Source organism: Lonchura striata, chromosome 5 (genome assembly GCF_050655825.1).
Source record: "Lonchura striata isolate lonStrDom1 chromosome 5, ASM5065582v1, whole genome shotgun sequence".
NCBI lineage: Eukaryota > Metazoa > Chordata > Aves > Passeriformes > Estrildidae > Lonchura > Lonchura striata.
In genome coordinates this window covers 70,152,320-70,223,455 of record NC_140707.1, presented here as the reverse complement: position 1 = coordinate 70,223,455, position 71,136 = coordinate 70,152,320, and the positions used below count along the sequence as shown (strand labels likewise).

General features: G+C 44.9%; 1 protein-coding gene across 2 annotated transcripts; it reads left to right on the top strand.

Annotated features, from left to right (window-relative positions):
- The first annotated feature begins 13,555 nt into the window (after window positions 1–13,555).
- On the top strand, window positions 13,556–47,511 carry TMEM260 (transmembrane protein 260). 2 transcript variants are annotated; one of them, XM_077783905.2, is made up of 16 exons: window positions 13,557–13,740; window positions 18,833–18,864; window positions 19,736–19,884; window positions 31,947–32,124; window positions 34,038–34,151; window positions 35,969–36,148; window positions 38,460–38,500; window positions 38,858–38,926; window positions 39,307–39,424; window positions 39,660–39,835; window positions 41,036–41,207; window positions 42,269–42,417; window positions 43,275–43,451; window positions 44,165–44,218; window positions 44,606–44,696; window positions 45,823–47,511. In XM_077783905.2, exons 1-16 carry the CDS (start codon window positions 13,593–13,595, stop codon window positions 46,093–46,095), a joined length of 2,121 nt encoding a protein of 706 aa, XP_077640031.2. In that variant the 5' UTR covers window positions 13,557–13,592; the 3' UTR covers window positions 46,096–47,511. The 2 variants fall into 2 exon arrangements, with proteins under 2 accessions (XP_085437108.1, XP_077640031.2); XM_085580982.1 differs by lacking the exon at window positions 43,275–43,451 and having other exon boundaries at window positions 13,556–13,740.
- Window positions 47,512–71,136: the final 23,625 nt, after the last annotated feature.

Genomic DNA, 71,136 nt, shown 5'->3' with positions numbered 1-71,136 from the left:
AGAGACTGCTGAGCCTTTCTTTGGAAACTCAGGTTGGAAGAGAGACTTTTCCACCACATGAGACCCCAGATGAAGCCCGGGGTTCTTACATGAAGTCTCTGAATTTGAGCAAACACGGTGAATTCTCCAGTGCAGAGGAGCGCTGAGTGGTGTGAGCAGGGACACTGCCCAGCTGGCAGTGCCATAGCAGCTGCCTCCTCGTTAGCTCTGATTTCTGCCTCCTCTTTAATTGGTGCTCAGAGCCAGCGCTGCCATGGATCTGCAACTCTGCTCTGCCCAAGGCCAGCTCTCGATCAAATTTTCCACATCTCATCCTGACCTTGGTCACATTCCCTCACTCCTCCCTCACCCCCACTCGGCTCCATGTCTTGGACAGAGGCACAGCTCCAGGAGATGATTCCTGCTGAGTGATATCTCTTCTGATTTGAATTGCTGTCAGTGGCAAAACACCATCTTCTGGAAGGGAAAGAAAGGACCTGCTGAATTAGAGGTATTTCTCCATCCATTTGCAAGATTTCATGGAGTTAATTCGAATGAGTGGCTCCTGTGGCTGCCATGACAAAATCAGAGCCTTGGAGATGGCCAAGGAATTCCCATTTGTAGGGATTTTTGATCCCCTGAGGCATGCTCAGCTTCTGCTAACGACTCAAGCCATGTAAAGTGTTTAGATAGCAGCTCCCTCCTCCTCCAACACCATCAACAAAATAATTTTCATTTATTTCAGAGAATTCTCCTACTGTTTTCCCAAAATAATATAATAGCACAATGTCTGGGGCTCACTACCCAGCATCTTAGATTTTCTTTTTATTTTTTTTCTCTTTCTTCTTTGGTGACTTTGCCCATGGACTGGTGCACGATGTTTGCCTTTGGGATTTTCATTTTACTTTGCCTTTCCCCACAGAGCACCACCTTCATTTTGGGACTGGAGAAGAGGCCACACTGTGATAATTTATTTTCGGGGATTTTTGAAAAAGATAGAGATGGGATTTTTTAGTTGTTTTTGATGCTGTGGTTTATTTTTTTTTATTTTTTACATAGGAATGGTGAGTTTGATTTACATTGTTACAGTATGGTTTAGAAAGTTACAAGACTTTTAATTATAAAATTTTTAAGGGATTTATTAACTAATAAAATACTATTAACAAAGATATTTATGTTTTTAACCTAATCTTTAAATATTTTGTCTCATAGACTCATACTACAGTATAAGTTTTTTTAGCTAATCATGTTGTGACACATAAACCTACAGTACAACATTCTTATTTACCTCTGTAACTACTTTTATTTTTTCTATATACTAATCTCTAAAATTCTAAATTTTCCTTAACGTGTCTCTACTTAAAACTATAAATCCACATTCTCACTTCTAACACTTAAGTTTAGAAGCTTTTCCCAAGGTCTCAAATCAAATCTTGCATTTAATTCTAAGCTTTAACTTACAAACCCAAAATTCTTTACATTTCAAATTCCAACACTCCACAACCACTCCCCACAGACAGGGCCCTGTGCACTCACCTTTGGGCTCCTGAACGACCCAGCACAGCAAACCAAAAGCAACACCCAGTGTTTGCCTCTGGAAGGACAGGGAAGGAGGGGAATTGCTTGTTTTTACTCTAGGGAGGGTCTGGAGCCACTTGGACCCAAATTCCTTCCAGCTGCCCATCCCTATGGCTTTTCTACACCTCCTGCCTGGGTCTTGGATGGTGCCAACCCTCTCCAATGCCACTGAGATAAGGGTGACCAGGAGTGGCTTGCAGTGATGGTGGGAAGGTTTGCACAGCTCCCACTCCCTGTCCCCTCAGCAATCCATCCCTCCTGCAGGACCCTGGCTATCAGGAACGGCATGGAAATTCTGCTAATCCCGTGCAGCCGTAGGGAGCTTTTCTCCCATTTGCTGGATGTACGAAATCCATATGTCATCAATCTCTTTCTGGTGGCTGGAGCCTGCTCATGGAGCTTAAATCTCTGGCATGTGGCTGGGAGCACCAGGGCCAAGTCTTGGCGCCTGCCAGCACAAGCTCCCACCTCCCACTTCTCCTGCTGCCCTCTTGTCTCACTCCCCTGGCAGCCAGCACTCCCTGCAGCGACTCTTGGATCCATTTTAGGGGAACCAAATGGTTCCTGAACAAATTTGGTGGTGGAGCAACCCAGATGTGCTGTTGGAGCAAGGAGGAGGCAGAGCTGGGCAGCTGGCTGCGTGCTTTCCCCAGGAGTGCATCCCCAGTGTTCCAAAACCTTCCCAAACCACCTGCCAGCCCTCAAGCTGCCAAAAAAGCAAGAAATGAAGTGCAGCAGGGTCAGCTGCCTGGCCTCCACCAGCATTGAGGAGCTCAGGCTGCTTAAAAATTATGGCACTGCCAAATTTGGGGGCAAAAATCAGCCTTTTGTCGATATTGTCTTTGCTTCAGTGCCTGGCTTGGGCTTTCCAAATTCTTCTCCAGAGGCTGGGCAAAGGAAATGGGCAAAGGGGGCTGGTCTGGGAAACAACCCAGCCTTCCACAGTGGGAATGTGTGGCTGAGGAGGTCCTGCAGTTGGCAGGTGTGGATATTCTCAGTTCAGAGAGAAAAAGAGAAAGATTTTTGCCAGGCTAAGCCTGGAGAAAAGTCCGGGAGGACTGTAAACAATCTATTATCTTACTTTCCATTCATATTTTTTATATGATACTGTTGAGGCAGGACGGGAATGAACAGACTCTGTTCAGAAGGTGAGAGACTAGAACTCTGATTTATTTCAAATACATCACTCTTTTATAGAGAGCTTCATCTAGACCAATTCTATTGGACCTAGAGTGAAAACATCCCAAACCATTGGTGTGCAGTGAATGACGTACAGCAGCAAAACCTAACTATAAACAATGTGAACAACAAGAGAGGTAAAGAACTTATTTACATTCTTTCCAGCACTTTCTCAGGCTTCTGCCTGCATTGAAATTTTCCGTTTTCTCTTTGACTGAACCTGAGGCCTACATTTATAGATGTGTTCTGCCACACTGACCTAAGTCCAGTGTACCAATCAGGTGAAATGTTTTTACTTTAAGACCAATGGAATTAATGCTCACGATGTTCTCTATAAAGGAGAGAAGTGCTTTTGAATAGATGGTGTGAGTCGTTTTGCCCATCCCTGGCTCAGCAGTGTCAGGCAGAGAGGAGCTGGCACAGGCTGGGCACCGTGGGGAGGTGCCAGACCTGCTGGTGGGGACCAGGGTGCCAGGAACGCTGCCCCACCACTGCCAAGCTGCCCCTGAGCCCCAGCACTGCCCAGGCACGGGGCAGATGTGGGAGGATGGGGAATGCTGCCACAGAGAGGTGCCCAAGAACAGGGAATGAGGCCAGGAACAGCCCAGGGTTGGGATGGGGGGAGAATTCACACGGGGTCAGAGCCCTTCTCCCTTTATCTTTGGGAGATTTGGGTAGCTTACTTTATTTTAGTGCCTTGCAATACATTTATATAAAGCTGCTTTGGGCTGAGTGCTTCTTAGTGCTGGTCTCTGCTCTATATAAACATAAATGTTTTAAAGTGCACAGATAGGTTTTTAACAGGGGAAAAATTGCATGTGAATTACATTTATTTCTTGTTTACCCATACGACTCCAGCCGACACTTATCGACAGATTAACTTTCACTAAACTTTCTATGTAATATGTTTTAAAAACCCACTTCAAGTACAGATTCTATTAGTTCCTGACCTTATGTTTTAAGAGGAAAAAAGTGGCTTTACACCACATGAAATGTGTTAATGCATGGATAGAAGTCCTCTTATCCTCCTGCTTACATTAGGTCCAATCAGGAGAATGGATTATGTTTTTAATAATCTGACATTAGTATTAAAAGTAATATTTAAGGCATTAGGATCCATAACTGCTGTGGTGTGTTCAGAGCTTTCTCTTTGTGTGTGTGCACACAGGGCTGGGCTAAAACATATGTTTATGAAACAATGCATTAGCCCAAAACCTCCCCAAATATATGGGGATAAATTGGGGCAGCAGATTACTGTTGACATCACTTTTTCAATTAGAGGCAGAGGGAAGATTTGATGGCCATTTTAAAACTGATTATGGAGGGCAGGGATTAGGGGCTGTTAGGAACAGGAGGTCTTGCTCTCCTCTCAGCCTTGGCCTCCTGGAGCTCTGTGGACTTCAGGAGTGGGTGCTGCTTTATGGGGTGGAATAAGGCCAGAGGCACTGGTGGCACTGGTTTTATGGACAGATTGTCTGTGCATGGGGCTGGACCTCTCTGCCTGTCTTAGTCCCTTGGAAACACTGCATGGGACAGGGGAAGAAATTTGGAGTCTTTATCCCTAAATTGAATGTTTTAGGGGAAAGCAAATCTTCCCAGCTGGTCTGGTGGGTAAACGCTGAACCCTGCTATGCTGGATCTCTTCTCTCTGCCTTCACTCATGGTTGGAGGGACATTTAAGTCATCTCAAGCCCTGATATCCCCTTCATCCCCTGGGAAAGACAAAAAGGAGCTGGAAAAGCAACAGAGAACACCAAGAGGAGGAAACGGTGTGTGTGGCCATCACCATGCAGAGGAGTGGACTAGGATCTGCTGTCCCAGCCAGATTTCTGCAGTGTTTCACTCCCTCCACTCAGAACCTTACTTCTAGGTGTAGTTTGTCTAATTGCAGCTTTTAGCACTTCAGGCTCACTTCAGCTTTGTCTGCTTAATTAATCATCCTCCCGGAGTCAGAAATCTTCTCCTCATGGGGCACTCGCAGCCCACGGCCACGTTACTGCCCACCCTCCTCTCTGCTAAGCTGTAGATTGCTCAGTGGAATTACAGAGGGGTTTTTTTGCACCCCTGCTGGTGCCCACAGCAAATTTTAGACCTGTCCTATGTTTTAAGAATCCTTCTTGAAATCCTAACCTGAGCCTAATGCTCCCAGCAGGATGCAGATGTAACTCCACAACTGCTACTTCCTGTTGGCAAGAACTTGAGATCAAAATGCTTCAGCTTTCACTTCTTAGCCGCTGGGAGAGCATCCTCAGTTATTTTCATGCATCTTTCTCTCCCACATCTCCTGGAGAGCAGGAATTGCAGGGAGCCTCTGCCTTTTCCCCCTCCGACAGCAAACGAGGCTTGATCTTCCCAACATATGTGCAGTAACTGTTGCTTGGTGGCAGAAGGGAAATCCACAAGCTATCCAGCCACTGCACCTGCCTGCTTGGACCAAATTCCCCTACTCGTGTTTGTTGACTGGAGTTAAGCAGGTCCTGGGCTGCGAAACCAGCTGGGAAATCCAGTGATTACAAACGAGCGAGGGGCGGGGATGGGCAGCCACTCCTGTTTGACCACCACCCAGGGAATTTGGCAACACACCATCCTGACTATTTTAATCCCAGTCAGGGGAAATTCGAGCCAGCCAAAGGAGGTGGGAGACAGGATATCCCCCACCCTCCAGTCTGGACTGGTGACACATTTTGTCTGGGGGATCGCAGCGGTTCGAGGCGGCCACCCTGGGGTCTGCAGGCTGTCCTGCCTTCCTCCTGCTCTGCCATGGCCTTTTCTCACTCTGAGGGGGTGTCTGAGCAGAGCCTCTTTGTCTCCAGCTTCCAGACACAAGAGCTGTTTCAGGGGGCCCTCCTGGCAGCCTCTCCCAGCTGTGGTTTTGGCCAGCACAGGGGTAAAAAGTGCCAGGTGAAAGGATGGGTTGTGCAGAGCTTGTGGTGTTTAGCTGGAAACTTCCTTCCCCAAAAGAGCTGCGTCATTTCTGGGGAGACAAGAGATGAGACCCCACAGGTATCTCCATGCTTGGTGTCCTTCAGGAAATAACAGGAGCGACTCCTTCAACTCATCACCCAATGGATTTCATCCATGTGTAGAGAAATAAAATTAATTTTAAAGGCTTTTCTTGTTTTCCCGGTGTTCTTTCCAGTTGGTCAAAAACCCAGCCCAGATAAACTGATATTCATGAATAACAGTGGATATTATTCTGCAAAAGCTTTGTTTGGGAAGGTAGACTTATACGGCATTATCTCATATTTATGAGTGAAAAAAATCCACAAGGTTCCTAGAAAACAGGAAAAAAGGCTGCAATTCCTGCTGTATTGCAGAAGAATTATCTGTGCTGATTAAGCTGTTGCTCATTAGCTCACCAGGTTTATCAAGGCCCCAGCCCACAAGGCCTTTGACCCTCACAGGAATGATAGCACAGAACATTTGGACCACCTTGGGTCACCGTGCACCCACTTTGCCTTTCTTTCCTGCTAATATCATGTGTCAATATATGCACAGCTGACCCTGCTGGAGAGTCCCCTGTCCCCTGCAAGAGCTCCCCTGTGCTTCCTTTCACAGCGTAAATTCAGGCAGATTTGTGGAAAGCAGGAGATTTTGTTTGCGCCTAAATCTTTTCGTAGGATTTTCCTTAAAGGCCTTAATGCCATGGAAAAACATCAAGAGGCAAATTCTGCCTTGGGTTACACCAAAAGGGGAGTAAGTCAGCTGAAGGCAGTGAGGGAAGCTGGATTTATCCCAGTGGAGGCAGCAGCAGAGCTCAGCCCCTTGCACTTTGCTATTTTCTGCACCAGCAGTTCTGGCCTTTGAAAAATGAGATGCATTTTTCTCACTGTGGCTTGAGAGGAGCCTGCAAATACCAGATGACAGAAAGCAGAGGAGGAGAAGTCTGAGGCTCCTAAATTAGAAGCTGTGGCAACTTCAGGCACTGCCCTATAGAACTGCCCTTGGCTTTATGTGAAATGTTGTTTTCTTGTGATTGTCAGCATTTGGTTAAAAAGATGCTCAGGGAACTCTCATTTTACCTCAAATCCATGACTGGGCAGTACAAGATTGGAAGATTTGTCTCTTTATGGGATGGGATTTGGAGCAACATGGCTTAGTGGGAGGTGTCCCTGCTCATGGCAGGGTGTGGAATAAGATGGGCTTTAAAGTCTCTTCCAAACCAAACCATTCCATGAAGATTTTGGGGTCCTTGCCACAACATCTTCCACAAGGCAGCTGTTTTGGGCATGGACTTCTCACATGCAGTGCTCTGGCCACATGGGTGCTGAGCAACTGGTGATGTGAATGGGCAAGCCAGGTCTGGGAATACACCCAGATTTAATCTGGATTTAATGTAATCCCTTTAATCTCTTTCCTAGCCTGGCCTTCCACAGGAAATGGAGATGGAGCCAAAGTATCCTGATTCTGTTTTTGTGCTTCCTGACCTCTAAGGAGAACAACTGCAGGAGCTGTACAGACCTTGAAACAAGGGAATGGAGAACATTCAGGAGATTTGCCTGGATGTGTGGAGGGTAAAATTCCACCTGAGCTCTGGGACATGCTCCTGTCAGCTGCCAGCACGCTGAAAGAAACATGCCTAAGGTTTGGATTGGTTTTTGAAGCTGTGGAGAATCCCACTGTCCCAGACTGAATTTTTGTGAGGTTTATGCTTAAATGGTTCACCTATTACTCTGAGTGTAGTAGAAGAATATTGTGTTCTGCCCCTGTGTAACAAAAACAACAGCTCTGGGACTGTCACCCCTGGGACTAAGGCTGAGCCAGAGATCAGCCTGGGAAAAGCAAACCAGCCCACTCAGCCAAACTCAAAATCCTATCCAGGGGTTAACCTCCCAGCTGTCTTCCCTCCAAAACTTGGATTTCTTACATTGGAGTTGTCCAGGTAACATGAACTATTCACAAAATGGCAGGTCCTGCATGCTGGCACACCTCTATCAGAGGTTAGAGGGCCACCAGCAGGGCTGCTTGGATACAGGAAATGGGAATCATGGAATCCCAGAATGGTTTGGGTTGGAAGGAACCCTAAAGCTCATCTGATTCCACCCCCTGCCATGGGCAGGGACACCTTCCACTATCCCAGGTTGCTCCAAGCCCTGTCCAAGCTGGCCTTGGACACTGCCAGGGATGGGGCAAGCCTACCACCTCTCCTCCATCCCAACACTACCTGCTGCTCAGCATCTCCACAAGTTCATTTTGGCCACGTATCAACACACCACAGTCCTTGCCTGTGACCTCATCTGTGCAGAACAGGGGGAGGAGAAAAGGTTCCCATCACAATCTTACCAGAATGAGATTAATACAAAATCCCTGTGGGAGAACACAGATGTTGGAGCTGACCCTGGAGCTGCATCAGTTTCCAACTGGAATGAAAGACAACCACGAGTAGCAGCACCAAGGATTTGTTCGGTGGAGGAACACAACAAAGGTGTGGTGGAGCCAGGCAGGAAAATGCAGGTTAAACCAGGTGCAGAGAGCAATTTTGGAGGGTACAATTCCTGTCCTCCTTGACATCCTTTGTGCAGATTCCCTAAGCGTGATCCTCAGCTGACACAATTCTGACAGAAGCTGAAAGAAATGGGAACAGAACAGAAAGGACTGATGGAATGTGAAAAATTCTTACCTAAATAAGTTCCTTGATGAGTTTTACTGGACCTGTGAGCACAGGTGAAGAAATGAGAGTTTTAAACCCTGAACTGCTGGTACAGATTTTCAGCCATGTGCTGTGTGTGGGTGTTTCTTGGGCCAGACTGTGAGTTTGGCCACCAGGGTATGGGCTAGAAATTGATGTCGTACACCTATAATTAAAATAAGGATGAAAATATATAAATTAGTAAAAAAAAGTTTCCTTTTTCCAAACACTTACCAGAGAGTAATGGAGCAGCCCAGGGATGAAGGGAACAAAGCCCTCAAGTGGTGCAGCAGCCAGAGAAGATGGTCTGGGAGGTGGTGGTGGAGTCACTGTGCAGATCAAACACTAAACTTGAGTCTGCTAATAAGGCATGGGGATAAATAAATAATATTTGTTCAAGGAAATCAGATGTGAAAACATAGATATGACTGTCAGAGCTCTGGGAAAACCAGCTGAGACAAGTGGGCTCTGTGACTGCTCAATGTGGCAGAAAATCACCTGGGAGACCATTGAGATTGGTGCAGGAAGAGACTGGAGTCTTCTACAAGTCAGTAAAGCCTTTCTGACAAAGGTGCAAAACTGTGGGAAACAAGAAACGGGGAAATTAAAATGAAAAATGGAACCAGGAAACATGGGGAAATTAGTTCAGTCCATTTTCCTGTTTGGGGAATAAAATGAAGTTGAGCTTTGAACCAAAGAACAAGCTGTCCTAGCAGAAGTGGAACCAAGTCTGTTTTCCTATGGAACTGAGCCCCTGTCTTTTCCCAGACCTCTGACCCCTTCCCACCTGGGAGAGTTTTGCCTTTCCTTTGAATTTTGAGGGGTTCACAAGGCACTGGGGGTTTCTTGGTGGATGTGCAGTGTGTGAATCTGGATCCCTTGGATTGCCAGGGAGGACACAAGGAACCAGCAGAGAGCCTCCCCACGTGCTTTGGGTGACCAGCCACATCCAAGCATGTCCTTGATGGCTGGATGTACCTTGAAAATGTGCTTTTGCAGGATGGGCCAGAGAGAACCCCATGTCTGACATGTTTTGGCTTCTTTTTTCTACCTCTGTCAAGGTCAGGATTGAAGCTCTTATTTCATGTTCAGGCTCAGGTGTTTATTATTTCTTATCTATAGTACAAGTCATGAGTTCTACAGCATTCTACTAACAAGCTACAAAATGGTTAACTGTCCTTTTATACAAGGTCTTTTAAGGCTAAACTGTCCAATTTAGAAATGACACCTAAATTATTTTCACTTTTAACCCAATAACTAATTGCTCGAATTCTGCAGTGTGGACTTTTCTGTCCAATTACAAAATAACACCAAAACCCGTGGAGAAGGAAGAAGAAAGTGAAGAAGATCAACCAGCCATTGCCCTAAAACATCCATCTTGTCCCATATATATTGCTATATTCTAAAACCTTTAAACATTTTTCCACTCTGTGCTATTACGCACTTCTAATCAAAGTACACACCTGTAATCTTAGTGCTATCAATCAATTTTGGAAGCCTTCTTCATAGCCTCAGGTCAGATATAGTATTTTCTTGTGCTCTTCAGCACAGAAAGTTTAAAATCCTCAGCATCCAGGATTCCAACGCATCTCCAGGGACAACAGGATGCTCCCAGGACCGGGTGTGCTTTTACCCCACTTTATTCCCCTCTGCCCCATGTCCAGTGCAGCCACGTTGCTGTAACTGGGATATGGGAGCTTGGTCTTGCCCCCCTCAACAAGCAAGTCATAAAAAGCAGCTTATTCAAGCAACTAAAGAACAAATGAAAGCAGCATAACCTCCTTTCTCGTGCTTCGCGGGCGGCCATACATCACCAGTGGAAATTCTGCCAAACTTCTTGTTTAAATATAGGAGCTGGGCTTCTTTGTGTTGTTGGTGGTCCCCACGAGGACCTGCTCTCCTTGCATGGGGATATTGTTTAGAATGAAGCCTGGGCTGGCTACTTTGCCATTAAAATTCCGTGCCAGCCCAGCAGTGCTGACAATATTGAGGCTTTGCTAAATGTGTGTACGTGTAAGTTCATTAAATGGGTGCTGACTGTTGTTACACGAGTACAGCAGTTGAGTGCTTTCTGTATTAACCTTATCACCTGATGGGCAAAAGAAAAGGTTTAGCTAAAGCTTAGGACTAATTGAACGGTATTTCAGTATTTTCTTATGTAAAACTGGTTCTGGTCTATTGTTTTTATTTATTTGCAATAACTGTGCTCATTCAAGTTTGTAATGACACTGCCATGGGTGAATAGAATTTGCTTTAAGTATTATTCTCCCTTTTCCTATCTCCTGCCTCCTCTAAACTGTGTCTCTCAGGAGAAAATCTGCAACAGAGCCTGGTAAAAAGACAACTCTCTAAGTACACAGTCATTTTGGGGAGATACGTTCCCAAGCTGTGTTTTTAAAATTACTTTTAGCAGTTCCTGTTTATTTTCTCAGCCTGCCTTGGGTATTTCCTGTCGGGCTGAGCACCGAGCGTGGAGCTGGAGGAGATAGGAGAGAAAAAGCCTCTTGAAGAAAGGTGGGAGGTGTCTTATCATCAAGACACTGCACAAACCAGAGTACTTTCTTTGCTCGGTTGCCACTAGAGTATGCTCTAGTGCTACAAGTTCCAAGGATTTTTTAGAAATAAATCACTCTGTGTAGCACGAGGCCCGTCTTTCAAATGCTTTCCACTTGCCCCAGTGGTTTGGGTTTTTTCTAAGTAATACTTTTGTTTTTTGTTTTTAATTGCTGTTGAGCACATACTCAAAGCTTTGAGAAAGCCTAGGTCCCTCTGTGGAGATGTGAGTCCAACTTGGGTTTGGACAACTCCCAGCTTCTAGAGTGTGGGTGAAAATGGCCAAAAAATATCTTACCTGTTTTTAAAAAAAAACAACAAAAAAGGTGGTTTGCATGTCCTTCCTGTCTTGATCAAACCCCTGGGTCATGGCTGATGAAGAAAGGGGAGGCAAATCTCACGAATTAATAGATTTCTGCTTACAGAAGAAACATGTAAATTCCCCTTTTCAACATAAAGTGTGCCTGTAATCCCAGCCTTTGAAATGGTGGTAGTTATTCAGTAAGAGAAAGGCTGCTGTGAGCCTGCCCTACCACATTACAGCAAAGTACTTTGTCACTGGCACCCTAAAAGTTCCAGCTTCTGCATGACAAAGATACAAAACAACTTGCAGGACAATTAAAGAACAGTTTGTCCTCACCCTGTTATTACCAGCCATTCTTCCATGTTTCGATATTTGCCCGTAAATTGCTACCTCCCCCATCAATATAATTGTAATCAGCCACGGTTCACATTTGTGTTTGGATGCCTTTTCCAAGGGAAACACAAAGAAGGAAAAATACGGCAAAGAAAAAAGCCACGCTCCAGATAAAGAGCCTCGCCACCAGCCTGCTTTCACACACAGGCTGCGCACTTTGCTGCTAAAATTACATTTTAGGAGCCCCAACGGGCGCGGGAACAATGACCCCGCTCATTTCCATAGTGACAATGGCTGGCGGAGGATTGGAACGTGTCTTTTTGCTCTCCACGAAGGTGCTCAGCCAGCACGGGCAGAAACCTGCCAAGGGCTTGGGTCCGTGGAAGCTCTCGGTCACCACAGAGCCACGAGGTTCCCTTTGGGGTGGGAGGCAGCTGCTGGGCCCAGGTGGGCTTCACAGCCTCACACACCAGCTCCTCCAAGCAGCCCAGTGGCTTCTGAGTGGGTCAAAACTTCAGCTTTTCTCTCCAGCCCGGCTGAGTGCACAGAGCATCCCTGAATTCATCAGATCGCACATGGCTTGGGTTGGAAGGGACCTCAAACCCATCTCAGTCCACCCCCTGCCATAGCAGGGACACTTTCCACTACTATCCCAGGTTGCTCCGGGTCCCATCCAACGTGGCCTGGGACACTTCCAGGGATCCAGGGGCAGCCACAGCTTCTCTGGGCACCCTGTGCCAGGGCTTCACCACCCTCACGGGGAAGGATGTCTTCCCCATATCCCATCTAAACCCATTCTCTTCTAGTTTGAAGCCATTCCCTCTTGTCCTATCACTCTGTGCTGCTGTAAGAAATCCCTCTCAGCTCCCCTGGAGCCCCTTCAGGTGCTGGAATGCCACGGTGAGGTCACCCCAAAGCTTTTCCTCTCCAGGCTGAGCACCCCCAGCTCTCCCAGCCTTTCCTCCCAGCGGAGGGGCTCCATCCCTCAGACCATCTCGGTGGCCTCCTCTGGACCCGCTCCAACAGGTCCATGTCCCTCCTGGGCTGGGACCCCGGAATTCCCTCCATGCTTTCCTTGGTTTCATCTTCCGGGGGTTTTGTGCCGCTGTTTTGGCCGGGCCCTTTGCAGGAGCTTCTCCAGCCCCCAGAGCACCACACATCTTCCCTCGGTTGTGTCAGCCCTTAATCCTGCTCTTTTCTCCTTAATAAATGCAAACCTCATTTTCTAACGTCCCCACTTAGATCTAATCCATAAGGCTGTTTATTATCCTCGTTACCCTCTTCTATACCTTTTTCATTTGTATTCAAAAGCCTCTCTTTAATCTGTCTCAATTCTGCAGGTATGGCCCCGCCGCTCTTTCGTACAATCCCATAATGATTTCCACGGATGTGTTTTAGTCCTCTATCGATAGGTCTCGGGATGCTATTTGCCTTCCTTAACTGCTTCCCTCAGCGGGGATCGCCGCTTTTAATAATCCGTGCGCTGACACCTTCCATCTTTTCCTTCACCAGCATCTTGTGCCGCCCCATCCAGGGGTTAAATCTTTATTATCTGTCTATGGGCACACTGGGGCCGTGCTGGAGGGGCTGCAGCCTGCACCCAGCACTGTCCGAGGATGGTTTTGATGTGTCTGAGAAGGAGCCGATCCTTAAAAATCCCATCCCGAAGGGAGATCCCAGGAGCAAGGGAAAGGCAGGATGGTCCCTCCTCCCCCCCGCATCTCCGCGGTGGTTTCGCCTCATGCTCCCCCCCGCGCGCGCGTTGGTCCCGCCTGGCCGCCCCGCCGCACTCCCCCTCCGGCTGTACCAATTTGTCTCCGCGGGGGAGGATGGAAGAGAGCGGGAGGCCGCGCTGGATGGCCTCACCGTGTTGGCGGCTCTCTGTGTTCTCTATCTGAGAGTTTTATTGAGAGAAACCCCGGGAGGCGCTTTGGGGAGAGCGAGAAGGCGAGCGCGACAGGGGTGCTCCCCCCGCGGGGCGGTGGGTGGCACAGCCCGCCCGCCCCGCGCGGCCGAACCCGGAAGGTGGCGGCGCACATGGGAGCGGGGCCCGGGCCCGGGGCCGGCACCGGGATCGGGATCGGGATCGGGAACGGGGCGGGAGGAGCCGCCGGGGCGCTGGGCGCTGCCGTGGCTGCCCTCTACACGGCCACGCTGCCGCCCGCCCTGCCCGGCGGGGATGCGGGTAACGTACCGGGTCACGGCTGGTGCATGGCGGGGGCGTGAGGGGGACGAGCCCTGAGGGACCGGTGCGTCCCCGTCACCCCACGGGAGCTCGTGCATCAGTGACACCCACGTAGGGTTGGTCCCTGCAGAGGAGCCGGTGCGTTGATGTCACCCCTGGAGGATCGGTGTCACCCCGCTGGGTTGTCATCACAGCGAGCTGCTCATTCCAAGGGGCTGGTGCATTGTTGTCACCCCATGGGCTTGCTGTCACCCCATGGGGATGCTCATCCTATAGGGGCTGGTACTTCACTGTCACCCCATGGGGATGCTCATCCTATAGGGGCTGATATTTCACTGTCACCCCATAAGGATGCTCATCCTATAGAGGCTGGTACTTCACTGTCACCCTATAAGAGTGCTCATCCTATAGGGGCTGGTACTTCACTGTCACCCCATAAGGGTGCTCATCCTATAGGGGCTGATATTTCATTGTCACCCCATAAGGATGCTCATCCTATAGGAATGGGTGCATTGCTGTCACCCCACAGGGTGACTGGTGCATGGCTCTCACCCCATAGGGCTGTTCTCTCCAGAGGGGCTGGTTCACTGCTGTCACCCCTTTAGGCTGGCTGTCATCCCGTAGAAATGCTCATCCTATAGGGGCTGGTATTCCCTTGTCACATCATATAGTTACTGTTATCCTATAGGGACTGGAGCATTAGTGTCACTCATGGGGGTTGCTGTCATCCCATAAGGATGCTCATCCTATAGGAGCTGGTACTTCACTGTCACCCCATGGGGATGCTCATCCTGTAGGTGCTGGTATTTCATTGTCACCCCATATGGTTGCTGTTATCCTGTAGGGACTGGAGCATTAGTGTCACCCCTGGGGGTTGCTGTCACCCCATAAGGATGCTCATCCTATAGGGATGGGTGCATTGCTGTCACCCCATGGGGTTGCTGGTCCCATTAGGTCCCTGTGGCCACTGGTGAGGTACAGCCCCATTTGGGGTGCTCACCCCATTGGGGTTGGTGCATTTAAAGCTCCCCACAGCGGGGTGCAGCAGGGACACCCTGCATTGGGGTGTGCACCCCTCGGAGCCAAAGCAATGGCCCAGTGGGGTCAGCACAGCAAGGTCCCCTCTGGGGTGGTGCCCTCGGGCCACCCCATAATGGTTTGCCTGTGTTTGAGCCTTTCAGAGAAGGATTTAGCCAGGGGACAGCTGGTGGCTTTAGGGGACAGATGTGGCATGATGCCAGCTGTGCTGTCACTGCTTGGACTGTCACTGTCCCGGGCTTGTGCAGTAGGGAAATCTTTGGATCTGCCTGTCTGCAAGTGCAGCTTCCTAGCAGTGTCAAACTGAATTTTTGTGTGGATTTTACTGATTTAACATGTTCTTGCTTTAAAAATACTTCGGTTTTCTGTGTGTGGTTTGGAGATAGGAGGGCTTGTTTTTTCTTGGGAATGTGATAATTTTTATTCCATGGAACAAGTGTCCAGGATACTTCCTTTCTGTGTCATCCCAGAACAGTTCAGTGCTTCTGCTTAATGCTGTGCCTCCTGGTCACCAGCAGTTTCAAATCCAAGCTGTGCATGAAATTCCTTCTAAATAAATGGCATTTTACTGTATTAATGTGTTTTACAGGCTCAGGATGTGTGGGGAGAGAGAGGGGCACTGGCCAGGCTGGCCATGAGCATCCTGATGGCTTTTGTTCTGCTCCCAAGTTACTAAAAGTGCTGGGTTTGCTCTTTCTGGGTGTGTTAATTAATATGTGATGATTGATATATTTACAGTTGTTACCATTTTGGTTTTTATGATAATTTTTGCCTTTTTTTTTTTTATTGTCTGTGGAAAGCACCCTGTGCTCTGAGCTGTTCATGTTGCACGAAGCCTCAGGAATTTGGTTCTTAATTGTGCTTGAGCCTGGATTCTCCTTCTGGGATGCAAATAAGCCTTAGCAGCCTTTGCAGAGAGGGATGCAGGTTCTCCTTAGGGTGTCATGGATGGATGCTGGGATTTGGTTTTCTGTTTGATGTGAATTATCCCAGTAGACAGAGCAAGCAGCCAAACAGCACATGGGTTCACCCCACTTTCCACAGGTTATTGTGGTGTTAGGGGAAATCCCTCAGGACAGTGTCCCCTGACCAGCCCTGTGACCTCGCTCCTTGTCACTCCTTATTTATTTATTTTTTGAATTTTCTTCTAAATTTGCTGCCTGACTTCCTTGTGGTCACTAGGACTGAGCAGAGGTGCTGTCCCCTTGTGCCTGTCCCAGCCAGCATCATGTCCCATCACAGTGTCAGGAGTTTTTTGGGCATTATTCCCCTGGTTTCTCATGGCTTGAGCATGGAATGCCTCAGCTGGAGTCCCTGGAATATCTGTGTATGGCCCTGCTCAAGGTGTTTGATTTGCCTGTGCCTGAAACTTGTGCCACCAAAAGCACTGAGGCTACTTGTGTGAGTAAAGAGCTGCTTAAGGATTTGCTGTATCTGCTTCCAAGCTGGGAGCCTAGTATTTTATTTATTTTATTTTATTTTATTTTATTTTATTTTATTTTATTTTATTTTATTTTATTTTATTTTATTTTATTTTATTATTTTATTTTATTTTATTTTATTTTAGTTATTTTTTAAATTTATTCTTATTTTATTGTATTTTTAAGCTATCTGTATTTTTAATTGTTCCCAAAGTTTGCACTAATCTAAAAATGTCAAAGGCAGTTGGAATTTCCATTTCCTCGTGTTACTTAGTGTTAGAATAAAGAAATTAATGGGAGAATAATAGGGGCAGAAGGAATTATAATTCAGAAACATCCACAGATGTAAAACAGCTTAAAAAGGGATCAAATAAAGTTAAAAAAAAAAAACAAAACAAACAAAAAAAAAAACAACCAGATGTTCACTGTGATGTTTTGAACATCATCTCCCAAACTTGCTGGGTATAAATCAGAGTTCAGGCAGCACTGGGGCTGTTGTCTGACCACCTTTATGGGGAAGTCAGAAAGTAATTTACATCCAGAATCACGGAATATTCTGAATTAAAAGGGGCCCACAAGGATCACTGCTCCAGGTCCTGGCCCTGTGGAGTTGGAGGGAATAAACATTTCAGTTTGAGCCAGTGCCTGGAGATGCCACAGGTCATTCTGTCTCACAAGACATTGAAACCAAGTTTGTGGGTGCTGTAATTCTTCCTCTGTGTGTTTTGTTATTTTATATCAGTGCTCCTCACTCCTCCAGCCCATGGGGGCTGTGAGGCATGCTCCAGTGTGTGGGTGGGAGCTGTAGAATTAACCTTATCCAAAGTAGTGGCTCTTATGTCCTTATTTTCATTTTCCCACTGGAATTCAACAGGCCTGCAGCCTGTGAGCTTATCTTTTTATGCTTTTTTTTTTTTTCCCTTAATTCTTACAAGGCAAAGTTTTGCTGTTGTCTTTCAAAGCTTGGTGGTGGCTTCCACCAGTGTTTTATTTATATAATTTCTGCAGCTTCCTGTTTGATTTGTGGCTATGTTTCTTTGGGGCTATTTCTGCCTTTGATATAAATGTCACAGCAATGTGAATGAAGTTAAATTTTTGCATTTTTAGATGCACATATTGCTGCATCCCAGGAAGGACTTTAGTGGAGGTGAATTCATGCCTGGCTTGGAAGCATGTGGTGGGTGATGGGCATCACCAGCTGCTGCACACTGGGCAACCCCCACAGTACCAAATTTAGGGTTTCCTTTGTTATCACCATCCTTTGCTGTGTGCAGGAGGATTGATCCCTTCCCAGCCCTGGAAATTTTGGAGCTGCTGACCTCTGAAGGGCTCAGAACTGGGATGGGTGGTTTTCCCACTGCATCCACTTTTTGGGGGCTGTTTTGCAGTAGGGTGACATTTTCCTAAAATAAGAATAACCAGTGTTTGCAAGTGCAGGAGACTCCATGTCTGAGAGATTTTGGTGCAGGAAGTGGCAGGTTTGGCCCCAGTCACTGCCAGCCCACAGCTCTAATTCTGCAGAAGTTGCCACCAGCAGTAATGGGTTGACTTGAATCTTCATTTTAAAATGCAGCATTTACTGCATTTTACTTTAAATCCCGGTGTCAGGACTTAAAGGTGCCATTTGTACAATCCCCCCTGCCCCCCTTTGCATGGCATGATGAAGACGTGATTGTACAGAAATTTCAAATATTGTTAATTTAGCATTTAAAGCCACCAGCGCCCTTCATTTGTGTATTTCCCATCTAACAATGCTGCCATGACCTTGGTGCTTGCAAAATTAGCAGGACCAGTAAAACTGGATTATGAAATTTGAGGGAAAGAAGGAAAACCAGCCGCAATTTTTAATTTTGTTTCTCCCTGAATGCATTATGCTCATTGAATATATTCAATGTATGTTGTTCAGGAGAGTTTGCTGCAAAATGTTCCAGTGTCGAGTGCTCTAAAAATGCCAGCTATTCTGCTAATGTGGCAGTTTATTTTTGTGGCAGTTATTTGTCCTGGCATAAAATACAAACAAAATGCAAAATCTCAATGTTGTTTCTATTGGGAGCTGAGTGCAGCATCCACTGACAGGTAAAAGTGAAGCAGAATTAGCTTTAGCATCAAGGGAGAGCAACCTTCCCAAATAAATGGATGCAGATTTCCACAATCAGTGATTATATTTTTCCTCTTTAAAAACTGCAAAACTCTGGTTTTGTTTTGATTTCTGTTTTTTTGTTGTTGTTGTTGTTTTTGAGAAACAACTGGGCTGTTGAACAGACAATTCAGCTTACACGTTTCAAACTGTAGTGCTTGAAAGTTATTGAGTCAGATGGTTTTAAATTAAAAATGCACACACACACAAACGTCTGCATTTTGAGTGTCTCGGGCCATTCTTTGCCCGAGCCTACCTATATTTTCACTTATCTGTTCATAAAAGTCTCGCGAAAACATACAAAAGATATTTTGTGCAATGACATCAGAGGGAGAAAATATTCTTAGAAAATTTCATGCTGTTAAATCTCCACAGATTTACAGTTTTATCCAGTCAAATTAATGCAAAACCCCAATGCAAGCATTTGGATTTTGAAAACTTTGGAGGAGTGTCATTTCCTAATAGTAATTATTGGTTTTACATTATTTTTTCACAGGGGAGCTGATCACAGCCGCATATGAGCTTGGAGTAAGTATTAGTTTTATTGTTTAATCAATGCTCTCATTAACAGTTTTAGGAATTAAGGAAGTTTAATTAAGCATGGAGTAAAGTAGATTAATTTATTTTCAAACCACAGTTTTTACTAACTTATAAGTACAGCACGCGACAATTTACTTCAAGTTTTAAATCCAATTAAACTAAATTATAAAGCAAAGGCTTTACTGTATATACAGTAGCTGGCTTATTATCAACCCAAATTTTGTATAAGCTGGGGAGAATAAAATAAATCGGGTTAACAATTTTAATAAGTTTTATTATTTAATAAACTTTATTATGGTGCATGATCCCTTTAGGCAAGACCTTAGGACTGTCAGCGCGGTGGTAATCCGATAGCAGTGTGGTCTTTCAACTTGCTAACCAATAAAATAGTTGAGAAGCTGCTTTTTTTCTAAAAAAAAAAAAAAAATTGGGGAAAAAAAAAAAAACAACAGCCTTTTGAATGACCCTAATATACTGTGAACCCAAACAAGGAGCCCTTTAAGGCACGCTAATGAAACGTGGCACCTCCTTTTCCTTGCCGCCTCATTATTATGGACGAGGCGCGGAGCCAGATCCACTGAGGGAAAAATCTTGCTGGGGTTGGGATGGCTACCAGGGTTTGGGATGGGTATGGGAATTTGGGATGGGCACTGGGAGTTGGGATGGGTATGGGAATTTGGGATGGGCACCGGCAGTTGGGATGGGTATGGGAATTTGGGATGAGCACCGGGAGTTGGGATGGGTGTGGGGATTTGGGGTGGGCACCGAGGGTGGCTCGGGGAGCGGAGCTGCTCGGGGCTGCCCCGCTCCCATTCCCGGCCTCTCCCCCCATTCCAACCCCGTGTCCCTCTGTCCGTAGGTCGCCCACCCTCCCGGCTACCCCCTGTTCACGCTGCTGGCCAAAGTGGCCACGGAGCTGCCCGGCGGCTCCCCCGCCTTCCGAGTCAATCTCCTCTGCGGCTTGCTGGGAGCAGCTGCTGCCTCTTTGCTTTTTTGCACGGTTTTCAGGTAAAGTCCTCGGGGCTGCTTTTCCCTTGGCTTCGTGGTGCTTCCCCGGCGGCTCGGGACGTTCCTGAAAGCTCCCTCTGCTCCCTGCTGCCCTTCGGACAGGCGTTCCCCCCCTCTTCCCTAATTAGTTCCTCTGATTAACCTAACAGCAACTTAATCTGAATTTGACCTTCTTTCCCGCACAAAAGCCTCCCCCTCTTTTATTTTTCCCCCCCCTTTTTCTTTTCTGTTAAATAATAATAATAGCAATAATAAAAAGTGCGCCCTTTCCCTTGCCCAGCTGTGACAGGTTGTTCAGGCTCATTATCACAAATCACCGCTCGGTTTAACTAACCAGAACTAATGAAGTTTGTCGTTCTCGAAAGATGCAGATGGTCTGTTTAAATTAACAGGATGAGCTTCACCTATCGGGAAACCGTGAACTTGGTTTAATTGCAGCTCCCGGCGGAGGTGGATGGGCAGTTGCCTGCCCGTGGTACCCAAGGAGCAGGGAGAGCATCCCTGCCTTTCCCTGGAGCAGCTCCGGGCTGTGGGGGGATATCCAGAGCCTCCTCTCTGCACCTCTAACCTTGGGAGGACAGGGAACAATCGGGATGCTCACGTGGTTGCGGGGTTTTCGTTAACCCTGCTCGTCTTTGATGTGCAAGTTCTGGCTGCTCTTAACCTCAGCCTGACCCATATTTGAGAGGATTATGGCAACCCGCATAAACAATTTCTGATGTTCTTTTGCAGGGAAAATAGGGCACGTTTTGAGGCTGCAAATGGTATCGGGGCGCTTCGGGATGAGACGGGGTTTTTCCCGACCCAGATTATTTTGACAAAAGCCCTTTTTCTCCCTTCCGTTTCCAGAGCTACCCCTAAGGGAAACCTTCCCAGGGAAGTGAAAGCAACCTAGAAATAAAAGCAGGAATAAATGGGGAGGTGGTGGGGTGCAGATTCTGCACAGCTTGAGAGCCCCGAGCTCGCTTAAACTTTGTTCCACAGGGTCCATCTCTCTCTGCTGAAGAGGAGCTGCTTTTTTGCACATCACCTCGCACATAGCATCAGCTCCAAAGCACACCTACTGGAATTGCTTGAGTAGTTCCTAAGTATTTCTGTAGGCATTTAAAGTGATTGCTTTCACTGGTGGGTAATACATGTAATTAAGCCGGCGTTATTTAATTTAATATCCTGTATTTCACAGCCGATTTGGGAAGCTGGAAGCGGCGCTGCCCTCCCGTGCACAGCGCCCAGTGCAGCATCAGAGCACGGCTCCATTCTGTTAAAAACTCCTGCAAGGAGTTGCTAAAGGTTTTCTATATTTGATTCTGATTTCTTTTTTAATGATGGTTGTTCCCATTATTGAAGATCTTCCTCAGTTTTCAGTTTGAACCGCAGTGTGACAGTTCCTTGGGTGCCCGCTTTGTGCTTTGGAAATGATGCAATCACTCCTTTAGAGAAATAAGGACACAGGAGAGAAATGAAAGGCTAAATTTCAGAATTATTTTGGGAATTACTTTAGCACTTCTGAAGGTTTAGGTGTTTTCTTGGTGTTTAATTGGATTTGGAAGATGGCACTTCTGTCAAATTTAGAATTTGCGTGAAGGAACGGAAAATGTGCAAGTGAGAGATGATAAAAACTATTAAGACTTACAGAAATTATTTCATAGATACTGACAGGATCAATTATTCAGCCTTGCAGTGATTGCTTTCTTTTTTTTAATAATTTTAAGGTCAGTTTTATTTCCAAATTAGAATGTTAGAATTTTCCTTTCAAGCACCTTAAAATTGATTTATTTTTTGGGACATTCATTTGGCTAAAAAAAAAAAAAAAAAAGGAAAATTACTGCTTTTTTATTTACTTTTAAAAGAAAAAAAAATTAGAAAGTGTTCACTGGCACTGTCTGCTTGAAGCTGTAGCTGTCTGGGGGTGACGTGGTGTGTTTTAAACTGGGCTTGTCCATCTTTACAAAGGAACTAAACGGGTCTATCAAATCCCCCCGTTATTTTTGTGTTTTAATAAAATTATCTGATGGGGTAGCCCTTACGAGGTACCGGTGGCAAAATCAGCACCTGCTCCTCTTGCCGTGTGAAACGTGGCTGTTAATATGAAAATATGTAGATGTTAGGAGTACAAATAATTGATGAAGTACACATCCTTGGGGAGCAACACGGTTCAAGTGGCAAATCTGCCTGCTCAAACAATAGCCACCCTCCAGCGGGGAGGAAGCCATCTCTATGGAAATGGGGCTGACGCTGCCCTATTGATCGAGTGAAGAAGACATTATACAATGTCAGTTGGGTTGTTACGATTTCATTTGTCGTCTGACCTGAACTTAACCTCTAAAACCTTTCTTCTCTCCCCGCCAGCCGGGCAACGTTGCTGTTTACCCTCGCGTGGGGGTTTTGCCGTGCCTCCCTCCCTCCCTCCCAACATCCCCATACAGTAAATCTCTCCCTTTTATTTTTTTATTTATTTTTATTATTAATTTCCCCATTGATTCTTTTTGTTTGAGTCATTTCCCGGAGTTTATTCCTCGGCAGGTCGGGATGATTTTATTGCTTAAGGAGAAGAGTCGTGGTTCCCTCCGTGGTGTTTGGGATGTTGTGGCACGTGTGGGATTAGGGTGGAATTTATTCCTTGAGCATATTTCTCCTTTGCCAGGTGATGGCTGGTGGGATGCTCCACGCTGTGGTCGAGAGGAAGCGGCCGCCGCATCACTTCTGTTTGTTAATTTTATTGTGTTATAATATACAATATTACTCATTTAATTACATTTTTTTTTTAAGCCTGGATTGTTCTTCTCGGAGTGAAATTATGTCGCAGCACATTGATGCAGAAAGCCTTTTTGTCAGTAATCCAGACTATCTCTGAACGAGCCGTTTGCTCCTTTGAGTTACTTCTCAAGTATGGATTTTTGCCCCCCCTCTGCACAGTCTTAATAAATTGCTTGTAATTATCGTAAAATGCCATTTACAAAGAGTTTTCTCAGACTGCTTGTAACTGAGGCAAATAATTCATCTTTGCTTTGAAGGAGGGGGGAGCTGCTTTATGTTTTTAGGACTCAGCGAGTGCAGCTGTAGGATTGTTTCTTTAAACAACTATTTATTTGTTTTACTGTGGGAGGCAAAGCATAGCAAGTTTACAAAGTAAACCAATTATCTTCTTATAATATGATTGCCAAAGTGTCATTTTGTGCACAGGGGATGCATTCTTTGCGTTCTCTGCTGCAAAGAGAAATAGGAAGCTTTCCCCTGCTCTAAGTGCATTTTTTTTTTCAGTCTATACCTTTCATAGTTTGGCTGTTTTGGGGTTTCTGAATACACAAAGCTGTTTTATTGCAGAGGCAGGAGCAGAGTAGACGGTGTCATTGCCCAGGTATTTGTAGGAAGTTTTTGCCAGCTGAGTTGGACACAGGGTTTTGAAAAGGGGGAAGATGTTGCATTAAATTAAACAATTCACATCTATTTGGTTTGCTGTTCTGGGTATCGTGTTAACTTTGGTACTAATACATTACACAAACATATATTTATATGTATATATATGTATTCCTTGCTCACTAAACCTTCCAGGCAACAAACTGTGAGTGTGTATAAAACCCAGAGCCAACTCTTCTCCCACCACCAACAGAAAGGAGAATTAGGCATGTTGGAAAATGAAATAATCAAAATGATTCCATCATTTTGAAATCATAGGAATGTTTTGGAAGTGCCACTTGACCCTCTTGATGGCACTGAGCTTTCTGGCTCCCAGGATGTGTATTCTAGAGCTCTTGTGGGAAGGTCCCTGTGGAGGACCAGGAGGATCTGTGACCTTCATGGCCATCCCAGAGGGACCTCATGGCTGATGCTCCCTTAAAACTGCCCAGTGCTGGGAAAAGTTGTCTGCTGCCCCAGTGAGTGAGGAAATGCTCCATGTCTTTGGCTATATAGGTTTGCCAGAGCAGGATTCATCCCTGAGAACAGTTTGACTCCTTTTTATATGAACATGACTTGGGGAAGATGGAGGGATGAGAGAGGAGTCCAAGCCTGCTCAGTCAGAGTGGGAAATTAGGAAGTTGGGCTTTGGGGAAGGAGGAATCTCCTTAGAGGGCATGTTTGGATTTTTCCAGATTACAGATTATCGTAGATTATCTCTGTTGTAGCACAGCAGGAATGTTTTGGGTGTTTGGGAAGCAGCTGTGCTTAGTGAGAAGTAGTTACAAAGTTTTAAGAGGGACAGAAGAAAAGAATGTACTCAGGTTCTAATTTGCTTTTAGAAAATCTGCCATGACCTCTGGCTAATTGATCACATATCTATTTTTATTTTTTTCCCACTTGTCCCCAGAATAAACCGGAGTTGAGTTCAGTCTGTTTGAAGACGCTGCCAAATCTGTTCATTTGCATTTGGCTCTAAAGTAGGCACACGAGGCTGCAGTAACTCTGCTTCATTTTGAAAAGGGTGGAGCGGGGGGGGGGGGAGAGAAAAAAAGCAGGGCAAAAAAACTCTTTTTTTTTTTTCTTTTTTTTTTTTTTAAAGACTGAAGAGTCTTTTCTGACAGCTAGTCAGAGTTAGAATTAGTTCAAGGAAATGTTAATAATGCACTGCCTGGCTTAATCCCTTTGATATCACCAGGTATCCTCCTGTTCATGGGTTAATTGCTTTAAAAGCGGAGGCAATATTCTGAGCGGTGGGCTGCTTCACCTTTTCACAGCTGTTACCATTGAGTGACAACTAAATCCCATGTGTAAGATGAGGAAGAGCTCAATCTCCAATTGGGAGAAAATTTATGTAAACCGCAATCCCTTCAGAATGTGCGGAAGTCACAGACTTTCTTGATTTACTCTGCTTTTCCCAGAAAGCTCCATTGTTCCCTTCCCTAAGTCCCATCAACCCTTTGTAGCAGAATATCACAGCGGCGGCAGATAGCTTGAAATATATAAATGCTATCATAGCTCTGATTAATAGCGGCGCTTATGAGTCAAGTCTGATAACGGAGCAGCTCTCCACTCAATTTCAGATACCGCTAATGGAATCTGTCTCCTGCAATTGTAATGTGAGAAGGGCTAATTTGCCATGGAGCTTGGAGCTGTCACCAGCCGGGGATTGGGGGGTCAGATGGGAGCTGCCAGGTTTTTGCCCTGCAGCTTGTATCTCTCGCTTTGAATAGCGCAGCCCCCTGCCTGCCAGGGAGCTGATAGGCCGCCGGGGGGTTTATGCCACTCGTACAATAGCGAAGGGCTGCATGGGCTGACTTGGTAATTGTGAAGCTAGCTCATTTTTATTTTATTTTATATTTTATTCTATTTTTTTCCCCCTCTCAACTCCTTCCTTCCCCCCCCCCCCCCATTTTCTTTTTAATTTTTTCTTTTTTTTTTTTTTTCTGCGGCTGCATAATTTCTAATAAGGGGTTTTAACAAATGTCAGATTAGGAAAAGTTTCTGCAATTACCCAAAAAAAAAAAAAAGCCAACTTATAAAACATTTAAATAGCTCAAGTCGGCTCCTACTGCGGGTTGGGGTTTTTTGGCTGCTGGAAGCAGGCACTGGTTATTACAGGAGCCTGGGATAAAGGTGTATCTATTTTCCAAGGATTGTGAATCAAATAATGGGTTGAACTAATACACCCTTTGCACTTGCAAAGACACCAGGAGAGAATTTCTCATTTGTAATGGCTGGAAGCACAGTTTGTACAACTCAAATGTGAGTATGGGGTGATATTTCTTAAAGCAGAGAAGCCCTGCGTGCATTTTATAGCTCTGTCATGAGCTGTTCCACTCGTTGAGCTGCTCTGGAATAGCTTGGCATAGAGATGTTGAATTTAAATACCAAACTTCCTTGTCAAGGGGCTGCTGCAGGCAGGCTCTGCTCCAGTGGTGATGGACATCCTGGAGCCTGGAAGGGGTGAGGTTGGGATGTCTCCTTCCTCGCTTCCCTGACGAGTTGTCATGGGGGCCTCTTCCCATCCCTGGTGTCCAGACCCAATGTGGACCCACAGAGGTTTTTGCTGCCATCCCAGAGCAGTTTGATCCTCCCAGCAAGAGGATCCAAGGTGACTTGGCCCCAGGGCACAAGGGATGGGGTGCAAGATGCCTCTTGCACGTGCTGGTGACCTTCACAGGTCCATGTTTCCAAAGGGGTGGACAGAGACAATATCCTTCAGAGCTCCTGTCCTAACTGAGCACCTCCAGTCCAGGAGGATGTGTGTGAGAGGGTGCAAGGACCATCTCCCCTTTGCCAAAATCCTCACTGGCTCAGCACTCCTTAACACCCTGGACCATCCGCTCTCCAAATTCTGGTGTTTCAATAAAATAACTACAAGAAAGAAACGTCAAGAAGTGGTGGCAGTCCCTGGCTGGGTGTGAGGCATTCTGTGCATATGGTGGAAGGTGAGGGTGCTGCCTGCTCACCCCCATCCCAGAAATCATGGGTCTGTGGGAATTCTGGAGCTGTGGGAGGCTGAAGTCCCATTTCACAGGAAGGACAGCAGCTGGTTGTGACCAGCCTGGTTTGGTTTTATTTTATGGTGGCCCTGCCTCTCTGCTCGGTCTCTTTTCCCTTCGCTCCTTGTGACCATGGGACTCAACCAGGAGAGATGAGCCAAGCCCTGCTCTCCTTCCTCCTCCTCCTGCTGCGGGCAGGGCTTAAGTGGCTATTGAGCTCCAGGTCCTTGAGGAAGAATAAAATCTGGTTTGCTATTCCCTGTAGTACCTGAGCTGGCTCTTCAGCGCTGAGAGCAAGAGAAACCGCCTTTTGTCATGGAGTGTTTGTGGCTAAGAGGCAGGCAAACCCAGAGGGATTGGGGTTTTTGGGGATAATTATTGTTACTTAAGCCCTAAACTCCTGTTTGGATTTTAATTTTTAAATAATTCTTCTATTTCAGCGCCGATTCGCGTGCACGCTTATAATTTATCGGTGGGAAGCTTGGTTGTTGAGTCTTCTATGTCCCTTTCTGTTTAACCTCATAAAAAAAAAATTAAAAATTATTAACAAGCAAAACCTCTCAAAGTCAAAATGTTAACTCTTTAGTGCACTGCCTTGAAATGAAAATGCAAAGCCACAGAATTGCAGAGACTGAAGTTGCTGGAGTCTGTGGAAGTGAACAGGGAACCATCGACATCAGGGTCATCATCTGCAGGTGCACGGAGAGACAGAAATTGTTAAAAATCCATTATTTAGTTAATTAGTAGAGATTCTATAAATCAGGAGAGTTTTTCTTATTCTTATTCTACTGCCTGAAAAAAAAAAAAAGATGGAAGGCTAAGATCTCCTGCCTGTAAAGTTTTGGAGGGAAAAGAAGGCAGAAATAATCAGCTTATTTCACTAGGTACAGATAGGTGTTGCCAGTGTTAAATACATCAGCTTCAAATATAAACCATTCCAATTATCTTACTTTTCTTAATGAATCCAGTGCACTGAAGATTGCAATTAACGAAAACATTTTAATTAAATTCCAGTTCCCATCCATGTATAGCTTTATGCCGATCATTTAATACGTTTTGGGGAATTATTAAATATAGAATGTCTGCCATTGTTTTATAAATAAAAATGTTGGTGTTTTTTTTGTTAAATGCATATGACTTGTAACCTTGGCTAACTTAAAGGAAAGGCTAAATTTTAAATTCCAGTTTTGCTTGTTTTAGTGATTGCCAACAAGTGAGAAGCTAAAAACTGTAATTGCAAAAAAACCCAAAAAAACAAAAAAAAAAACCAACAAAAAAACCCCCAAAAAAACCAAAAAAAAACAGGTTAAAATATTTAATTTCAGTTTTCCAAAATGTTCCTGCAAACTCTTAATAAAAACTTGTAGCTAAAATAGTCCCAATTAAGGCAAATTCCTACTGGCTGTATCCTTGGAGCTGAGATCCAGCAGCACATTCCTTCACTTGCATGCCTGAAAAGAAAAACAAAATAATATTTTTTTTTTTTTAGTCTTTTCCTTTTATGTTTGGGGATGCCATGGGAAAATATTTCTCAAAAAGGACTGTGTGACCTCTCCTTTGCTGACTCTTTCTGTCCCTTCTGAGTGTGATGTTAAATGATGGTCATGAAGACTTTCCCACTTTTTGCCATGGCTTCAGTTCTTTTCTTTTTCCATGAGCTGGCTCCTGTGTGCTGGGGCTGTTCTTTCTCATACTGGGCCCAAAGACTGGGGAAACAAGCTGGATTTGGAGGAGCAGCTATCTACCCTCCCTGCTCCCCAAAATACTGGGATAAAGCTCTCCTAAGATGTTGTTTTTTCCATGAGGCCAGTCGAGGATTCAGCTGTTGGGTGCCCTTGCCATGTTTTGTAGCACCTCAGCTCTATTTAAAAAATGTTTTTAAAGACAGAAGCAGGAGTAGAAGTTGAGTGAGGATGATTCTCTGCTGCTCTCAGCTCTGCAGTCCTGATGTGCTGTCAAAAGGAGAGACAGTGTTAAGCAACTAGAAGGTATTTCCAGGAAAAATCCCAAATGTTTCCTTCTCCCAACATGGGAAGACTCCAGCCAGTGCAGAGGGCAGAGTGTGGGGCTCCAGGCTCCAGCTGAGCCCAAAGGCTCTGTGATTCCATCTTGTCCATCAGGGCTTCATTGCAGGAAATATTTGCATTGTCAGTGCCAGGCCTGATGTTTGATTTTGGTGAGACAAGTGACTGTATGCTGTGAAAAACTTCTTCCACATAACAAGTGACCTCTGTCTCCACATTGGTCACTGGGTTGCTGAGCTCTTGCTGGACTTAGGGGAGGTCTCCTTTAGCTCTTGCATTAACCTTCTTCCACAAAATACTCTGTCTTAACCACAAGGATTCCCTCTGTGCCTGTAATTAAAGCAGCCATTATCTTCTGGCCCCCTAATGTCCTGCTGCCCTATGTAACATGTCACCAGCATCTCCACTGTGCTCCTTTGCAATTCTTTTTGTTCTTTTTAGAGAATCACAGAATCCCAGGATGTTTTGGGTTGGAAAGGATCTTGAAGCTCATCCCGTTCCAACCTCCTGCCATGGGTAGGGACACCTTTCACTAGACCAGGCTGCTGCAATCCCCATCCAACCTGGCATGGAACCCTTCCAGGGATGAGGGAAAAATCAGTTCTTGCCTTTAGGCTTCTTGACCTCAGTTTCAAAGCTTTGTCCCATTCCTTTGCTTTTTCAATTTTTCACATTTCTGTTTAACTCTCATCTTTGTTCCATTTCTGGAGAGTTCTTTCATCTCACTCTGCAGCGCTGAACACCCATTGGTGTCTTTTCCACCTTGAGGTTGGTCTTTGGCCCAAAGTGGTGTAGGTGGCTGAGCTGTCCATGCCTGAGGTTTTTTTGTCACCTCCTTGGACAGCGTGCCATTTGAGGTCATCTTGGCTCTGAGGCAAGAGAGATGTGACACATTATCACTCTGTGCTGGAGAACTCCAAGAGGCTGCAGAGGCAGAGGAGCATGGAGACCCTCATGTTGATCAAAATGAGCTGTATGACCATGTTATCCCAGCTGCAGGGCAGGATTGATTTAATTTGTCCCAAAATCATGCTGCTAATCGCATGGGATTAAATTCTACTTGTCCAGCTGGTGCTGCTTTGTGCTGTGGATTTTTGCATTTCTTCTGCCAGGTGCTCTTCATCCTCTTCTGGAGATGCCTGCTCTGATTGCTTCCACTTCTGAGAGTTTCCCTCTGAATCAGCAAACTCAGAAATCCATTCTTTCCATTGCTGGTAACAGAACCTGCAGTAAAACTCTTGGTCTCCAGCTTGCACTTCCCAAAGCTGTTTTCTTGATGTTCTTCAAGAATGCAGCACATTACCATTTGGTTTTTTGACATCTATGGTACTTAGAGGAGCTTAGTGCTCCGAGCATGAAATGGGCTGTCACAGCCTGGATTTCCCGTGAGTTTCCTAAGGAAGCTGTTCAGCCTGGAGAAGATTCCAGGGAGACTTTAAAACCCCTTCCAAAACCTAAAAGAGCTCCAGGAGAGATGAGGAGAGACTTGGACAAGGGCCTGGAGTGACAGGACAAGGGGGAATGGCTTCTCACTGCCAGAGGGGAGGGTTAGGTGGGATATTGGAAGGAATTCCTGCCTGTGAGGGTGTGAGACCCTGGCACAGGGTGCCCACAGCAGCTGTGGCTGCCCTGGAACCCTGGAAGTGCCCAAAGCCAGGCTGGACAGGGCTTGGAGCAACCTGGAGTAGTGGAAGGTGTCCCTGCCCATGGCTTAGGTTGGAACAGGATGATCTTTAAGTTCCCTTCCAACCTAAGCCATTCTGTGATTGTTTTTATGATTCTGTGGGCACAGGTGTGTGGGCTGTGCTTAGTTTGGGCTCCTGACCTTGCTCTGCTCAGTGAGCAGAGGTGTCCTCTGTCCCACATGGCTGGGATAAATCTTTCAGCTTTGGATTGAGTGGCCTTTGCTTAAGCCTTGTTTCATAAAACTCTACTCACATGTTAGACTTTTTGTCAGGAGGATGGGGTTTCTTTTATCTCATTTGAACTCTGATGATATGTTTTAGTCTCTTCTGGGGAAGACGAGAAGAATTGGTGAATGATTGGGATGTTTGCCTAAAATGCTGCTTTTCTGAAGATTTTTGGAAAAGTTGTTTCACCTTTTTTTTTTTTTTTTTTTACCTTATTTCCCTGCAAGAATTTCAAAGGGGTTTATGGAGTTGTTCCTTTATAACTTAACGTTTGAAATGTTTAAATGGCTTAGTCAAAACAGGAGCATCATGAAGTGGATTTGTGTATTGGGGATAACTTGGTTTTTCATGACACATGGTCCTGCTGCCCTTACCTGGTATTTTTCTTTAGGTTTTTTCCCAACTCTTGATTTTTTTAGATTTCTTCCCACAGTCTTCATGTTGAACTCTCTGTCACCTTGAGCTTGGCCTGGAACACCTCAGATTTGTTTCCTTTTTTCTCCATACTTTTCACCCTTTGGCTACATCCTGCAGGTGCAGATCTCAAAATACTTCACAAAGCAGATAAAAATCATTAGTGATATTTTCCAGATACCTTCAGGTACTCTGGCAAATCAAGCAGAGGAGCCATTGTAGAGAGGGTTCCATCAGGAGCTTCCTCATCTCACGATCTCATGTGGAAGTCACACGTGTAGATTGATAAAGAGGTTGGGTAGTTTATAATTTTTTTGTCTTAAACCTGCTAGAATTGTTAGGATTAAATGGAACTGTGTGTGTCTAGGGTGGAATTAGAAAAATACCCAATTTGTGGTGGAGACTAGCTGAGTCTTACAGTGGAATGGTGAATTTCTGGAGTATAGCTTTGACCACAGCCACAGCTATTTGTGTTTTTGGATAAAGCTTGGTTGAGCATGTTGTGGTGCCCCACACTGTGTTTTTTCAGGGTGACTTCCTAAAGGGGAGAGCTTCCAGACAGGCAGAGCCAGAGCTGCTCCCAGTGAGATTGGGTGGGAAAAGCCACTGTGGTGGAATGGCTTTCCTGAATTCCACCTCGTGGCTGGCTGCAGCATCCAGCTGAGCTGGGCAGGCAGCTCTGTGGGGAATGTGCCATAATCCCATCTGGGAGTCACAGAGATGGCCAGCTTTGGGCCCACAGCCATCCCAGCTGTGGGTGCTTCACCCTGTCCCTCCTTGCTGGAGCATTTCCCACACTCCTGACCTCTCCCTGCTGGGACTGTGGGTGCTGCAATGCCCAGGACACCAAAACCCCCCCAGGAAAGCCCTGCCAATGCTGTCCATCCTCAATAGCTCTAATCCACTCTTAATTCAGCTCCTGGATGAATTGAAGGCTGTATCCTTGCTGGCATCTCCTCCAGAGTATCCCATTAAAGCCATGACTCCCTGGCTCTGTGCACCACGACCCTCTGGGCCTTCCCTCATCAGGATTTCTGAAGCAAATTGAATCCTGGAAGTTTTCATGGCGAGAAGAAGCAGATTCTTTGGTGTTGGGTGGCTGGCAAACAGGCTCTGCTCTTTCCAATGGCAATCTTTAACAGAGAAATTATTAGGGAGATCTTAACCATATAATGTTTTGGCAGGGTGCTGGGTGGCACTCATTGCTGTTGCTGCAGTATGTTTTTTTTTTTTTAAATTTAAAAAATAAGGACAATAAAGTAAGCTTTTTTTTTTTGTTGGAAAAGAAGATTTCATGTTATCTGTGTTTGCAGGCTTTCTGGCTCATATGCTGGAGGAATCCTTGCTGCGGGGGTGTTTTCATTTTCTCGTCTAACATGGCAGTGGTCCATCACGGCGGAGGTTTTCAGCTTAAACAATCTGTTTGTGGGGCTGCTGATGGCTCTCACTGCTCATTTTGAGGAAGCATCCACTGCAGAAGAGAGATCAAAGGTAAAACATCTCAAGAAAAGTGAATGGTTATTTTTTTTGTTATTGGTGAGCACTTGTTTGTTTAATTTCCTGTTTGTTTACTGCTGATTTAGTTTTGCTTAAATAAAAAGGCCAAGTTTTGGGTCTTGTTTCAGCACCTGTGCTGGGTGGGGTCCATCCCTGACTTACCTGGATGTTCAAAAGTGGCAAACATTGAAAAAACCCTGCCCACTTTGCTTGAGGATTGAGTTGGGACCTGTTGGATGGGTTTAGGATTGATTTATTTGATACTCACAGGATGGCAGCAGGAAAACCAAAATAATTTCAATCTAAACATTTTAGTTCATCCTGCTTCAAAGACACAAACTAGGCTGTGAGTGTTCAAGGTTTTGTTTAAGAATTGGTAATTTTCTTCAGGGTAAATGGATATATTTTACAGAAAACTTCATCTAATCAGAAACCAGGTTCCAACTCAAAACCAGGGACGAGCAAATTTTCAATCAGTTTTTCTTTTGAAATTAAATGTGCCCCTAAAATAATGGCATTGTTAAACACAGAGACTTTAAATTTCATGCTGTATTTTCTACTTTATAAACAGACTAGTCAGCCAAATTATATTTTTGCTCAGCAGTCTTGTTCTTTCTACTTTTGTTTGCCTGAACATCTGATCTCTTTTCCTCCGACAGACTTGCCTGCTGTGACTCCTGTAAATTGTGTGAATAAAGGGATTTTTGTCGAGCTAGGCTAGAATTTCGGGAGTCTGCAGTGGTAGTTTACTCAGCTTCATGAGTTCTCAAATAACATGTTTTATCAATGGCTACAGAGATCTTGTTTCACCATTGGATTTTTTTGGGGTAATTATTATTTTCTAATGAGCAGCGTCCCAAGATCCCCACAACCTGAACTCTACAGACATGGAGCTGGGCATTTTCCAACCTTCTCCCATGTTTCACATGCCCAGTTTCCAATGGGATTTTCAAAATTAGATTTTCAGAAGCAGTTAAGGAGCTTGTTCCAATGTTTTTTTGAGTGTCTGGCATCCCACGCCTGGAAGAGGCCAGGCTGCCAACAGCAAGCTTGCAGTGCTTTTCATAAATCAGATGCTCATGCAGGCATCATATTGGAGCTCATCCATGTATTTAAAAAATGACTGAGGTGGTTCTGAGCCCTGCCAGGCAGCTCTGAGACCCACAGAGGTTTTTCTGAACTTATGGCAAGGTGCTTCCATGGCAGGGCAGTGTCCAGCGTGGAATGCTGAGCAGTTAATTAAAATTTACAAGGTGATCCCATCACTACACCAAAGCAAGTGGTTGCATCTCACACACCACCCTCACCAGGGGCTGAAACACGCAGGGGAGGTTTAGGTTGGATATCAGGAAAAGGTTCTTTCCCCAGAGGGTGGTTGGGCACTGGAACAGGCTTGAGGTTTTGGAGTAACGAGGAGTGTCACCTTTAATTCCCTTGCTTTAGGAAGTTTGTGCAGCCCTGACTTTAGCCCTGTGTGCCTAACAAAGAGGGAAAAATCGTTCCTGTTACAAAAAAATTAAATTTCTGTAGATAATGGCTTTATTTTAGAACATTTCTGAAAAATCACTCCTAGTGAACTTCTGGGCAGTCTCTGCTGTGCAGCTGGGCTCAGGAATTGGACTCATCCCATCATTAGGATGTGGTGATGCTGCACAGGCTCTCTGTGTGCATAGAAGCATGGCTGTTCAGCTGGACACATCTTAAAGAATTTTTTCTGTTAAACTGTTGGAATCTCCCTGTAACAAATAAAAAAATCCCTTGAGTTCTGTGTTTCAACTGACCAATGCTCACTGGTGTATTTGCCTTTCTCCTGTAAGGATGCTATGCTGAATCTTTTTTGATCTCTGGATGTTTTTGCAAACTTGTAAATAGTAATTCTGACTTTTTTTTTTTTTTTCTCCTCTCAGATCTCTAAATTGGGTGCCTTTTGCTGTGGGCTCAGCCTGTGCAATCAGCACACCATAGTGCTTTATGTTGCTTGTGTTGTGCCCTGGGTTCTCTCACGGCTTTTCAGAAAGAGGGTATGTATTTACACACTCACACCTTTGTTTTTCTAAGGCTGGGATTAATTCTTCTCCCCCAGAACTTGTGCCACTTTTAACTTGATGCATGTGATTAATCATGACCCACTGAAGGTCCAGTCTGACACCACAGCTACTGATCTCAAGGGGGTCTGATTTAAAGAGGGTCTTCAAGAAGGCTTTTGCAAGGGCATTGAGTGATAGGACAAGAGGCTTTAAACTGATAGAGGCAAGGATTAGATTTAGATATTAAGAAGAAATTCTTCCCTGAGAGGGTGCGGAGGCCCTGGCACAGGGTGCCCAGAGAAGCTGTGGCTGCCCCTGGATCCCTGGAAGTGTTCCAGGCCAGGTTAGACAGGGCTTGCAGCAGCCTGGAACAGTGGAAGGTGTCCCTGCCATGACAGGGGGTTAAAACAACATGATCTCTAACTTCTCTTCCAAACCAAACCATTCTGGGGTTCTGTGATCACAATTTAGGGCCTTTGCTCATGCTGGTGATCTGTGACCCACTTGTGTCCCCTGGCACAGGAGCGCTCTGCCCCAGCTGCTTGCAAATACACTGTGAGCTCAAATAATCCTTGGAACTGAAAACTCAAATTTCCCCATGCCATAGCTCACCTGGAGATGAATTTATGTGTGTTGGCTCTCTGGTGGCAATCAGCAAAAGCCACATCCACCCTGTGGTTCTCAGTAGTGTCACAGGGCATAACTAAGCCTGGGTGAAGCACATGAGCTGCAAGAAATGTGATGCAACTCAGACAAGCTTAATCCAAAATCTCTTCAGCATCCCCAGCAACCCCCTTTTCTGGCCATGTATTTCCATTAACACAGTCAAGTATCACTTCTGCAATATATTTGTGTTCTTTAAACAGTTTGTTTTGGGGTTTTTTTGAGCAGGGAGGTCTAGAGAGACCTCTGGGATTTCCAGCAAAGGCAATGCTGTGCCAATGTGATAATCCTGGGAAATACATTGGACAGCCCAGTAGTGCCTGCTGCAGGAAACCACTGACTAAGATAGAAATGGATGGAAAACTACCTTTTTAAAGCACAAATCAGACACTTTTCTTCTGGAGGAGCTCTGACCACCATCATTATCAAGCTCCTTTCTCTGCTCCATAGATCAACACTCCCAGTAACCCCAAATGCTGAGGAAGTGCTTTGATTGACAGGGCACTGGCTAACGACAAAGCAAGCGTGCAATATTCTAGGGTGGGATTTTCCAAAGCACTTAAAGGAGTTAGGCACAGAAGTCCCTTTGAAAGTCTTGTCTCCCTGACCCCTTAGGCAGTCTCGAAAATCCCACCCCAAAAGTTGGCCTATCCAATTTAGCCAGCGTAATCACGATCAAGTAAATGGCAAAACTGACTCCTGATGATGGTGATGATGTGTGCAGTTGTACTAGAGCAGCATTTATGTGGGGTGGTTTATTTTTTTTTTTTGCCAGATGGAAAACCAGCCAACTCTTAATCGCTGCAAAGTGGGTTATCTCAGCCTTGCAGTGCTTCAGCCATCTATGCATGTCATGCCATGATTTAAATGTGAAAGATGCAATGAGTATGATACTCATGAGTCCTAGCTAATATTATTTGCTTCACTTAAATTTCACCCTGCCATGCAAAGGAGATCAGTTTGATGCAGTTTCCTAGTAATCCACAAAATCGTAAGGTTTAACATAGCATTTTGTAGGGACTTACTATAAATTGAGAGATCAGCTCTGTGTAAATATATTTGATGTTTTTTCTTTATCTGTTCTTGAAGTTCCAGCGTGATTAAACTAAAATAAACATTGTTATGCAATATGACATATTTTGGTGCAGGAATTGTCCTTAGGCCATTTGCTGAAGTTGGGTTTATGCTTCTTGGCTGGTTTGCTGCCTTATCTCTATCTGCCGGCTTCGTCCTACCTCAATCGAGCCCGCTGGACATGGGGAGACCAGACGACTTTTCAAGGATTTTTGACCCACTTTCTGAGGGAAGAATATGGGACATTCAATCTGGTAAACAAGGGTCACTTCCTAAATTGCTTCCTCTTCACTTATGCAACAGCAGGAATGTTCTGTTTGTGATGATTAAGGGCTTGCGGGGAAGGAAATTGAAAATGTTTCATTTTTTAAGCATTCATTTCGGATTTCGACCTCCTGACCTGTCAGGTTTTCTGGGAATGGGTCACATGGCTGGGAAAGCAAAGAGATAATTCTCATTGCCTTATGGGGTGAGCCAAATTATTTCCTGGGAGCTATATGGGTATCTTATGTGTGTAGGAGCCCAAAGAACAAACTGTGCCAGAGGGAGTCGGTGACATCAATCTTGTGTTTTTAAGATGAATATTGTCTTATTTTTCTATTTTTAACTCAGACATTTAAAGAGGTCACAAGTAGTTTTCATTTAAAAACTATTCCTCTTTAATTTACTGATGTTGAATTTAAGTGAGTGGTTGGTTTGAGGGTTCTAAAGTATTCCTCTTAACTTACTAATGTTGAATTTAAGTGATTGGTTGGTTTGAGGGTTCTCAGGAACCTCTGATTTGAGTTATTGGGGTCCCTGCTCTTTCTAAGAGACGGAAAAATCCATGATTGCTTTCAGAGTGTAGGATTTGCATCCTTATCCTCCAGCCCTGACTTGAACATTGGGCTCTGGCCACCCAAGAAATCACCAGCACATCACCCCAGAATCTGTCCTGCTTCCAAGCTTTCAGGGCAGAGGGCTGGGAAATCACACCACTGGGAGGAAAACAATAAAAAGGTGTAGTCTACATGTTCTGTCACTCCCTGGAGTCCTGGAGCTCCACATCCTCAGAAATCACCTTTCACATGCAGCCAGCATGACACGGCATCACTGTCACTGTGCCATTCCACCCTACTCAGAGAGCTGTGTGGCTGTAGGATGTGTGTCAAAAGACATGGTAATTCCTGCTGCTGCCACTAAATCTGCCCCAAAACCCCTACAGAGATCAGGTCCACCCTCTGAAGAACTTGTGAGACTTCCCCTGTTGTCCTGTTCCCAGCTGTCTCCTGAGAATCAGCCTCCACTGGGCAGAGCAATACCGAGGCATGCAAATCCCTTAACTCCTCTCCCCATCAAATGTGATGAATTCAAGTTGATGTTCAGGAGGCTTAGGGATGGACTGCGTGTAATCCTACACCACAAATCACATTTAGGATGAACTTGTCTGAAGCAGGAGCAATAAATACAGCAAAATCCAAACGTTTGGTCCTGGTGCCAGTTGGGATAATGCCAGAGCACTGCTGGATGGACAGACAGCTTTTACATCCCATAGCTCTGTTTTAAGGGCAGGCAGGGTCAAAAAAAAAAAAAGCCCAGAAAATATTTTAGGGAGGATTCCACCTGTAAGCCATGGATCAGAAATGTTATCTCTGTGATGGATGTGACCTGGGCCATCAGCTGCCAGCAAGGTGGGGCTTCAGGAGCTGTGTGCTGGCTCTGTATCCTCTAACACTTACTTTTTAATCAAATCCTGGATGCAATTAACTATTCCATTTTTATTGAGATTAAATATTCCTTCCAGACCTCCTGAATCTGTTTACCTTTTCTTTAATCTAGTGGCCACTTTTCTAACAAGCAGCAATGAAGATAATTCCTCCCCTCCACATAGCATGTCTTTTTCCTAGACATGTGCCATGGATTGCAAGTCTCTGCAATAAAAATTCTCATTATCTCATAAAGATTTTGTGCAGCTCTGCATCTGTCAGGGCAGAGGAGAAAGGGGCAAGTCTGGTAAGCAAGGAGGAATTGAGCTTGTCTCAGGCTGTGGGGAGATGTCACAGAAAATAATTGCAGCATGAAGATACAGAACATGGCCTCAAGTAGTGGCAGGAAAGATTTAGATTGGATATTAGGAAAAAAAAATCACAGAAAGAATAGTCAGGAATTGGAATAGGCTGCCCAGGGCAGTGGTGGAATCCCCATCCCTGGAGGGATTGAGAAGATGTGTGGCTGTGGCACTTGGGGACATGGGTTAGTGGTGGGCTGGGTAGTGCTGGGGGAATGGTTGGACTCGATGACCTCAGAGGGCTTTTCCAACCCAAATGATGCCATGATACAGCAGAGATCATGGTTAAACCATAGGACATGCTCTATCACAGGATAATGAGTTGTCAGCACCTTGAAGAAATGCTTACCCAGGGGATAAATCACATAAAACAGGAACGTGGGAGAGCACCTTGCAGTGAAGGTTGGAGCAGAGCTTGCTGCCTTTCTTGCAAACAGAAAATGAGAAGACCTTCCTTGCCCCAGTGATACCCAATCAGTGTGTGGGTTCCTCATGGGTTTCCTTTGTTTTTATTTCAGGCCAAGTCCGAGGCAGGATGCAGTATGGGAGAGATGCTGCTGTGAGTAACACCTTGGCTGTGCCTTTCAGTGGACTCTAACCTGTTGCTGCTGCTGTCCTTTGGGCCAAAGTGGCTCCTGGCCTTCCTTTCCTCACCCTGTGCAGAGCTGGGGTCGTGTGTGTCCAGCATCCTTGCCCTCTGTCTTCCCCACTGAAGGAAAAACACTGAATCCCCTATCCCAGTGATTTTCCCTTCAAAATTCTGCCATATAACCCACCCTTGTCCCATTTCTGGTAGACTTAATCCCAGCAGAATGGGAATATATTCAGTTGTGCTTATTTCCTGCTTCTCCTGACACTTTAATTGAGTGCAGGGATGATTTGGGGGTGACAAATCCACTCTTTAATTTCTCCACAGTTTTCAGCTGGCACAGATGAAGTCAGAGCTCTCACTTCCTGTCCTTGTCCTGGCACTGGTGGCACTGCTGTAAGTTGAACAATATTTGCTTCAATGTGCATTTTTTCTCAATTTTTCTTACTGCCTGCATGGGCAGCTTGTTTTGCCTTCTACTTGCTGCTAAAGAGATTGCAGCAATTGGCTGTGGTCATCAATTATTAACAGGAAAATATCCCTTACTCCTGGTTAACCCCGTGGCTTGGTAGATGGCAAAATTCAAACTCCTGAAATCCTGATGGTTTTGTGCTTTAAAACCAGAAGTTTCATAAATGACAAAGATAAAGAAAGACTTATCAGCTTATCAGCTCCTTGTTTTAAGTGCATTTAGGTATGCAAGGAGTTCAAGCACATATAATTTTTGTTTCGTTTTTCATCATGTCTCAGGAGTGATACATTTTTTTTTTTAATAGGAAGAAGCAGCAGAAATCACCTGTGATCTGGCTCTTCACTGGAATGCTCTGCCTTTATTCCCTTTTCTTTGCTTGGAGAGCAAATTTGGATGTTACAAAGCCTCTGTTTCTAGGTGTGGTAAGTTGCACTTCCAAAGTTGCTCTGGCATGTTAATTCAAAACCTTAAAACCACCTGACCAGCAGCAGGCAATTGTCTTGAAACTGCAGGAGGTGCCAAAATACAACTCCAAGGCCAGGTTGGACAGGGCTTGGAGCAACCTGGTCTAGTGGAAGGTGTGGGATGGGGGGTAGAATGGGATGATCTTTGTGGTCCCTTCCAACCCAAGCCAAATTCTGGGATTCTCTCTCCTAGGTGGAGCGGTTCTGGCTGCAGAGCAGTGCTGTGGTGGCCGTGCTGGCAGGGCTGGGGCTGGCCACGCTGGCCAGCCTTGGCAGGGGCACTGTGCTGGAGGGCACCTGGCTGCTGCCATGCCTGGAGTGGCTTCCTGCTCTTGCTCTCGTTGCTTCTCAACTTTGGGCAAATTACAGGTGAGAAGTTCCCTTGGTGCCACCTCGCAGGGTGACTTGGGGTGCTCCTGGGGTTTCTGTCCTTGGCTGGGAGTGGGAAGGGCACTTTTCACACCCCACCTAAGCTTGCATGGTCACAGCCTGCAGAACCCCCTGGTTTGATCTCCTCAGAGTCACCAATTCCAGGCTGTGAATGGGGATGTCACAGAGGTTGAGGGAAAACAACTTTGAAGATACATAAACTTCCAAAAAACCCTTGTAAATCTGTGCTTTTTCTCCTTAAGGAGGTTGGCAGAATTAATGTGTTCCGAACTTCTCTAGCTTTCCTTCACGCTGCCTTGTGCCCTGAAGTTTTTTTCTGATTTTTCCCCATTTTTAAAGATATAAATCTGTAGTTTGGGGCTTCCTTTATCCCATAACCCATGCAGTTACTTGGATGGGAATCAGTGGGATTCTCAGGTACAGGCTGACCAAAGAAGTGCAGACTTCATCCTCAGGAATCCTTTTTTTGCCACACCTTTTCCAAAGGCTTGTCCATAGGTGAGCCAGTCATAGCTCCTGTCCTCAAGTCTCACTTGAATCCATACCTGGAATATGTGCACACAACTTCAGTGAAAAGGATCCAATCTCAGATCATATGAATCAACTTCTGCCTCATACTACAAAAACGTGGGGTTTTCAATCTTAATGGAAACATTAAAGGATGAGGAGGATTTCAAATGCTCTACTGAACCAACGTTGTACTGGCACTTCCAGCACCCACTAATAAGGTTTTAGATTTAGCCCAAGAAGAAATCAGAATTAAGGTGAAGGTGTGAAGTTAGTGTGTGTATTCTGGCAAAATTGTTGTGGGTGGTGCTTCCTGAGGGCCTGTTCTTTAAAAGCTTTGTTTCTGTATCTCATTTTCTCTGAAAATGGAGATGTTAAGTTGTTGTAGTGATTTAGTTGTTGACACTCTCCATCCCTGGGAGTCCAAGGCCAGGCTGGATGGGGTTGGAGCAACCTGGGAACAACTGGGAGCAACTTCCATAGTGGAAGGTGTGGAATTAGATGTTCTTTAAAGTCCCTTCCAACTCAAACTTTCTGTGACTCTGTGATGTGTCCAGCCTGACCAGAGTGAATTTCTCCTGTGGGTGCCCGTTGCATAAAATTGCTCTGAATTTCTGCAAAGCCATGCACATGCCTGGTTTTGAGATTCTGTTTTTCATCTGTTCTCTTCAGCACTTGTGATCAGAGCAACAACTACGTTGTTGATAAGTTTGCAAGGAACGTGCTGTCCTCCATGCCAGTGGGAGCAGTGATCCTGCTAAGAGGAGACTTGCCTGGGAATGCTCTTCGTTACCTTCATTATTGTGAGGGGATGAGGCCAGATATCACCTTAGTGGACCAGGAGGTATGTTCAGAAAGTGCTGTTTAGAAAGGCAGATTTAAGCATAAGCTGCAGAAGTTCAGTTGCTCCTTTGTCTCCTTGAGACAACTCTCTCCTCTTACAACTTATGATGTAGAAATAAATAAAATTGATTTTTTTAAAAGAGTTGTGTTTAACTCTGGGATGGAGTTTGGCATGCACATTTCCTTTTTCACTGAAAAATGGGGGGAAAAAAAAAGCTACAGGATGGGTCACCCACACCTCCACTGTCACATCATCCTCACACCTGGCTTTGAAACTTGTTGGCACACCCCAAACCCAATTCCTGGTGTTTAACCAAACCAGCAGTGTCTTAACCAGCAGTGGCTATTCTATGGTGGAGTGAGGACCATGTGCCTCTGATCAGAAGGCATTGGTGACCCAGTCTGGTGCTGTGGTGTGATCATGGTGACCCAGTTTGACCATGGTAACCCAGTCTGACCATGGTGACCCAGTCTGGTGCTGATTTAACCATGGTGACCCAGTCTGGCCATGGTGACCCAGTGTGGTGCTGATTTAACCATGGTGACCCAATTTGACCATGGTGGCCCAGTCTGGTGCTGATTTAACCATGGTGACCCAGTCTGGCTATGGTGACCCAATCTGGTGCTGATTTAACCATGGTGACCCAATTTGATTGACCATGGTGACCCAATCTGGTGCTGATTTAACCATGGTGACCAGTCTGGCCCAGTCTGGTGCTGTGGTTTGACCATGGTGACTAGTCTGACCATGGTGACCCAGTGTGGTGCTGATTTAACCATGGTGACCCAATTTGACCATGGTGACCCAGTCTGGTGCTGTGATCTGACCATGGTGACCCAATTTGACCATGGTGACCCAGTCTGGCCATGGTGACCCAGTGTGGTGCTGATTTGACCATGGTGACCCAGTCTGGCCATGGTGACCCAGTCTGATCTCATGTTCACTGCTGACATGGTGGGTGACTTCCCTAAGCAAATGGTCATTATTCCTACAGAAACCATTTCTTCTTGATGTAAATCTTCGGATTCCTGTTCAAATTGTGATAATAACTTTTATTCTAGATGATGACTTACGAATGGTATTTACCCAAGCTGGCAAAGCATTTACCTGGCGTTTATTTTCCCGGGAACCGGTGGAATCCTGTGGAAGGAGCATTACCCGACGGGACGCTCGCCTTTAATCTCCATCGTTTCCTCAAAGTAAATAAACAGTAAGCATTTCTTTCATATGTAACAGCTTTCCTAAAATCTCTGACCTTTTTTTTTTTTTCCTCTGGAAATTGTTTATGGAACAGCTTGGTACTGCATCCAAAAGACCAATTTTCTCCACTGACTTCCTCCCCAGTGGCGAGATTATTTTTGCAATTAAAGCAAAATATCTCTGCAGAAGTAACTCCATCCGGATATAATATTGCCTGTTGTTTTGAGGTTGGTTTGGTTTTTAGGAAGGAGAGGAAAAAAAGGTGATCTGCAGAGTGTTTACTGATGATTTTTTGTTGTTGGTGTCGATACAATTCATCACAGAGAATAGGAACGTTCCTGTGTACTCAGAACGACGATGGTTGGAGAGCAAATTGCTTCTGCTTCTCCTTTGTGAACATTGTGGCCAACTGATTAGCATAGAATGAATGTATTCCAGGAATAATCATCATATAAAAATAGCTTAGTAAGAGTGGAGAAAGGATTAGATACTCACACGAATAAGAATAGCATCTGCATTTAGACTAGCTGGGGTGAGCCCTGCGAGGGTGGGGAGGCACAGGAGCACAGCCAGGTGCCAGTGGGCAGAAATGGGCTTCTCCTACAGCTTCTGGCCTGTTTGGGAGGTTCAAGAGAGAGGACAGGATGTGCCAGCTGTCCTGGCTGCTCAAGATAGGCAATGCCAGATGGAGAATTCATTTATCTGTTTTCCAGACTGCCCCAAAACGTGCCCGTGCTGACGGGAGATGTGCTGGGTGGGTGTGTTTGTTGCACAGTGTGGTGTGGTCTGGTTTGTGGGGACACGGGGTGGCCCACAGTCTCTGAGGTGGCTTCACCATGGATCTCTCTGTTGGTTTTTTTTTGGCAGTAAGGAAGTGTTTGTCTGCATAGGTCTTCATGAAGGGGACTCAACCTGGAGAAGGAGCCACTCGCTCTGGCCCTGGGGGACATGTGAAAAGTTGGTTCCTTCTGGAGCTGTGTTTGACCCAGGAGAGTGGATTCGTCTCACAAGGAATCTCTATAACTGGACTGAAGACTATGGCAGGCACGTGGCAGAGGAGCCTCTGCTCCTTCCTGCTCAGCATTTTCTGCCAGCAGCATTGCCACACCCGCTGCAGTGTTAGAGGAATCAAGCAAGAGCCATAATCTCAATGCTTTGTGTTCTGGAGAGATAGCAGGGAGAAATTCTTCCCTGTCAGGGTGGTGAGAAGCTGTCACAGCCCAGAGAGCTAGGCTGCCCCATCCCTGGCAGTGTTTCAGGCCAGGTTGGATGGGGCTTGGAGCAACCTGGGATAGTGGAAGGTGTCCCTGTTCATGGCAGGGAGTTGGAATGAGATGATCTTTGTGTGCCCCTTCCACACAAAACCATTCTAAAAAACAGTGTAAAAAACAGCAAGGACATTGCTAGTCAAGTATGAGGTCCAATTCTGACTTTCAAACTTGATCAGGATCTAAAATTATTAAGACATCCAGAGGTTTAAATGTCATAGGCCATGGTGATAAGAAACATCTCTGGCTCTGAGATCTGGGATGTTGTGAAACACCTGATACACCAGAGGCTCCTTCTGTGGAGAGAGAGGCACAAAGTTTTTTGAATGACAGAGAATCAGCTGAATTCCCTGCTGTCAGAGCCACAGGCTCCATGACAGGTTTTCTCCTGCCTGGGAGGTCTGTAGCTGCGGGGGCTGGAAGGGCTGTGCTGGGTGAAACCCAGCCACGTGGATCTGATGGCTGAATTTTATTTCCATTCCCATTTAGTTTCAGCCCCTCTTCCTGGGAAGCTGTCGCCAACGAGGAGATGTGGCAAGCCAGGTAATTTTCCTTTGCTCTCTTCCAGCAGCCAGTGGGCACTGCCAGCTCACTGGTATGGAAACACACACCAAAGCAGGCAGCTTGATGGGCCGTGGCCTTGTTGGGTCTGCAAGTGCCAAGATTTAGAAGGAAAAGGCTGGCATGATGAGAGGAAGCATGCCAGCAAAGCCTTCAGGAAAGTGGCTGTTGTATTCACCAAAAGGTTCTGCCCCAAGTCTCTCAAAGGTAGTTGGGATGTAGGGTGAGGAAATAGATTATGGAGAGAAATTTGTATTGCTGGTGGCTTTGCTGTCCCACATGTGGACGTGATCAAGCTGTGTATAACCCTGTGATGTGAGCTGGCTGCATTAAGCAGTTCCCACATGGAAGTTTTTCTTGTTTTCCTAGGATGAAAACAGCTTTCTTCATCTTTGACCTCGCAGAAAAGGCCAGTGTGACTGCAGAAATGAAAGCACAACTTTACACATTTGCATACACTGTAAGTCCTGCATTTGGGTTAGGAGTGCTCACTGCATCCTCATTTTTTAGCCTCCAGCATAATTTTTTTCCCCTCTTTTCATTTAAATTTCTGGAGTCTGTGGAAATATGGTGTTTCCACGCAGGCCCTGTAATCTGCATTCCCCTTGTTTATCCAAACTGGGAGCACAGCCGATTCAAAGAGATTTGTTCAGGGATTTTATCCATTCCTGCTTGCCCGCTCGGTCACGGAGGATGCCAAAAGCAAACCAGTCAACACCCTGCTTTTGCTATAATTATGTTGTCTGTGCTGGCCTCCAAACCCATGCCAAGAGATTGCTTGTCCTGAAGTCCCCTCTATGCACTTGTCCCCTCTGTCATTACACAGTCGTGCAGTCTGAGCCAGCAAGTGTAAAATCCGACAGTCTTCTCTCTGCAAATTAATTCTGCTGCATTTCACACCGAAGAATAACACCCATAAGCTGGTGTAGGTATCTCTGGAAATACTGGACTGCCTGAGATGCCAACAGATGCACAAAGTGATCAGTGTGTATCAGCAGAGAGGAGCAGTGTTTCATAGTCCAGCACAGAATCAACAAATGGTTTCCTAAATTCTTGCCCATTTTGCTGTGAGTTTTGCCGTTCTGCAAAGTTCCCGGGCACATGCCTGCTGTTGAGCTTATGAATATTCCCACTCAAGTCAACAGACTGCTTAAGTCCTGTGGAAGACATCCTGATCTCCTGAAATATTGAGTAAATGTCTTGCAGGCGCGGCAGTTAAATCTCTTTTTTCCCCCAGCTTGGTGTAACACCTCTCCGGGGGAAGCACATAATGTGCTGTGGGGTTATCACCATCATCTGTAATGTTTCTAAACAAACAGCTGCTGTTGGAAGGGAAACGTTTCAGCCCCCCTTGGATTTCTGATTCATGCTGCTGAATGGCAAACACAGAGCAAATTACAGAAATACTTCAGCTCTGGACTTGGACATCTAAATAGCATCTGTTTCTTTCCAGGCAGTTTTGAAGCACTGTTTAAAAGCTGTTGCTCCCACTTTGTTCAATTAATTTGCTGCCCCTACCTTCTTTTTTTTTTTTTTTTCTTCTTTTGCTTTTGCTTTTTTTTCTTTGTTTTTGTTCCTTTTAACAGTCATACAAAGAAATTGTCAACTCCCATCCCCATCACCCGGTGAACTGGCACAAAAACTACGCCATCGCCTGCGAGAGGATGCTGCGCCTGGGCCGGGGGGACGTGGATCCCGAAACGCTGCTCTCCCAAACTGTGAAACATTTCCTGCTCTACACTGAGAGGGCAGAGGATGATCCCCAGCGCCAGGACATCCTGCAGGCTGTGCAGCACCTCAGGGAAGAGCTGCAGGGGCTGAGGAGAAGGAAAGCAGAGCTGAGGAGCAAAGCTGGGTAGCTCCTGGCCCTGCTGAAATGTTGAAGACGGGACTTAAAATCTGAATTGGTCCTTGGCGGCGTGAGAGGGGTTTCAAAAGGTGACAGAAATGGCAGCAGAGAGGAAATCAGGTGTGATCCCCTCTGCAGGAACATAGTGATGTTTGATTTCTGTTGCCAAATGAAATTTTTTTGGGGTAAGGGAGAAGCTCACCACTAAATAAAATATTTGGATTCAAAAAAGAGAGTTTTCTTTTACAAGAAAACTATGAGCTTGTACTGTGAATATATATATATTTTTTTAATGAATGCAGCATCCATTCTAGATGTAAAAATGTATTTAGCATTTTGTTGTTTCCTCTGTTGCTGAGCCAAGAGGTTTCCTAAAGCCATTTTTCATTAGCTGTGCTGTGTCTGTGTGTTTTTGTGGTGGGTTTCCAGCAGGACAAGCTGTGGGATGGTGCCCTCCCAGGAGCCTGCTCATTCACTGTTTTGGATGTGCTCTGAGCCCTGGCTGTGCCTGTGCCCAAGGGCACTGCAGAGTCATAATCACAGAATCCCAGAATGATTTGGGTTACAAGTGACCTAAAGATCATCTCATTCCAACCCCCTGCCATGGGCAGGGACACCTTCCACCATCCCAGGTTGCTCCAAGCTCTGTCCAGCCTGGCCTGGAACACTTCCAGGGATCCAGGGGCAGCCACAGCTTCTCTGGGCACCCTGTGCCAGGGCCTCCCCGCCCTCACAGGGAACAATTCCTTCCCAATCTCCCATCTAACCCTGCCCCTCCTTCACTTTGAATCCTTTTTTCCTTGTCCTGTCACTTCATGCCCATGTAAATAGTCCTTTTCCAGCTCTCTGTAACCCCTTTCGGTACTGGAAGGACCGGATGTCCTGCTGGGATGGAGTGGGTAGAGACCAACCCATATTTTATGCCTCCCTTGCTTTTTGGGCTTGCCTGCTTTCATTCCCTTGGGATTTTAGGATGGGGTGGTCTTTATTGCTTAGAGTTCCAACAGTGAGCAAGAAACTTGTGTTATTTTCCCTTGCAGAGGGTCTCTGCTGGCAGCACTGTGACATCTCCTCAGACCCCATGTGGGATGTTAAGAGCAGCTTCCCTTTCAATCTGCCCCAGCAGCCAAGTGACTTCTGGGGTTACCAAGAACTCAACTTCTTTTCAATAGAAAAGATATAACATGTGTTTTTCAATATTTTGTCAGTTAACAGTACTTCAAATGCTTAAAACAGACCCAAAACTCTGGGGTTGTTCCTGTAAATCTCTGTTAATCTAAAACTTCATATGTTATTCTCTGGTTTTGTGATATTTCAATCCAGTGTTGCAGGATACAAATTGCTGCCAGGTCAGGATTTCTTTTGGACTGGTAAAACTGTCAGAGAAGAAAGAAATAATAAAGAGAGCTCACATTATGAAACAGCATCTCTGGAGCAGATTGGGATGGGGGCAGGAGCGAGGGGTGTTGCAGGAGGATGCTCTGCTGGTTTGGAGTTTGAGGTGTGTGTAGGGACACGTGGCTGCTATTCCTAATAGATCCTTTTAAAACCTCTCTCTCCAGGTGCTGATTTTTCCAACTTTCACTGAATGTTTCCTATATAAAAATCAAGTTGCTGTCTAGGAATCTCTAACTCCAGTTGCAAAATAACATGCTTTATTTTTCACTCTCTCACTCTTATTTTTGTAGTATATGATTTCCATAGCAATTCCCCCTTAATTCCTATGAGCCATTCCTGTACAAACAGCAGATGGGAAATGAGCAATAAAAAGATGGAAAACTGTGGCTTCTGGGTTGCAAAGCCACAAAAGCAGAGGGGTGAGAGGGAAGAGGAACAGTTCAGGGGTGTCATTTTAACTCTTTGTGTTGTAATTGACTACATTTCAGGTCGCCTGTGCCTCACTTAAATCTCTTCCCTCCTCTCAATCCCTGCAGAAGTGTTTGTACAGAGAGAGGGAATATCCCACATTCCTCCCTGCAGCTTTCTCCTTCCTTCTCCAAACCAGTCCTCCAGCCCCAGCAGAAAAGCGTTAGGAATCCAATTTTTGAATGCTTTTGTTACCTGCAAATCCATTCAAGCAAATATACTGAGCTGAGGGTTTTCTTTATGTTGATTAGATGCCCTCCTTAGCTGCATAGTCTTGAAATAATTGGAAGCTTTTAGATCCCACTATCTGCTCGGGAGAAAAGAGAGGCTGTACCGAGTAAAGCATCATCCTATATTGTAATAAACAGTGGTGGTGGCTACAAAAAGGACTTTACCACTGGCAAAATCCTTCCCAGGTGTGAAGAGCAGTGGGATGGTGATGCCTTTTTAGGGAGAAAATCAGAACCGTGCCGTTGACGTGCTCCGTGTCCTTACAAATCCTGCGCGCGCGAGATGCAGGGGTCTGTGCTGGGTGTTCAGCACGAGATATGCCACAGAGGGCGAAATATCCAGCACTGATGGAACTTCCAAAATTCCTCCCCATGAACCTGTTCAAATGAGATTTGCTGGTGCTCGCAGACGGAGCCGCTGCGTGGATGTCGCTGAGCCTGTTGGCTAAAAGGCGGTGCAGAGGGATGCTGGCAGAGTTTAATTTTTATCAGCTCCTCTTAGGTGGCACCCTGAAGTTTATCAAACAAGCAAAGCTGATTTGCTCTTCGTTAGTCTCAGTTGCATGAATCGGTTGCCAAGTAAACAGGATTTTGCATTTTCCTAATTACTTTCATATTTGTGTTTTACCTCTATTTGTTCTCTTGCAAAACGGGTCCTAATAATTAGTCAGGCTCCTGCTGCCTAGACCTGAAAAAAGAAAACCAAAAAAAAAAAAAAAAAAAAAAAGGGGTGGGGGCAGAGGGGAAAAAAAGACTTCTGAGGGTTTTTTTCTCCCTTATAAATTCATTTTTGTTACAAGCATCTTTTATACATATTACTAAAGGGAGCGCACTAAGAAATGCAAATAATAGTTCTTTATTTTATTATGACAGTTAATTAATAGCAACCTGTTTTAATGAATAAAGTCACTCAGAGTCCTTCAGCACTTCCTAAGTAGAGGCTAGAATCTGTAGGGATTCTTTTTTCCCCCCCATTGTATAGCTCCAAGACTCGGCGCACTATATAGGGGCTGTATAGAAATGCTCGCTAATGAAGAGGGAGGGTGAGGAACTTGTCTGCATTCAAAGATCACTGGTGAGTCATTCAGCGAGAAAAGGCCCCTTGCTAGGAATAGTCACAGTTCCGCGGCATTGTGCTAGCAAAAGGGTTTGATCAAAGGTCTCCTGCCGAGCTTGCATGGTTTCCTTTCATACGACGACCATAATTAAAACCACTAATTCTCTTTTAAAATGCTGCAGGATGCCATGTAGGCATCTGTCTGGAGTGTCCTTTGTGCTGTCGGGAGCTGTTAAGGACCAGCGCCGAGGGCTTTTCAGCGACATGCCAGTCAGGAAGGTGATTCGACATAAGGGTGCCTCTGAAGGCTTGACAGGACCTTGACTACACAATTCCAGCTGAATTTGCCCCTTGTCAGCTGCCAGTAAATAAATCTCAAAGAAGAAGGAGGAGGGGGGAAAAGCTGAAGTTTCATTACCTGATCCCCGGAGCTGGAGTTGGCCATTGGAGACCACGGCCGGCGTTTGAAGACCGTCAATACTTGTAACAGTTCAGCTGTTAGGAAGACAAATAAATGGAAGAGCCCATTAATCCCCTTTGGGTACTCGGTGCCTTTTGCCCTTTTATCACAGCCTTATTAGGTTCCTACTCATCTTGAACCAGGAGGGATGAATTGAAGTTGTTGAGCGCTAATTGGCAAAGACTTTTCATTGCGGGCCAAGAACTTTCGCTGACTTGAAAGTAACTTCGCCACAGGGAGGATCAGCAAATTTTTGCCTCGCCCCCCAAAATCCCGTTGGGGTTTGATGTGGTGTTTAAAAAAATAAATTAGAAAAATATATTAAAAAAAGAGGGAGCTGCTAAATTGTTGGGCTTATCCTTCATGAGGATGTTGGCAGCTTGTGTTTGCTCTTTAAAAGCGAGTGATGGAAGCGGATGTGGCTGAGGGAGATCCACCCTGAAATGCAGCTGGAATTCATGTATCCTATAGGTGTGCATTACCCAAACCTACTCATGGGACAGGCTTCCCAAAAGCAGTGGGAGATGGTCTCTGAGGGGGCACTGCTCTTCTGGATGGTTTGGAACCACTCCAGGGTCAAGCAGAGCAGTGCTGAGGTTTCCACATGCCAGGAGCCAATTCTGGCTGACCTAGAGTCATCCCTGGGTTTAGTGGCAGGATTTGTAGATGGGAAATATTTCAGCGTGGAGGCACTTGGATGTTCTCATGCAAATTGGTTTTTAATGTTGATTTTGGTAAGTGCTGCATGAATTTGAAGGTACTTAATGACCCCCCTTCTCATGTCCCGCACAATGCGCATTTTAAACAAAGACAAAAACTTCTGCAAAGTTGTGAAAGCATCTTGTATTGTAATGTAGGTGAACCTAATGGGAAGAAATGATGATGTCTGACTCAATTCAGAAGGCTGAATTATTTCTTTATTATAACTATGTTAAACTACATTAATATGTTACATAAAAGGGGGATATTAATACTATATACTACTTTCTTTGACTCTTAGCTCTAACTCCCCCACAACTCATGACCCTCTCTCGAAAGCCCAGCCCCAGTGGGTTGGATTGGCCATCAGGCTCAAACAATCCTCACCAGAATCCAAACAAGCATTCTCTCCAGGTAAATAATTCTTCAAACTCATTCCACATAGGAAAAACAAGGAGCAGAAATAGAAATTGTTTTCTCTTTCATTTCTCTCTGTGCACCTCTATTAAAAATACTGAGAGAGAGAGAAATGTGCTAACCACAATCTTGTACATGACAAGTGAGAATGTCATGGGCGACCTCCACCTGGAAGACATTGAGTTGGGGGTTTTAGGGCACAAAATCCTTCTGGTGTGTCCCCCAAACTCTGCATTTGAGGGACTCATGAACCGAGGCACCCACACTAAGGATGGCATCTCCCGCTGGGGTGCCAGTGAGTGTACCCTGCAAAACCCACACCATTTTTCCAGAGACTTGCAGAACAGGGAGCTTGGCATGGTGCTACCCGGGCAAAAGAGCAGCTGAAGTTCTCCCATCACACAGTGGGGACTGAAAACATCATTATCAGTACCTTGGAAATGCTGCTTGGTTTGGATCTGCCCGATGGGTTTAGAGCAGTGCTCCTGCCAGGTGGCTGCGAGACACTGCCCGGCTCCACGGCCACCAAGGGCCACACGGTACTGGGGAGTGCTGGTGGCACCACATTGTCCCTTCTAAGGAGCACTTGAGTGCTCTTGGTTGTTCTGGAGCTGTAGCACATTGCTGCTGGTCACCTAGAGCAGCAGCTTGCTGAAATTTGGGGAAAAAACATGTAAGAGGAGCATGAGTCTGGGTGGTTTTGAGGGCCTTTCCTGTCATGTTCTTTGATTTAAGTAGTAAAACCACTTAAAAAAAGAAAAAGACATCTGAAGAACTCCTCTGCTCATGAAGCCCAGGGAGGATCTGCTGCCTGCTTCAAGCCTGAGGGATTTGCCTGCCCAAATTTTTTCCCAAAATTTATTATTTCTCCCTTGATGCCTCTTGAAGCTCCAGTTACATTCAAAGTTGACTTTTCAATAAAGGCTTTTTGTGAAACAGAGTGAAAACAAAGAAAGAATGTAGAACTGCTTTATTCAGATGGGTGGAGGGAATTTGTACTGATGGAGGGCTGGCTGGAGAGGGTACTGTGATTGATAGAATCCTTCCTTCCATCCATCCATCCATCCATCCATCCATCATCCATCCATCCATCCATCCATCCATCCATCCATCCATCCATCCATCATCCATCCATCATCCATCCATCCATCCATCCATCATCCATCCATCCATCCATCCATCCATCCATCCATCCTTCACAGCCTGCTTCTAACAAACAGGAGATTTTGCCTTTTCAACAAAAGGTTGAACAAACCCAAGGCAAACATAACTTGTTTCCAGTGAATTTTATCAGTAAATCCTTGATGATCCCATTCAAAATTGGGCTTTGCTGGTGAGTGAGGAACAGACACATTGGCCTCAAGGAAGATGAAGATCAGCGTGGATATTTAGTGTATGTAAAGGTTGCCATTGTTGGAGAAAGAGAAATTCTTTGGAAGTGATTATTTCCAGCCTTTGGGAAAGAACAAGTCAGAATTTACTACTCAGTTACAAGCTGTAAGGTTTGGCATCAAGAAAGTGGGATTTTTTTAGAAATCCACAATCATAATTTTGATCTTTAAACTTAATTGAACTAATTCAATTAGACTGTGCCAGTCTTGCATTTGATTGAAGACAGCAGCTTGGTTTTGCTAGAAGGTAAGAATGAACCATGGATAATCCTGACTAGATATGAAAGAGGATTTTTCTATCTTGTGGGGGCCCAGGAGGGAGGTCGGAGGTTTCTTTGGCTCAGTGGATCAGCTTATGCTGATATTTGATCAATACACTCTGCTCACCCATCACATCAACTCTCCTCCAAACCTACTGAGACCTGGTTTTTGTCACATAGAAATTGGAATCTGTGACGTGACATGAAGAGGATTCAGCTTCTTCACTTGCTGTTTTGTTTAGGACTATTTTGGGCAACTGTCACCTTCAAATAAACTTATTTGCAGAAAACATGAGAAGGGTGGACAATATGGGCTATGTGTTTTGTCCTCAATTTCTGAAGGCAGTGTCCTATCGAGGTCCCCAGCACATGGGTGACCTCAAATATCATTGAAAATATTGGGGTTCATCGTGCTTTTAAATTCAGTGACATCACTCACAACACTTCAATTCGTCCAGTTGTTCCTGGTGCTAAAAGCAACCAGTTTGAAGAGACCCCGGGGACCCCTAAATACCCCTTTTTTTTTTCTCCTCTCCCAACCAGGATCTAGCTTTTTACCATTTCCTTAATGTTTGCAGCTAGAAATACAGCTTAAGTGGCATTATGCTAAGTAATTATTCTTACAGGATGTGAAATGAAACAAATTTTGCACAGCATGAAATTATTCCTGCCATGGATGGCGTTCGGCGGCAGATTTCTCCGTTTGGACCACAAACAAGGCTCGGTGGCAGCCACACAACGCAGAGCTGGAGGAGGGGGGTGAGCGGGGAGGAAAACACTACCAAAGGTAAGTCCTTGTAGCAAAAAAACATAATTTTTTTTCTCTTTTTTTCTTTTTTTTTTTTTTTTTGGCTGAATCAAATATTAAACCTGCTACTACAAATTTCACGCTTTGCATTCCTAACGCAGATGCCAAGGGATGATGCCAAAAATTAATTGGAAATAATATTCCTTGCTTTTGTGTGCTGCATCCAGCAGAGGGCACAACGGATAAGTGATGGGTGAGACGCCGGATCCGCCGCCGCTGATAAGGCTGTTTGGAATTATTCTCTGCAAAAAATATGTAGCAACATGCTTTGGTGCTTATTTCCATTCGGGGATGTGGTCTGGAATAGAGGGTTTAGGTTTATAACCCTTCCTCCCCCATCAGCCCCATCCGTATGTAAGAGACTTCCTGTGTTTTGCTTTGCCCACTTTATATTTTGTTAATTTGGTTTGGTAAAGTGTGGGGAGCTGGTTTGGTCTTTGAGTGATGTCTTCAATTAAAAATTCAAATCTTGGCTGCTGGTAGGGAGGGGATGTGTCTTGTGGTAGTGTGTTCTTCCAGCAGGGTTTTTATGTGGGTTTCTGTGGGTAAATAAAAATGTTACAGAGTGAAAAACCCCTAAGGCAAAACAGGCTGAAGACAATTATAAGGAGGGGAATATTGTTATTCCCTTTTATTTATGGACAAGTGTGAGTCACTGGTTTATATATAACAAAACAGTGACTGGGAAGAGAAAGTTTCCCATTACTTTCACACATTATAGAATAAATCTTGTGATGGCACTAGGCAGGAGATAGGCGGGGAGAACATGTAAGAGAAGCCTAAAAGAACAGATTTTTTTAGAAATTTGGTATTATTTGCATTCAGGGAATTATGCAATTATAAAAATGGACCATTGGGGCACAGCAGTGCTTTCACTAGTGCAGAGAGGGTAGATATCCTAAGTACAGTCAGTATTCAGGTCCACATCCCCAGGAACAAGCATAACTCTTAAATCAGCCTCTCTGATTAGGAGAGAATTTTTTTCATAAATAATACAGATCAGAAAAAATCTCCCTGTTAACATGTTCTTCCTGCCCATCTTCATTTGGAAAGCCTGATTCTTCAAATTATTCCCACTGCTTCCAGCCCCTTTGCACAAGTGTTATGAAGTGGGAAGGAAGGAAGAGAGGGAAACGTGTTTAATGAGAAATACAACAGCACAGTCTTTCTCAAACAACTGAAAAATGTATTTCACTCTGGTTCCTTCCAGTTTCTCAACACCTAAGTAGATTCTGCCTTGGAATAAGTCAACACTTGATGCAAACAACCTCAGAGCTCAGTCTGTGCAAGGGAAAAAAAAGGAATCTGTTTTCATGTTCTAGTCTCTCCCTATCTTGTTTCAGGGTTTTTGTTTAAATCAACACTTTCCAACTGTGTAGATTTTAGCTGGAGGTTTTTTTTTTGCTTGCTTGTTTGTTTTGGAGAGGAGGGGGGTTGTAATTTCCCAACGTATGGGAGATAAATGAGATGTTTAAAGCGCCTCAGTGGAGTGGCATAAAAGCTGGGAAATCAGAGAGATTGTAAAGCTATGTTTGTTTTAGAAATAAAATAAAATAAATCAAGCAAGAGCAGGTTAGAGCTGCTAACACTGAGCTGATTAAGAGCAGCAGTTACATAAAAAGCAGCTAGAGTCCATATTGTAAGCAAGTATTATTGCAGCCATGAGAAATGCAGCTCCAAAGCTTTTAAGGGCTGGTGTGACTTTTTTTTTTTTTTAATATGAATTAAGTGCTGATGAAAGTTATGGGCTTGACAGCTTTGCAAACTCAGTGGTGCTGTTTAATCACATAACCCAGGGTAGTGCCTACAAGACCTGCAGGAGCAAGGTTGTCCCAGACTTTTGTTGTCTCTGATTTTAGGGACAGAGGTCACTGAGTCCCCCAGTCCAGACTAGGAGGATTCAGGATCTATTTGTAGATCTTTCCAAAAAAAAAAAAAAAGAAAAAAAAGCACAAATCTGTGAAGTTGGGAAGTGTTGGATTCCCATTCCCTAGGGATTTAGAAGCTGTGTGGATGTGACACTTGGGCACATGGGTTGATGGTGAGCTTGGCAGTGCTGGGGGAATGGTTGGACTCAATGACCCGAGAGGGATTTTCCATCCTAAATGATCCGTGGTTCCAACTCTTTAAATCCCAAACCATTGTGCAAATCCCAAATTCCTCCCACCCCTTCTGCCAAGCTTGAGGCTGGTGGGAAGTGGAAACCTCCAGCTCCAGCGAGGCAGGAAAGCCAAGGGTGCTGCTGTTGTGGTGGGACTGAACCAAAACACCCCCTGGACCTGGATGTGCAGGATCTGGGAAGGAGGGAAGGCTCCTCGTGCCCTGGTTTCACCCAATATTTTGGAAATGTTCAGCAGCCCTGGCAGGTAATTCCTTTTCCCTTTAGAGGGAGTAAAAGCCAAGGAGATTGTCTGAATGCATTGAGGGAGGTTTTGTGTCCTTGGTGAGAACAGGGTGGTTGCTCTCCACAAGCTCAGAGCAGGTTTATGGTTGTAGATATTCCTACAACTCACAAGGCATTGCTAAGCAGGAATCCCCCCTGGGAATTATGGAAATTATTTGAAGCCAGTTGAGATTAGTCTAGGTCACTTTTTCCCTGCTGTTGAAACATTTCTTTGTGATGCTCCACTCAACAGCAGTGGAATAATTTGGCCCCTTTGGAGCATTATTTGAGCTTTTTGATTTCAAAGGCTTCTTCCTTATAGGACCATTTTAGAATGGAAACTGTTGAAAATGAGAAGTCATGCATCTTGTTTAAAACAAAACAAAACAAAACAAAAAACCAAACAAAACCCCCTCACCTCTGAATTTTCAGACTTAAATTCTGAAAATACAAAATCATGATGAATATATACTTGGCAGGGGAAAAAAAAAATCACATCTCTGTAGGTTCCACTGGAACTTCCTACAGTTCCCTCTGTTTCCTCAGCTTCCCTGATGTCTCATGGAACATGGCACATATCCTGACCTGCCTCCTGAGTGGCTCTCCATGCAGGGGGAATTGGAGAGGCATCTCAGCCTTTCCCAGGGAAGATTCTCCTGGAAGGGCTGCACAGTGCCAGGTGATCTATCCCATCCTAAGGCAGCAATCCTGGAGGCTGGAGAGGCTGGGGGTCCACTTCTCTCAGTCCATGCCTGGCTCAGCAGCTCAGGTGTTGGCATTTGCAGTGTGGAAAAGCCCACACAAGGTGGCAAAACCTTCTGCAGCTGGAATTTGCATTTTTCTGACCACAGCAAACAAGGAAATAACCCCATTTAGCTCTCTTTGTCCACGAGGTTTTAAAAAAACCCAAGATTTATACAGATGTGTATAAGCTAAATATTGAGATGTATCTGAAACAACATTTTAGAGCTCAGGCCCACTGGTATATTACACTCCAAGCAAATGTGCAGCATCAATTGGCAGCTGCCTGGAATAAAATATATGAATAGAGACAGCAGGAATAAGTTGCAATAGGCCAATTGAGCTGTTTTTAAGAGAAGAAAATAAGGGCAATTGCTGATTTCTTTGGCCTTTTTCTCAAGTGCTCCGTGCCATAGCAAAGACTTGTGATGAATTTGCACAGGCTTAGCTGCTATGTAAGGAAAAGGATCTTCCACTGTTTTATTTTGTTTTATTGGCAGGAAAAACCCATCTCTCCTGTGCAGGATGGTGCTAAGGAAGAGAAGAAAGAGGAGAGTGATGTCCCTGAGCACTGTAATGAACAACCAGAGCAGGGAGTGAGGGGGGATGGAGGGAGGTAAAAGGAAAAGTGATGGGAAAAGTGATGTGTGGTCAGTGGGGAGGCAAAGACAACTTGTGTGAGTGCCTCCTGTCCCCCAGCCCGTCCCTGGTGGCCCTGGGGAATGCTTGGTGTGCTGAGAGCTGTCCAGGGTGACAGAGCTCAGCTCAGCATCCCGGGGAGAAGCGCCTGGTGTGTCTGGGTTTGTCACGGTGGCTGGTGAGGAGACGCTCAGCTCTGGCTGTGTGAGTGTGTAAATGCTCAGGTGGTCTCCTCTGGAGCTCAGGTGTTGTCAGCATTCAGGAACACAAATAATCATGGGATATGATTCCATGCAGGTGCTTTTATTGAGAGCTCTGGGAGTCGGGGTACAAACCCAAATCTGACTCCGACATGGCTTTTGAGCTGAACATATTTTATATTCTATCATTATATAACTCACATATTAATTATTAAACTTATATTGTTCTATTGTATGCATTGACATGAGTTTCTCGTGCTCTTTCTTAGGTCCCTGACCACAGTTTCTCATGATTGTTCTTATGATTAAACAGTAATTATATTTAATTACTAAACAATCATCACATCTAACAATTATATGAATTATCATGTACTAGCTACACAGTGCAGTTCTAGCAAGTACAAGTTCTTCATGTGCTTCAGGTGTTTATTTTTCCAGGGCCTACTAAGCTTATTTTTCCTTTTAACCCTAAATCCCCATGATTTGAAAACCCTTTTACTATCAGTGTCACCATCAGACAAGAAGCACTTTCCACCACGCTTCCCACTGGGGTGAGGTGCCCCAGCATCTCCTGGAGGAAACTCCTCAGCTCTCCCTGCAGGGCAGAGGGTGCCCAGGGAAGTGAGGGTGGAGCAGAGCTTTGTGCCAGTGAGCACGAGGTGGGTGTCACCTCCAGCTGGCAGAAGCTGTGTGAGGATAAGCCATACAAAAATCCACCCTGGAAGGTCTGTCCGTGCCTTTGTGCATCCTTTCCTATGCATTCCTCACCCAGCTGCCTGTTTGTTCCTGTGGCTGCATGCTGACAGTCTCCCTGGGCTCTCCAGGGCTTGTGTGTCTCTGAGGTGATGTCCCCACAGGCATCAGAAACGTCACAGAGCCAAAATGTAAAGGGGATGGTCCCAAATGCAGCATCCTGGAAGAAGGCATCCCTAAAGCCCTTGCTGCATGCTGAGGGATGTGGAGGGCAAAGGCTGCTCTGTGCTTTTCCCCTCGTTTCCAGGATGTGGCTGGTGCTGGAGGAGGAAGAACACACCTGCTGCTCCCAAAACTGGCCCAGCAGAGATGTGACCCTGTCCTCAGAGCCAAAGCCACCTTGCTTTGCTCCTGGCTCCAGGCTCAGGCTTCCCTCTGGGTCTGTGTGGTGTGACAGGGGACAACTCCCCCCTTTCCCCAAGCAGGGGAGGGGACAGCCAAGCTCTGCTTCCCATGAGGGGCCACACCTCCAACAATTCCAAACTGGAAGAGCCATAAGCACATCCACGAGTCTCAAACCTTTCTGGCCAAGTCCTGGCCAAGGTGGTCATGAGCACTGGAACCCCCTGAGAGAGGGGATGTGTTGTTGTATGGGCCCCAGCCAGTAATAATTAGTATTAGTTTTATGATTCATAGAAAGTTAATTAATAATTTATCTTTATTAATAAACATTGTTTTTATAGACAGTTACGATATAAGTTGATTTTATTTTTTTTTAATTAAAAGGCTATTACTATTGGTTCATTAAGAAGGTACTTTTTGGTAAATAAATTTTTATAACCATTCTACATGTTCACAATAACAGGTGTAGTAAGATACGATAAGAATTGCTTTTCATTCTTTGATCTTCTCACAGCCTTTCCTAGGATGATGGCCAGGAAAGTTGTGTGTTTGTGGTCAGAGAGCTGCTGCCACAGGGATGCCCCTCACCCTTCAGTGCCAGCTCTAGATGCTGAAAATTTTAGACTTTTTATGTTGACCAGCTAAACATAAAAGTTTAGACTTTTTATGTTGACTCCTAGGAGAGTGTTGCATTTGACCTGAGGCTGTAGAAAAGGCTTCCAAAAATCGATTAATAACACTAAGATTATGAGTGTGTAGTTGATTAGAAGTGTGTAATATCACAAAGTAGAAAATTTAAGAGTTTGAATACAGTAATGTATAGAGAGCAAGACAGAGGTTTTAGGATGGAAGTCAGTATTTTGGAGGAGGAAGCCAACGCCTCCAACTCCAAACTGGACCAGATTGGAAGAGCCATAAGCACATCCATGTGTCTCAAATCTTTTTGGCCAAATCCTGGCCAATGTGGCCACGAGCACTGGAACCCCCAGAGCGAGGGGATGCTCTCACCCTTCAGTGCTGGTGTCCTAGATGCTGACAAACTAACTCCTAGGAGAGCACTGCATTTGACCTGAGGCATTAGGAAAAGCTTCCAAAAATTGATTAATAGCACTAAGATTATGAGTGTGTAGTTGATTAGAAGTGTGTAATATCACAAAGTAGAAAATTTAAGAGTTTGGGGTTTTAGAATAAAGTAATATATACATATACAGAGCAAGATAGAGGTTTTAGGATGCCAGTATTTTGGAGGAGGATGCCAACACCTCCAACTCCAAGCTGGACCAGATTGGAAGAGCCATAAGCACATCCATGTGTCTCAAATATTTTTGGCCAAATCCTGGCCAATGTGGCCACGAGCACTGGAACCCCCAGAGGGAGAGGATGCCCCTCACACTCCAATGCTGGAGTCCTAGATGCTGACAAACTCTAACTCCTAGGAGAGCACACTGCAATTGACCTGAGGCTGTAGAAAAGGCCTCCAAAAATTGATTAATAGTACTAAGATTATGAGTGTGTAGTTGATTAGAAATGTGTAGTATCACAAAGCAGAAAATTTAAGCGTTTGGGGTTTTAGAATATAGTAATATATAAATATAGAGAGCAAGATAGAGGTTTTAGGGTGTAAGCCAGTATTTTGGAGGAGGAAGCCAACATCTCCATCTCCAAACTGGACCAGATTGGAAGAGCCATAAGCACATCCACGTGGCTCAAATCTTTTTGGCACTGAAACCCCCAGAGTGAGGGGATGCCCCTCACCCTCCCCTGGCCCGGCCAGGGCTCTGTGGGGTGGGAGGAAGGGCTGGAGCCGGGCAGAGAGAAGAGAACACGCCCTGGCACCGCACGCAGCCGTCTCTAAAGTCCCTGACACATAATCTTGGTCCCGATTTGGTCTCCACCTCATCTGCCTTGTGTAAGCTGCTTCCCGTGACCTTTCCTCGGCGCAGGGAAGGAGGGGGAGGGATGGGGGGCATGTGAGCAGAGCCAGACCCTCCTGCCAGCGGGCAGAGGGTGCTCTTGCCTTGCATATCCCTCCGGATAGCCGAGGCTGCTCCCCTGTAAAGCAGCCCAGGGATGCCCGAGCATCCCCGCTGGTCCAGCGCGCCGGTGATGGATGTGCTTCATTCACAGTCCTGAATGAATATGAGGGAGGGAGCGCTGAGCCTAACCTGCTTCATCCAAATAGAAAATGCGTGCGGTGGAGTGAGAGGGGAGATACAGGCTCTGCCGTAATTCCAGGTTTAATTGGAAATTTAGTAAATCTGCTAAAATATTTAGTGGTTTCAATTTTTACCCCCCCGCCCCGCCCCTCTTCTGTAAGAAACAAAGGATCCCGGTTTATCGTGCGTCTTTCAACAACTTTAATTTCATTTGTAGATTAAGGATGGAAGTAGCATTTCCACTCGATTGCATACTGGGCATTAAGGAGACAAAAACGCTCATTGTTTGCCCGAAGTCGGAGGGGTTTGTGCAGACATGAAGCTGTAGGTGGCATTCTTTATACCTGACATCAGGAGCTTTGGTCAGCCCTTCAGCTGACAGGATTCTCTGCTGACCCCTCTCAGGGGTGTGAAGCAGTGAAAACAACCAAACCATTTCTGCCAGGTGAGGAGGAAAAGTGGGACAGTCTTATCCCAACCCACTGGGCAGGGACTGCTCACAAAAATCGGTAATTCCTTTTTTTTTTTTTTTTTGAGAGGCTGTCGGAGAAAATTAAAGAGCCAAGAGTTGGTGGCCTTTCCTATAACATAGTCAATAACAACCCTGGCCCAAGAAGTGAGAATGAAACACTTGGGAATATAAAAGCTCATATTAATGGGTTTGGAGTAAAATCTGTCCCATTGAGCACCTCCTGGGGCCAGAGCTGAGGTTAGAGGGTGGGATCCTGGGCTCAGACCCTGGAGAGTCACTGGTTTGTGGTTAAAACCAGCATCAGACCCGTGTCAGGGTGATATCTGTGCCCATCCAGGACAGGGGTGACTGCAGATAACAGAAATTGTATTTCCATGTATGATTATACAGCTAAACTCCTGTTTTTGCCTTAATTGTCCAGGTTGGTCTTAAACATCCACCATGCATGAAAGTAATCTCCCAGCCAGAGATGTTTTTGGGGCTGTCTTGCAAGATTTGTGTTGTTTGTTTCCCAAAAATGACCATTGCTCCCATGAAAATTAGTGGGAGGAGGGTGCCTGGGCAAATCCAGTCTCTTCAGTTTTACTATTTTTATTTTTTTTAATAATCCTTTGCTTGTATTTTCTCTCCAAAACTCAGCCCAGCCCCTTCTGAAGCTATCTTTCTGTAATTCTCTTAACTACTGTAATGCAAACTCACCACAAAAGCTCCTCGAGAAATCAAGGCTTTTGTGAACACCAAGCATGAGGAAGAAAATTGTCACCTAACCTTTCAGCCATCCTCATTTTCAGGAGAGCAAAGGACAATCTCTGGAAATATAGTTGGTTTTTTGTTTGGTTGTTTTTTTTTTAAATCTGTGGCAGTTAAATCAGATTTATTAGCATGCCACGTTATGAAGGTGGGAAGTAACATTTGTTTTACTAGGTCTTAAGGGAATTTATCCTGTCATCGTTAAACTGGATTTTAAACCACCATTTAATGTTTTGTTATTTTTTCTCTGGTGGTTGGGTTGGGTTTTTTTGGTTGGTTTTTGGTTTGGTTTTTTTTTTGTTGTTTTTTTTTTTTTTTTTTAAGCATCCAGTGTTAATCCTGCAATTGGAAACCACAGTGGATAGAAGTACTGTGTAACTTGCTTCCAGAACAAATAAGGTACAGCAGCTAATTTTAGTTTTAGGTTTCAAGGAGGGGGAGAGGAAGGGGGTAAGGCAGCACCTTCCCTTTATGCTGTGAGACAGCCTTCAAGTGCGAAAGCAGAAATTCCCAAGCTGAGATCTGGTGAATGTAGAAAAGGTTCATTTTCAAAATTGCAGCAGCCTGTACTTAGGTGATATTAGAAGACACCATGACAGTAAAGTAGTTTTATGCATAGCGGCTTAGCTAACATTTTGAGAACTAGTTTAGTGAAGCTATCAGGTTTAAAAATACCAAGCCACAAAGTTTTAATGAAACTATGCTTGGATCAAAGTACCATAAAGAGCATCCAAGAACTGCTTAAAAGATCCTTGAGTGGAAATTAGAATGGATCTTCAGGATTTATTCTGTAAAGCCTGTCTATTTTGACCTTTTTTCAGTCTCATATTAAGGCAGCTGAAAGTGTGTTTTGTTTGGCTAATGCTGGGGACTCGCTTGGAGCTATTAGGTCTGTTAAACTGAGGCTGCCACTAAAGTTTTAGTATGCATTAATTGACTGATAAGGACTTGGGAATCAAATGGCTGAAGGAAAGGGCTATCATAGATTTCTTTTTTTTTTTCCCCCCTCCTTCCTTTGCTTTATTTCTCTTTGCACTTCATTTACATCCTGAGCCCTATTGGTGATCCAGATTTGAATAAAGCCACAGCTTAAGCAGCGATTAGATCTCAATAGCTTGGATTTTCAATGAAATTGTGGCATCGGTTGTGTTGGTTTTTGTTTTTTTTTTTTTTTATGCCACGCGTATTTAACGGGAGGTGTGAAAATTGACACCTGGTGCAACTTTATCTTTGCAAACACTGCCTCGTTTTATGCGCAGACGTCCCCACGTGCACAAAACATTTGCAGATGCGCATAGATAGACCCGCGAGTATAAAATCCTCCTGAAATTAGGGTATTAGTTGATAGGCCTTTGACTCTGTCAAAGTCAGGGGTTAGTGGGAAACAAAGACAGGGCTAAGCAAAGCTTTGCAAGAATGGAGGGAGATAAGAAGACCTCCCCCTTCTCCAGGTTAATTTTTTAAGCATGTCATCCAAACGTTCAAAGCAGTGATCCTGCAAACGCTATTAGAAGAAGAAAGCCATCAGGAATATATAATGCAGGAAGGGGGTTTTAGTTTTTACATTCTGATGTTATTATCATTACTGTTATTATTGTTATTATTATTTGGAAGCAATATGTTTAAAGTTCACCTGCTAATCCTTAAGCTGTTGATACGACGATGTCAAAAATGATGGGATTTGGTGATTCTCATTATTGTTATGTATTGTTCTTCTCTAGCATTCCAAATTAATATTTATAAATGCCAGGAAAAGTAGTCTTTTTATAGACATGAGAGCTCCCCAACTCCATTTTTATTTTCTTTTTAACAAATAAACATTGTATCCAATATAGATGATTGCATTTAGGAAGGAAAATTATTTCCCAAGCAATCCATTTGATGCTGATTGGAGGTTTTTTTAACTTATTTTTCTGCCAACAAGATGACAAGCTGTAGATGTCATCTCCCCTTGCCACCATTCTCAACAATCTTTGTCCAAATTCAAATAAATGCTGATTACAACAAGGATGATCAAACTGACACAAATGCTGAAATGGGTCGTAAATTCTACCAAAAAGGCTCTTCAAGCACCAGTGAAATAAAACCAATGGCTGCGAAGAAATTTTGATTCTTGGTCACCTTCTTAATTTGAAGCCCTTCATTTCTCGGGCAGTCCTGTTTTTCTCCTGTGTGGTTTGTCTCAAGGACACAGCCCTGAGGACCAGCTCCCTCCTGATGGGTACGATCATGGAATCATGGAATATCCAGGCTTGGAAAGGACCCACAAGGATCATCAAAGTCCAACTCCTGGCCCCTCTCAGGACACCCCAACAATCCCACCACATGTTCCACCTCACATGGTAGAGCCTTGTTTACCAAGAGAGATTAATTATCCTTTGGCTGCTCTTAGCCAAAGGAGGGATTGTTATGCTGTTACCCCAAGGTGATGAATGGGATTGTTGGGTGGGAGACACCCAACATGGACACACACGGCCTTGGGGATCAATTCTGGGCTTGCCTGGAAGTGCTGAGGGAAGGACATTCACTCCCTGCAGTGGGTTTGCATATTACACAGCTATTTTTAACCAGTGCCTCCAATTCAACAAGAAATGAAGAGGAAAAGAAGTATAAAAAAAAAAAAAAGAAAAGGAAAAAAAAAAAAAAGAAGAAACTCCAATTCCTGCTGACCTGCACAGCTGGCTTATCTAGGGCTTTGTATCCAGTGAAGGAAAATAAAAATGTGTGCCCCAATTACCAGGCAAGCAACCCAGATCCAAACTGCCCACAAAACTAATTTCTGAAACATTTGCAATGAGAGCAGTGATCACCTGGCCCAGTTAAGAGAGATTCCTCAAATTACCAGCACTGCACACAGAGGAAATATTCTGCAAAGGATGGCCATCTTCAAGGTTGCATTGGGCTGGTCCCAGCATCTGGAGGCTTTGTGGACATCTGTCCACCCCAACTTCATCTCTGTACTGAAGGTCATGATCTCATTCTTGAATCACTCTCTGCTTTTGGGGATAAACCTTGGCAGGAGCTCCTTCAGGGCAATGCCTCAGTTTGAGGCTGGGGACACCTGATGGGGACAGGAGCAGGGGACTGGTTTAAATTCAGTCAGGAATGAACAGAAGAGATGGGCACAGTCAGGATGATTTATCTTGGCTTGATGTGTGTCATTCCAGTTTTAGAAAAACTTAAGTTATTGAAGGCAAACAGCATTAAGGAGGCAAAAATGGTTGCTAAGACTGGTCCAAGTCAGATTTTACAGGTGTCTCCTCTCTTCTCTGCTTCCATGGTGGGTCCTGTTTATTTTAGGGGATGAATCAGAGGTAAAATGTTTTTACTGAAGGCTGCTGGTTGTGCAGACACTGGTTGTGGGAGGGCTGAGGCTGCCGAGCTCTAATGGACCGTGCTGCTGCAAATACAGAGAGACGGGAACTGATGGAGAATATATTCAGCCTGGATATCAGAAGGGAGTTTGAGACTCTCAGACAGCAGAGATTTGGGAATGGCCTTGGGGCAAATGCTCCAGTTCATTTGAAGCTGAGGCTTGTTCAGCCTGTGAAATGGGATTGTAATGACTTGGTTGCTGGGGAATGTGACGGGAAGGACTTGGTGATTAAAGGGGGCCCTTCTTGTCCTCAAATGGGTTTTAGGATGTTTTAGTTTCCTCTTTGGTGCTGGAGGTGCTTCCCAGAAGGTCCTGGAGCTGCTGTCATGTTTTGATGACCATGGCAATTGACACTGCTTTTCAGGCTTTTGGCACAGACATGGATGAAGTGAGTGTGGCCTGGCTGAAGAAATACCTCCTTGTAAGGGTTGGCACATTCTGCTTGTGGGATGAAGGGCTGTGGGTTTGGTACAATCAAAAGTTCCATCCTGACCTCTCGGTGGTCTGTGCTGCTTTCACATCCTCAAACGACATGAAACTGTCGATGACTCCTTTGAGCCCTTCCCTTGAACTGGGGTCTCTAATGTAACATCACATGCACTGCAAAAGACCATTTTTAGCACTTTCAGCATTTTAAATGTTGCATTTAGAGTAGCCAGTCCAGTGGCTGCCTGTTCTGCCTTCTATAATACAAACTGGCATCGTGGCACTTGGTTGGAGAAAGGGAGCACATGACAAAAATCTGGATTAGAAGCCTGGATTTAATAACTCAAACTTCTTGGTGCTCATTTTCCCCTGCAGTTTTATAGGAAGATAATCATTCCTTTTTCCTCCCAGCTGCTCCCCAGCCCCTCACTTGAGGGATCTTCTAGACCTTTTGTTTCCTAAAGACTCTGGGTTTTCCCAGAGCTTATATCCTAGAGTCTATTATATATAGACCCACAGATGATCTAAACCAGAAATATTTATTTCTGAACTGGTTTTCCTCTTCTTTGGACGTCTGTAAAATCAGTGCCACTAGTGGAAAGAATGCATCAATCAATGCTGGCAAACAGATGAAGTGTGCTGAAGATTTGAACAAAGTGGGACTGGCCTGTGAGATGGGGCTGCTGTCAGTGTGAAATGAAAACTTGGGGTTGAACTCATCCCTGAAATGCTGAAACACCCTCCAAGAACTTGTACAAAGTTATTTTTCCAGTGGATATTAACAAGTAATGACATTCTTGGAAACAAAAGTGATGCTCTACTGAGGGACACACGCTTGGCAGCCACTGCAGGATCAGACAGGATCAGATCATCTATAATCAGCTTTTCCCCATGTCAGGGACCCCCTTGCACCCCAAAACTTTGAGTATCCTTGGGACAGATCTTCCACGTGTTACTGATGGCAGATGCAGCCAAACCTCACCAGAAACCAGCAGCACCAGCAGGTGATTTGCTTTTCTGAGGGAGAACAGCAAAGTCATTCCATGGCAGGAGATCCATTTCACCGCCTCATTTCCAGAAAAGGAATTCTTTCCTTCACTCCAGCCTGCTCCTGGAACTTGTTTCCCAGCCCAGCCAGCAGCTTTGTGGCAGGTACTGCCCTTCTCCTCCTCCTGCTCTGCAGCCCCTACAGGGTGGTTTGCAGCACAGAAAGGGCATCACAACTCACAAACATTTCTCAGGAAATAATTTAATATCTCCTGCCAGGGTTTTTCTTCCAAGGGATGCTTCTGCCACAGCTCTGTTAAGGGAGGATATTGAAACCCTGGTTGCTGAGAATTTTAGACTTTCTGTGCTGTCAGGCACTGACCCCCAGGAGAACACTGCATTGACCAGAAGCCATGGAGAAGGCTTCCAAAATTTAATGATAGCACTGGGATTATGGGTGTGTAATTTGGATAGAAGTGTGTGATATCATAGAGTTTAAACTTAGAGTTTAAGGGTTTAGAATAAAGTAATATATATAAATCAAGATGGAGGTTTTAGGGTGGAGGCTGGTCCTTCTTCACCTTCTTCTGCATGGGTTTGGGTGGTTTTGTGAAATTGGATAAAAAAGTCCATATGGTGGGGCATAGGTAGTTGGTTATTGGGTTAAAAGTGAAAATAATTTAGGTGTCATTTCTTAATTGGACAGTTTATCCTTAAAAGGCCTTGTAGAGAGAGAGATGGGGCTCCATTTTTAGTTTGTTGGAGTGAAGTGCTGCAGAACTCAGGGTTTGTGAGACTGTAACAAAGAACTAACAAACATCTGAGTCCCAACAGAAAATATGGTCTTGCACATTTGATTCCGATCTTAGCAGAAAAGAAACAGAGAATCCACAGGAGGAGTTTTGGAAGTCAGCCCAGCAACCTTGACATGACAGGAGTGCTGCAAGGCTGAAGTGAAGGAGATGAAAAGGAAGGGGAAAGAAAGGCCAGGGATGGAGGGAGCTGATGTCCAGGCTGCTCAGCAGAAGGCTCATTCCCATCCAAGCAGGGCAGAGAGGAAGGGGAGGGATTGGAAAAGCCTTTCCCACGAGGAAAACTGATGCCTGCTTTGGACAAGCTTCATTCTTTCTTTCTGTGCTGATCGTTTGTTCCGCCTATTCACGGGAGGGACTCAAGCAAAGCACGGGGCTTTGTGTTCCTCCCCCGTGCCCTAATGAGGGGGGAGTTTTGGGGCTGGCACTGGGGAGTGTGTGCTCACACACCATGGAGGGGGACCTGCTCCACCAGGCCCAGCCTCCCACCTGAGCAGGGACAACCAGAAAACTGGAAGATAATTTTAAAAAAAAGGGAATTTTATGGCCAATTCGCACCTTCTGAAGTGGGAATTTCTTAAAGATGGTTTTGGGAAGTACCTTCTGCTTGTGGAGGTGTTGGTAACCTGATCCAGATCAAAGGCTCATGGGTTCCTCTTTCATCGGAGGGTCTGTGCAGCATCTCCCAGGAATGCTCTGGACACATTTGTGCCTCAGAGGGGGTCAGTCCCCTTCAATCCTACAAATTTATGGCCAGCATGTCCATAAACCTTAAAGGCACAGATTGGCAGATGCAGGAAGCACAAACACATATTTATTGTCTTCTTTTCCTTGGCATCCCTGTCCATGGTGGGGGGGGGGGGCGGGTGGGAATGAGATGATCTTTAAGGTCCCTTCCAACCCAAACCTTTCTAGAATTCTATCTGATTTTATGATTCTGTACCTATGATTCTGTACAAAGTTATTGCTCTGGCCATATTTCCTGACCCAGAATGGTTGCTATTAAATATTTCAGGCCATCAGCCTTAGCAAATAAAGTGTTTGAAATCAGAATCACTCTGGGTGCAGGTAGAGTTGGCAATTCTGTACCAGGGCATCTTTGATGTGCTCTACCAGAAGACCAACACAGGGGTTTTTTTCCCTGCCAGTGGCTCAGACTTGTGTGGGTTGGATGTTTGCCTTGCTCATTTTGCTCCTGCTGCTGACAATGGGCATTTCAAAGAAAACAATGATGATTTCTTGGAATAAAATGTGCTTGTAAGAAGAAAAAAAAAAAATCTCAGAGCCATTTGCTGAGCTTTTATCATTGCTCTTGGGAGCAGAAAGGAAATTGGCCGCGTGCTGCCTGTGAACAAAGTGCTTTTCACGCCCTCCTTGAAATCCACCCATGTTTGGCCAAGTTATCAGTTGAATGCATGTTCTTTAGAGGTTTGTTGAAATTTGGCTGCTTCATTTCTCTGAAGACCCAGTCTGCCCAAGGCTGTTGAATGGGAAAGGGACTTTTTTCCCCAAAACGTGCCTGACTTAGCTCCCTGTATTGATTGAGCACATCTAAGGGTAGCCAGTGAGTGAGTCAACAAGAGCCCAACACTTTGTTCCATGTGAATAAACCGCTCTCAAATTTCTTTTTTTTTACCTTTTTTTTGTAATATACAAAAAATAAAAAGGTATCTTGGATAAAATCTTGCTGATTACAAATCCAGGTTATGAACAAACTTAAAATGAGTGATAAAGTTGCAATATGGAGCACTCAGTGGCTGAGGAGCTCTCAGAACTCACACTACCTCTGCAGGCTTAATTTTCCTTCCTACTGCCTATGGCTTATGATAATTTTTAATTACCCAATCACACGATATCTTCTCCCACAGGATCCGTGCTCCTTTGCCACACAGGATGGACAAAGATCTCTTCAAAGGTACCCAGTTGGTTTTTCTTCTCATGCTTATCCATCATGTTGTCCCCAGCCAGATGTAAATGTGGATCTACTAATTAAAAATGTGTATATTCTAAAAGGCAAAAACCATTTTACTTCTGATTTATCCCATAATGTAAACAGGGCCCACCATGGAAGCAGGGAAGAGAGGAGGCACCTACGAAATCTGACTTTGACCAGTCTTAGCAACCATTTTTGCCTCCTTAATGCTGTTTGCCTTCAATAATTTAACTTTTTCTACAACTGGGATGACAATACAGCACTATCTGTCTGGAAAAAGTCAACCTCTTTATTGCTTGAGAAGTGTTGCAATACAACGGTGATGGGGTCCTGTATAAACCAAGATATGCAGCAAAACTCCGTATTTAATACATGCCCAGCACACAAATAAAACGTGAAAAATGTTTCATTTTGGTCTTTAAGCAACAGAAGGAGCAAAGGAGGAGGTAGCAGGAAGCTTAGAATTGGAAAGTGATAGCTTTGGCAATGCAGTGCAATGATTGAAAATGACATCTTCCACACACCCAATTAAAATTCATACCTTTTAACCTCCACAGCCATCTGAGATCTGTATCATTAAGACTGATTCAACAAGATGCCTTGATATTCTAAATTATTTGTATGCCTGGTATTCCAAATAAACATTTGTGAAATTCATTTCAAAAGATGTTAACACTCGTGAAACCCATGTGCCCCAGAGGGATTATATAAATTTCCATGTCAAATATTTGAAGCAAAGCACTTGTACAGAAACAGTGTTTTTTGTGTTTTGATGCCTTTCATTTCCATAAACTAGATTACTTTCTGAAATTACTTTCACACAGAGAACAGTTTCTATTGAATTCCAGTCAGTGAGCTCCTTGGAGTGTGATGTGAATAAAATATGACTGGGTTATGTGGCTTCCAGGATGCATATGCATCTGTGCTGTGAAAGCAGGGAAAACCAAGTTTGGATTTTATCTTGAAGTGGGCTCATACACAGAGATTTACTGTCTTTAAGTAATTCTAAACAACTCCTTCATTTATAGCCTAACAAGGAAGCTCTCTGGATTCCTGAATCCAGCCCCTCCACCTGATCTCCCTCAGTAAGCAGAGATTTGCTGGCAGGCAGCAATTCCTAGCTCTCTGTGGCTCTTCTACAGAAAAGTTTTATCTGCTTCTTGCAAACACTGATTCTGCCAAAAATTCACACGCACACATACACACAAAAATAGATCTGAGCAAATATTACCTCCATTGTGCTTGTTTTGCCAACCTTGTCAAATGATCAAATACCGGGTATTTAAACGGGAGATGGAAGGAAAAATTTTGCCCAGGGTGTAGGGGAGGGAAGGAGCCGTGAGATTAAGTGTTTTTACATAAACTACACACACAATCTCCATTGTTATATAATATCCCCCATTCAGGTGTCTTAGGTCAGCTTCTGGAATTGCTTCTAGAGAAGAGGGTGAAATGCCAACTTTGGGGGAAATTCAGGGTTCAGCCCTGCATCCTGCAGCAAATCCTCTGAGTGCTCCTTGGTAAGAGCACAGCCAGAGCCGGGTGAGCCCCCTGGGCACCCTGGAGAAGCACCTAGCTGCTCAGAGCTGCATTTTTGCAGCTGTTCAGAACCTGGAGCTCCCCTGTTTACATCAGAAGAAATTTCACATGTGGAAATTGAGAAGCCAGGTCACTCCAGCCAAGACTGAACGCTGGGTCTGAGCTGTTCTCTCCTGCTGTGGCAGCTGTCCCTCTGCCCAAAAAAACAGATGCCCACCCTGGCTGGGGTATGTAAAGACTCATTTGCAGCCCAGATAGCATTTGGTTTGCTTTGCCTCATGGCAGTCCTGGGGTCACATCCCCTAACCAAGGAAGAGATTCCCTCACTTTAGCCTGGAAGTGCTGGATGGTTTT

Bases quoted from the DNA above. Each gene is read 5' to 3' on its own strand.
- TMEM260 (XM_077783905.2), top strand. From the start codon at position 13,593: ATGGGAGCGGGGCCCGGGCCCGGGGCCGGCACCGGGATCGGGATCGGG. The intron at 39,836-41,035 runs GTGAGAAGTTCC...TGTTCTCTTCAG, and splicing joins CAACTTTGGGCAAATTACAG to CACTTGTGATCAGAGCAACA. The intron at 44,697-45,822 runs GTAAGTCCTGCA...TCCTTTTAACAG, and splicing joins TTTACACATTTGCATACACT to TCATACAAAGAAATTGTCAA.